A 61,595-nucleotide genomic window follows, 5' to 3' on the forward strand; every position below is an offset into this window, starting at 1 on the left:
AACCATAATTTTTTTTCAAGAAATATTCATCCATTTTCCATTTTTAATTTATTCATCTTATTTTTATATAGTATTTTAATTAATTATAACAATATTTTATCATAATTAATTAGTATTGTTTGTTATTCCTATCATAAAATAATAGTTTAATTTTGGATATCACATTCATCTCCTTGCTTAGAACGTTGATACACTTCAAAAATAAATTTCTTATACTAAGATTGGAGCATTAGATCATTTGTCTCTCAAATGAGGGTTGTTCTAAAAGTTGATGGAAATGGTGTGTGTAACGCCCTGATTTTTTTTTATTAATTTCTCTAAATAAACTGTGTGTTGGTATGTGGTGGTTGATGTTTGGATGTGTTTGGGAAATCTTAGATGTAGAGTGGTATCCTTAAAATTATAAGATTTAAGGTGTTAGGAGTGTTTGAGTAATAATGTAAAGATTGGGGGTGGTGGAAGTAAAACTAATGGGTAATAATTAATTATATTTTTTTCAATAGTAGTAAGGAGAATATTATTTAAATAAATGTTTAGTTGGGATAATATTTATTTTAATTAGTTGGGAAAAGGAATAATAATAACAATAATAATAATAATAATAATAATTATAATAATAATAAAAAGAAGGGAATAAAGAGACATAACTAACAGAACGTGAAAAATAGAAGAGAAAAGGAAGAAAGTTAGGGCATAGGAAAGAGAATGAATAATAATAATAATAATAATAATAATAATAATAATAATAATAATAATAATAATAATAATAATAATAATAATAATAATAATAATAATAATAATAATAATAATAATAATAATAATAATAATAATATAAAAAAAGAAGGGAATAGGGAGACATAACTGACAAAAAGTGAAAAAGTGAAGAGAAGAGGAAAAGAGATAGGGCATAGGAAGGAGAACCTCCATTAGAGAAGTTCCAAGCTCATCGTCTAAAGTAAGTGTGGGACTGACATTTGAATAGGCGTTGCATGATAACATGTGGGTGGGTGTTTTGAGATTCTCTATGTTTGTGCTTATCTCTTCTATATTTTGAATTAATTGAAGTCTGATAATATAATTGTGTTATATGTTGGTGAATGATTGGAATATCATTTGTTGATTGGACTAAACCTGTAAAACTTGGATACATTTATTTTCATGAAAATTGGGGTTTGGGAATGTGTTGGAACTTATTTTCGTACACTAAAATTGCAGGAAATCGGCTAGTGTCACGGTGGTAACTGTAGCAACCTGCCTAAAAATTTATAACTTAGAGAGTCGCCACCTATTCTACCAAGGCGAATAGGAAACCAATGCAATTAAGAGATTTAGGGTAAGATACTATATTCGGGTTAAGGGAAGGTGTTAGGCACCCAAAACCCTTTCCTAAAGGTTAACATTGCAAAGATGAAGGTTATGGCAAAAAACATAGAGAAAGGCAACAGATAGTTAATAGGGTTAAAGGCTTAATTATTGACATGATTAAGATTTGGAGGAGGGGGACTCGCCTTGGTTATCCAAGTGCCTACGTATCTCCTTATGGAGAATCAGAGTCAACGTAGTTCGGGCACAGTGTTGTACGCCTTAGAACTTGATTATGGATGTGTTTTGAAGTTGTTTTGAAGTTGTTTTGAAATTGTTTTGAAATGCGAAGTTCGAAGGTATTTTGAATTACCTTATCGTAGTTGTGAACATCGCAGCGTTGAAAAGATGAAAATCCGTAGTATCGTGGTTTAATATGTTTTGGATGTTTTGGGCGTACAACCCTGGTTTAATTTGTAATTTGTCACCGTTAGTTGCAATAATCAATAGGTTTGATTACCATGGCTAACGGATTAAAGGGAGGATTGCTGACCACTATAATCGATAGATTGATCATCGCGAACAGCAAATGTGCGTGTTTTAATTATCGTTACCCCTCATAATCGATAGATCTGATTACAAATAATAACGAATTTGATAAAAGGGAAATGCTAATCATCGTAACCAATAGATTTGGTTAAAACCCTTTAGCAAAATAATGTGTATTTTAATTTATAGGATTTGATTAATTAAATTAATCGATTATTAACCATCGCGACCAATAAATTTAGTCGAAACGAATAATAATTTTAATCCTAATATTTCGATATTTGGACAAATGGGATGGAGCAAACCCTAATATCTTAATATATTTATAAGGGTTTTTATGGTTTTTATAATTAAAATTAATTAAATTAATTAATCGGGCCAATAGTCGAATAATCGGGATAATCGAGAAAATATAATTCCTAAAACCTAATATATTCCTAATCCTAATTTTAATGGATAAATTAAATCAAATAGATTAAACCATATTATTGATTTAAACAATTAATTATAATGAGGTAAATAGCAAAATAAATAATAAAGAACCTGACCCCAATTGTACGTGGCATGCCTTTGAAGACCCATGGTAAGCCTTGCCAATCTGATGCGTTAGATGGGATTATAGGAGATCTTGTGGTGGCTGTCTGAAGGTGCACCGTATACCTGATGAGCTTGTGTGCACAGAATCAGCGTATGGCAATTAATTGAAAAAAAGCTGTCCATCCTGGGGATCGAACCCAGGACTATGGAGAAACGCACCCCTTTGAACCTCCAACTGTGCTATGCGTTGTTGCTTGTTAACAAACCTCTTTGAATAAAATAAATATAAAATAATAGTGCAAATGAAAAAGACAAAGCAAATAAGCGTGGGTCCCCAGCGTTGTATGCGTAGCCAGTCACGGATGGAGAGAGAGTCTGGCCGAATTGACCAGCCAATCAGAAAGGGGGAAGACCGTTTGACGCACCAATCGCGTGAGAGAGAGAAAGTCGTTGCTTGACCAACCGCTGTTAACGCGCCACGCGTGATCCACTTGCAGCATCTCCTGTTCATCATCACTAACCTCCGCACCTGCGGATTTTGATGCGAAAACACCTGGGGAATTACCTGCGGATCTTTGCATGTTTTCTTTCTTAAATTTCGCGACTCCGTACCGGCCATGAATAACGTTGGGCGAATTCCAATCCTACCCAGATCCACTAAATAAGTCTTTCTGAATCCAATGGTGGTGGTCTTGAAGCCTGAATCGCCCTATAAAGGGATACCCGAAAGCACTCTCTATTGAGCCCTAGCCATGGCAATATGCGATCTACACGTTAGCACCCTTGTCCAAGGGTTCAAACCTCTTCTAAGTCAATCCAAAAACTCAAACAAATGGTTAGTTTATGTTATAATACGATCGAATATAGAAAACGAAAATAAAACTTATATGAACGTGATGAATGAAGAATATGTGTTTTTAGCTTCTTTTGCCCTCCCCTTCGGTTTATACTTACTCTTCTATATCTTCTGAGAAGAGTGGCTGCAATTAGAACCTTTGAGACTCGCTCTAATGAGCCTCTCCCTTTTGCACCTTTCCTTGACTTTTGTATCTTGTAACCCTAGCCTCCCTCCTAATTTCTTTCGTCCTCCCTTCCCCTACTGATATTTTAGAATATATATGGAGTATTTTAGGGCTAGGTTTTGTGTCCATCATATCTTGTATTGAGGAAAATATTTTATTGGAAAATCAACATGAAATCTTTCCAAAATTGGCTTTTTCTTGCCCTTGAAGCTTGTACACGAAATTGACATGTTATATGGGCTATCTTGGACCTCAAGACAAGTGAAAGCAAAGTCCATATACAATTGTTCCTTGTTTCCATATTTTACTTAATTTAATTTGTATTTAAATGGGAATAATTCCAAAATAAATAAAATAAAATAGCAAGGGACGTGCTATTGAGTGTAGAGACCATAGATGGGCTTATGAATGAGTTTAGAACAAAAGAACTTGGGCCCATTTGGAAGAAAATTGATTTTGACAAGCATTTCTCTTCATGCACTTCTTCAAAATTGCACAACTTCTGCAACTTGTATTTTTCTCAATTTTTATCATCTTGAGATGTTCTTGGACTTTTTAGAAAGCTCAAAGAGTCTTCTAAACACTCCTTTTGGTTTCGTCTCAATTGAAGCTTCCGTGCTCATGTTACGGGCTTTTTGAAAATAACGACTTTTTATTGACCTATAAAAGGACCTGTAATGTTTTTGTTCATATCTCCCAAATGGTGCATTTCTTGATCTTGGGCCCAACATCAAAGTTGTAGAGGATGAAATTTCCTTGAGAATAGGCTTTGGTTGGACAATTTCTGATAAAGTATGAGATAGTTATGCCCGGTCAAAGTTGAGTTGACTTTTCCTATAAAAACCCTAATTTGAACCTTTGAATTTGTTCATCTCTGAGTTTTTATTAATGGATCATGATCAACCTTTGATCAAATGATGGATATAAACTCACATACTTGATGTTGACCAAAAATCTTAAAGTTTGACTGTATTTTGACTATGGTTGACTTTTAGGTCAACATAGTCGATTATTGATCATCTGAGCCATTGGGTGGGAAATCCTTGGGATTGAAGCTTGATAATTTCCCTGGAGATACCTTGAGACATATGGAACACCTTGAGATCCATTTGATGCCTTGAATATCCACAATCCTTTGATAAAATGAAAACCCTAGTTTTGGAGGTCTTTGATTAGGAGAGAGTGACTTGAATAAGCCTTTGAACCTTGATCCCTTGAAGATGCATAGAGGAGGGCAAATTTTGGGGTATGACAGCTGCCCCTGTTCAATCTTCTTAAACCTGAAGAGTCAGATAGGCACGTCTGCCTATCGTGGTCTAAAGGTAGAAGATGATTGGACACTGAGAATGCCCCGAAATTTGTATTTGTCGGGAAGACGTTATGTGGGAGATGGGCTTTAAAGATGCCATCCAAGGTAAATACCCCTCTCCTTTTGGAGTGTGAAGCATGTGCTTTTGAAAGGAACCACTGCGTTTTAATCGTAGCATAGCCTAAAGAGGCAACCTGAATTTTATGCAATGGTATGATGCATGCGATGTATGATGCAGTAAGCTTCTCAAAATAAATGAGAGCGATGTTTGTATATGCGTTGTGTATGAATGAAATATGCAATTGAATGATGCATGATTGTTAGTATGTTAGTTGAAAGTAGTAACTTTGGCAAAGAAAAATAAAACCTTGTTTGTTGGTGAAGTTTTGAAGAAGATCACTGCCGAGGGACTAACGTGATAAACCCAATTGAAGTATTGTTGCAGAAACAGGGAAAATAAATCCCTATTTGCGTAGCTTTGTATCACTGCCAGGGGACTAACGTGCCATCAATCAGCAAGATGATTTGGAAGCGTATCTCTGCCAAGGGACAGAGAACTTGGTGCCATTATCACTGCCAAGGGACCAACGTGATAAGACGTAACGCAATAGGTCACGATTTGGATAGAGATTGAAATTGAAGGTGCCATTATCACTGCCAAGGGACTAACGTGATAATACGTAACGCGATAGGTTACGATTTGAAATTGAAATTGAAGGTGCCATTATCACTGCCAAGGGACTAACGTGATAAGACGTAACGCGATAGGTTACGATTTGGATTGAAATTGAAGGTGCCATTATCACTGCCAAGGGACTAACGTGATAAGACGTAACGCAATAGGTTACGATTTGGATTGAAATTGAAGGTGCCATTATCACTCCCAAGGGACTAACGTGATAAGACGTAACGCAATAGGTTACGATTTGGATTGAAATTGAAATTGGAATTGGAATAGGATTTGAAATTGGAATTTAAATGGGATTTGAAATAGGATCTGGAAAAATAGGAGTTTAGGAAACAAGTTTGTGGTGTGGCCCACTTACTATAGCTCTAGTAAGTCGTCGCAGTTAGCCATACCTCCTTGTTATCGTAGTTGGAGTGAGTTTATCGTAGATGGTATGACCCACTTACTATCATGCTAGTAAGTCGTCGCGGGCGGTCATACCTACTCACTATCGTAGTTTGAGTAAGCTTATCGTAGTTGGCAGGGCCCACTTACTATGGTTCTAGTAAGTCGTCGTGGTCGGCCGTACCTGCTTACTATCGTAGTAGGAACAAGTTTATGGTGTGTCCCACTTATTATAGCTCTAGTAAGTCATCGCAGTTAGCCATACCTCCTTGCTATCGTAGTGGGAGTGAGTTTATCGTGGATGGTATGACCCACTTACTGTCGTGCTAGTAAGTCGTCGCGGGCGGTCATACCTACTCACTATCGTAGTTTGAGTAAGCTTATCGTAGTTGGTAGGGCCCACTTACTATGGTTCTAGTAAGTCGTCGTGGTCGGCCGTACCTGCTTACTATCGTAGTTTGATTAATCCCAAAAGGATCACTTGCCATAGTTCTAACAAGCTCACCTGCACCAATAGGATTACTTGTCATAGTTCTGACAAGCTCACCTGCACCACTTGGATCACCTGCCCTGGTTCGGACGAATTTCACCTACACCATTTGGATCATTTGCCCTGGTTCGGACAAATTCACCTGCACCATTAGGAGTCACTTGTCCTGGTTCGGACAAGTTTACCTGCACCAATAGGAGTCACTTGTCCTGGTTCGGACAAGTTTACCTGCACCAATAGGAATTATTTGCTATAGTTCTAGCAAACTTACCTATCACAACACGAGGGTTGGAACTCACGACTCGAGGGTCGGAAAAATACACCTATCATAACACGAGGATTGGAAACTGGATTTTTGTAGTATTTGAAAGCACTAGATAATATGCGTATGCTAATGTGTATGCGTGTTTTTATGAGTGAAATGAACAAGGTTGCTATCATTGGTAAGGTTACCGGGAAGCAGGTGGACAATATTGTTTAGCACCAGAGTAATGACTTGAATGTTTTGATGTATTGGATAATGCGTATGCTCATGTATATGTTGATTGATGTAATGAGTGGAACGAAATAATGTCTTCTATAAGACTACCTGAAAAGAGTTTCTGGAATGGATATGAAAATTTGTCTTAAAGAAGACTACCTGAAAAGGTTCTTAGCAAAGGATGAGGAATGTCTTAAAGAAGACTGTCTGGAAAGGCTGAAAAAATGTCTTAAAAGACTACCTAAAAAGGTTCTTGGAAAGGATAATGGATGCCTTAGAAAAGACTACTTGGAAAGGTTCATAGAAAAGGAATGTCTTAAAGAAGACCACTTAAACAAGTTATTGGAAATGATGATGAATGTCTTAGAAAAGACTGCCTAGAAAAGTTCTTAGAATATCTTAAAGGTATGGTGTAATGTATCAGCCAGTGTATGTAATGCATGATTTATATGTACTTGCATGATGCTCCAATAATAGGTTGTTGATAACCAAAGCGTGTATAGTTTGCTAATGTTTGTAATGTTGTTGGATGCTAGCGCGATTTCCCAATATCTGTTTTGTTTGAACTTTGAAGATCATAGTTAGGAGAAAGATTGATTCGAGGTTGTAAAGTATGAAAACGCCTTTCCCTTTTGTTGTGCGTCTCACGGATTTGATATCCATTGCCCCAGTATTTTCATGGAGAAAGATGCTTATGAGGGAAGTGCCCCAGGAAATAACCCTGTCATGTGCTTTGACGTTTAGATCGAAGGGTGTGCCCCTGATTTCCGGGATATGGAGGGTTATCCACGTTGTTATATCCTTTTGAGTTTGAATTCGTCCCATGTTTGACATGCCCCTGATTGAGATTGCTTCGAGATATGACCTAAGTCAATTGGACCTTAGGAAGAATGCCCCTAGTAAATAGGATCTTTAATCGTATGCCTTTGTTTAGGAAAACCCTCTAGATGTGGTTCCCCCATGCAAGAGTCTTTCTTGGAAATGGTCATCTTTGATTAACCAATTTCGAGATCTCCTCGATGCTAAGTGTATATTCTTAGATGGCGTTGTACCCTTTGAAAAGTAATTCTAATATAATGCGAATGAAAGTTTTGAAATCGAAGTCCGTTATGAATTAGGACTAGATGATTAGAAATGGATGTTTGAAGAAACGTAGTGATCAGAAATAGTTTTAACAATCTTAGGAGTCAGTATAACAAATCCTGCTTAATATGCTCTCGTAGTTAACCTTGCCTCAATTAGGAATTTTGAATGTTATAACTTGGCTTGGTTCACGGTTTAAGAAACAATGGATATAAGGCTCAAAATTTATTTACCCACCCATTTCTCCTTGATGTTCTCCAAGTCCTAAAAATTCGCCTAATCCAATGGATATGCTTTGTTTGTAAGAGCATCGTTTCAGTTTTGATGTTGGGCAGAAGCCTTAGTAGAGATCCAAGCATTGATGGTAAAAGTGTTGTAAAGATATAAGCATAGATGAGAAGCTTCGATGATTTAGCAGTCACAAGATTGTACTTTGTGTTTCGTATTTTGTTTTGTTTTTATCCCTTATTTTTGCATGAACCAATTCCTTCGGATTTGATCCATCGGGATGCCCTCAATTTTGCCTAAGTCATTTGGTTTGTTTTCATGGAAGTTTCCATTTTGACTTAGCGGGCGCTTTTCTTTTGAAATATTGATTCTTGGATATTGAATGTTGTGACTGCCATGTTGACTTTGATTTGTAAGCTTCGACTTTGATACTTCCTCGATCTTGAATGATGTGTTGAGGAAGAAAATGTTGTGAATGTTATCTCCATTGCTTCCTCAATCTTGGACGAACGCGAGGAAGAAGATATGCTTGAACCTTTGCTTTGCTTGATCCTTATGCTTGAACATTTGCTTGAATCCTTGCTTGGGTTGATTGAATCCTTGCTTGGATTGATTGATTCTCTTGACAACCAAAATACATCATTGAATTAATTGAAATCTACCCTGCCCCTGGTTAAAATCAAGGTTTATTTGAAAAGTAGAAGCAAACTCCAATTCCTGGCGCGAGGGGGTGACGAGGGATTAACATCCTTATACCTCCACTGTTTAGGGATTTGAAACAATGCCTGTACATCGTCGGTTCGGTCTTACCTTGAAAGCATACGTTTAGCTGGATTAAGTTATTTGTATTCGTCATTCTCCCTTAAGTTTGTTAATGATTGGGAGTGATAATTTGAAAGATAATTTGAAATGGAAAGTCGTAGTAATGCAAAAGCGGAGCGAAAGAATTGATTTCAAAACATGCATGATTATTTTATTGAATTACTATTCGAAAGGTACAACGTTTTACATCCAATAGCATTTTGTGATCGTAGGAATTATAACTAGAAAGATAAACCTATTAATCCTAAGGGAAATCTCCTTTGTGAGTCCGTTGACCTTGCTTTACTCCTTAGTTCCTAGACTTGTAGAAGTAAAAGGGTAATCTCGAATTCTCCTTGGGCACGTCAAACCTATCGGAAATAATTGTAAGCGGTGGGTTTTCGTCGTATCGGAACTTCATGAGTTTCCTTTGACTGAACCTCTTTTGCCCTTTTTTTTAGGATAGCAGCACACCATTTGCAGCCTTCAAAGTTTGTAGATTGATAGAAAAACCTATGGCCTTTTTGCCCCTTGGTATGGAGTTAACATATGTCGTATTCCCTCCATCGTAGTCACGAATTTTTGTTCAGGGTATTGCCCTAGTTGGATTAATCCTTTCCCCCAGGTTATCGTAGAGCATCCTTGTAAGTTTTCTATGTTCGTAGATGAACCCCCTTATGACTAGATACCCCTTGAGTGTATCTATGAGGGAACTTCGTTGTTGAACTAATCCTTGCTCGATAATAACCTTTGTTGCATTCACAATCCTGTTACAACAAGGCGTGGGCATGTGGCTGGCATGGTGAAAGGCGTCCTCTTTTCCTTAAGATCATTCTTAATTGTTTATCCTCCTTCTTTCTCCTCTTTAATTTTTCTCCACGAGTCTCGGGAAATCAGCTAGCACGGTAAGTGTGGGTGCGGGCGAAGATATGAACGCAAATGTAAATGTCAATGTAAATATATGGATGCATGAAAATGCAAATGCATGCGTATGCACAAGACTCCTTGTATTATAACTCCTTGCATGCAATGCAGACGGGTGACATGCGATCCTAGGGATAACCTTAGAGGCGACATTGGACCCTCGTGGAATCTTTGTAGGATAAATGTTATGACACGCCAATGGAAATCCCTTAGATTAGGGAATATGCAGAAGGTAGCGGTCGGTGACCGTTCAAGACAGTCGCCAAGTCTCATGGCCATCGAGAGGCCGATAGACGTGTACCAATGAAGTTGTCCCTCGTGGGAAGGTTCTCTATGCGGAACGCAACCTATCTAAGGACGATATCGGATGAAAAGAAATCCCTACATGCTAGGGAATGAAGGATGTATAGATGGAAATCCAAATCCTACAAGTTAGAGGGTGTGCGGGAGCAAGCACGGGTTGACCGTTCAAGACAGTTACCAGCTCTCATGGCCATCGAGAGGCCAATCGACATGCGTTAATGAGGACGTCCTTCAGGGGAAGGACGTGTCGTTTGTAAAGACAAATGGACAAAAAAAGAGAATCCCTATAGGCTAGGGAGTACGTAGGAGTAAGCATGGGGTGACCGTTCGAGACAGTCACTGGATCTCATGGCCATCGAGAGTCCAATCGACGTATGCTAACGAAGATGTCCTTCGTGCGAGGGATGCAATTTTTTGAAATAGAATCCCTTATAGGCTAGGGAATACGTAGGGATACCTGCAAAATTGAAACGCATAGATACTCGAAGCATATAGATTGCAAACATATAATAAGCACATAAGCCCAAAAGTCATAGGTTCATAGGTTCGACGTAGCGGCTCTAGGGAGCCAACCTTTTTATGGGGGTTCTAGAAGGTCTCATGGGGTCGTTCGTAGCCTCCGAGACTTTTTGTCTCTTCGGATTTTAGAACAACTCATTTTATCCATGAGGTTCGAATTTTTGGGGTAGGTTCTCGGAGAGATCAGCCAAGTATCCAGTCCTGCCCTCAACAAAGTCAAGCCTCGTTATGGACATTTCTGAATACTCAACCCACTCCGAGTGGAGTTATCAATGAGACTCGTAGGCGATTCGATTCCCCCCTGATCTCAAAGTTAACTCCCACACTTAGGGTTTAACACAACATAAAAAAACCAGCAATGCATATAATATATAATCAAACGTTTTAAATAAAACATTCAATAAAAAAACCAATGACAAAAAACAAAACAAATAAATAAAATATTTATTATAAAGATGAACCTCCCTCCAAACCCTAAAAATGGCAAGTTTGCCAAACCCTAAAATGCGCCAAACCTAAACCCTGCCAAAACCTATAGGAGCATAGTATTCACTATTAAGTTGTCCCCAGCAGAGTCGTCAGTTGTAGCAACCTGCCTAAAAATTTATAACTTAGAGAGTCGCCACCTATTCTACCAAGGCGAATAGGAAACCTATGCAATTAAGAGATTTAGGGTAAGATACTATATTCGGGTTAAGGGAAGGTGTTAAGCACCCAAAACCCTTTCCTAAAGGTTAACATTGCAAAGATGAAGGTTATGGCAAAAAACATAGAGAAAGGCAACAGATAGTTAATAGGGTTAAAGGCTTAATTATTGACATGATTAAGATTTGGAGGAGGGGGACTCGCCTTGGTTATCCAAGTGCCTACGTATCTCCTTATGGAGAATCAGAGTCGACGTAGTTCGGGCACAGGGTTGTACGCCTTAGAACTTGATTATGGATGTGTTTTGAAGTTGTTTTGAAATTGTTTTGAAATGCGAAGTTCGAAGGTATTTTGAATTACCTTATCGTAGTTGTGAACATCGCAGCGTTGAAAAGATGAAAATCCGTAGTATCGTGGTTTAATATGTTTTGGATGTTTTGGGCGTACAACCCTGGTTTAATTTGTAATTTGTTACCGTTAGTTGTAATAATCAATAGGTTTGATTACCATGGATAACGGATTAAAGGGAGGATTGCTAACCACTATAATCGATATTGATCATCGCGAACAGCAAATGTGCGTGTTTTAATTATCGTTACCCCTCATAATCGATAGATCCGATTACAAATAATAACGAATTTGATAAAAAGGGAAATGCTAATCATCGTAACCAACAGATTTGGTTAAAACCCTTTAGCAAAATAATGTGTATTTTAATTTATAGGATTTGATTAATTAAATTAATCGATTATTAACCATCGCGACCAATAAATTTAGTCGAAACGAATAATAATTTTAATCCTAATATTTCGATACTTTGGACAAATGGGATGGAGCAAACCCTAATATCTTAATATATTTATAAGGGTTTTTATGGTTTTTATAATTAAAATTAATTAAATTAATTAATCGGGCAAATAGTCGAATAATCGGGATAATCGAGAAAATATAATTCCTAAAACCTAATATATTCCTAATCCTAATTTTAATGGATAAATTAAATCAAATAGATTAAACCATATTATTGATTTAAACAATTAATTATAATGAGGTAAATAGCAAAATAAATAATAAAGAACCTGGCCCCAATTGTACGTCGCATGCCTTTGAAGACCCATGGTAAGCCTTGCCAATCTGATGCGTTAGATGGAATTATAGGAGATCTTGTGGTGGCTGTCTGAAGGTGCACCGTATACCTGATGAGCTTGTGTGCACAAAATCAGCATATGGCAATTAATTGAAAAAAAGTTGTCCATCCTGGGGATCGAACCCAGGACTATGGAGAAACGCACCCCTTTGAACCTCCAACTGTGCTATGCGTTGTTGCTTGTTAACAAACCTCTTTGAATAAAATAAATATAAAATAATAATGCAAATGAAAAAGACAAAGCAAATAAGCGTGGGTCCCCAGCGTTGTATGCGTAGCCAGTCACGGATGGAGAGAGAGTCTGGCCGAATTGACCAGCCAATCAGAAAGGGGGAAGACCGTTTGACGCACCAATCGCGTGAGAGAGAGAAAGTCGTTGCTTGACCAACCGATGTTAACGCGCCACGCGTGATCCACTTGCAGCATCTCTTGTTCATCATCACTAACCTCCGCACCTGCGGATTTTGATGCGAAAACACCTGGGGAATTACCTGCGTATCTTTGCATGTTTTCTTTCTTAAATTTCGCGACTCCATACCGGCCATGAATAACGTTGGGCGAATTCCAATCCTACCCAGATCCACTAAATAAGTCTTTCTGAATCCAATGGTGGTGGTCTTGAAGCCTGAATCGCCCTATAAAGGGATACCCGAAAGCACTCTCTATTGAGCCCTAGCCATGGCAATATGCGATCTACACGTTAGCACCCTTGTCCAAGGGTTCAAACCTCTTCTAAGTCAATCCACAAACTCAAACAAATGGCTAGTTTATGTTATAATACGATCGAATATAGAAAACGAAAATAAAACTTATATGAACGTGATGAATGAAGAATACGTGTTTTTAGCTTCTTTTGCCCTCCCCTTCGATTTATACTTACTCTTCTATATCTTCTGAGAAGAGTGGCTGCAATTAGAACCTTTGAGACTCGCTGTAATGAGCCTCTCCCTTTTGCACCTCTCCTTGACTTTTGTATCTTGTAACCCTAGCCTCCCTCCTAATTTCTTTCGTCCTCCCTTCCCCTACTGATATTTTAGAATATATATGGAGTATTTTAGGGCTAGGTTTTGTGTCCATCATATCTTGTATTGAGGAAAATATTTTATTGGAAAATCAACATGAAATCTTTCCAAAATTAGCTTTTTCTTGCCCTTGAAGCTTGTACACGAAATTGACATGTTATATGGGCTATCTTGGACCTCAAGACAAGTGAAAGCAAAACCCATATACAATTGTTCCTTGTTTCCATATTTTACTTAATTTAATTTGTATTTAAATGGGAATAATTCCAAAATCAATAAAATAAAATAGCAAGGGACGTGCTATTGAGTGTAGAGACCATAGATGGGCTTATGAATGAGTTTAGAACAAAAGAACTTGGGCCCATTTGGAAGAAAATTGATTTTGACAAGCATTTCTCTTCATGCACTTCTTCAAAATTGCTCAACTTCTGCAACTTGTATTTTGCTCAATTTTTATCATCTTGAGATGTTCTTGGACTTTTTAGAAAGCTCAAAGAGTCTTCTAAACACTCCTTTTGGTTTCGTCTCAATTGAAGCTTCCGTGCTCATGTTACGGGCTTTTTGAAAATAACGACTTTTTATTGACCTATAAAAGGACCTGTAATGTTTTTGTTCATATCTCCCAAATGGTGCATTTCTTGATCTTGGGCCCAACATCAAAGTGGTAGAGGATGAAATTTCCTTGAGAATAGGCTTTGGTTGGACAATTTCTGATAACGTATGAGAGAGTTATGCCCGGTCAAAGTTGAGTTGACTTTTCCTATAAAAACCCTAATTTGAACCTTTGAATTTGTTCATCTCTGAGTTTTTATTAATGGATCATGATCAACCTTTGATCAAATGATGGATATAAACTCACATACTTGATGTTGACCAAAAATCTTAAAGTTTGACTGTATTTTGACTATGGTTGACTTTTAGGTCAACATAGTCGATTATTGATCATCTGAGCCATTGGGTGGGAAATCCTTGGGATTGAAGCTTGATAATTTCCCTGGAGATACCTTGAGACATATGGAACACCTTGAGATCCATTTGATGCCTTGAATATCCACAATCCTTTGATAAAATGAAAACCCTAGTTTTGGAGGTCTTTGATTAGGAGAGAGTGACTTGAATAAGCCTTTGAACCTTGATCCCTTGAAGATGCATAGAGGAGGGCAAATTTTGGGGTATGACAGTAACCGGTTACCACTTTTGGAATAGTCGATTATAGTTGAGCTAGACAGCTTTTCAAAAACTGGATTTTTCGTGGGTGTAACCGATAATAAGTTTTTGTATTACCGTTTACACAGCAAAATTTAGTGAAAACTAGGGTTTCTGGGAAGGGTGTAACCGGTTACCACTTTTGGTGTAACCAGTTACCGCTGCAAAGAAATTAGTAGCCAGGCTACTGTAATTGGTGTAACCGATTACGTGTTTTGGTGTAACCCGTTACCACTATTCTGATAGAATTTTATAAATTTATAACTTGAGTTCTGGGTGTCTGATTAAGGTTTCGTTCGAAGCGTTAGAAAGCTAACGCAGTGTATTTTAATTTAAAAATAAGTTTGAGAACCTGGAAATGATTGAGGTTGTTGTTTGGTGATAAATGGTGTATAATTTGTATGTTGTAGTGTAATGAATGTGTGAATGGTGTATTATTATATGATATGTTGCTACAATACCAATGTATATATGATTTGTGGTTGTTTTGGTGTGGTACATTGGTTAAAATGAATACCATTGTACGTGTTGATGTTGTTGCATGTCATTTATGAAGTCATGCATCATGGTGTTTGAACGGTGGTCCGTTTTGGTGAGTCTCAATCCTAAGGTGGGGATTTGATGCGAGTAGATGGTTCCAGGTGGAAATCGGTGAAGCGTTACCTATGGTGATGGTAACAGTGTTTTTTGTGCTTTGATCATGTGGTGGAGATCGAGAGAAAATGAACCTGGGAGTTCATAATTAGTACCTCATGCATTGAGTCTTAGAGTTTGGTTTTATTGCATTGCAAATATTATTTAATATAATGTTTGGATGGTTAGGAGTGTGCTTGTATAATGTATTACTATGTCGAACTGTGTAGTGTGTGGATTGTTGAATGGGTTGATATAATTATATGCTTACATATTATTATGCATTTCATTACATAATTGTGAATCTCACCCCTTCTATTTGAATGTTACTTTTACATGGGCATCGTTCGGATAATCCGCAGTAGAGGCGTGGAAATGAGTGGAAAAGAGTATTCTTCTTTATGCTTGTGTTGAGTCAATGTCTGCTCTGATATGTAATATTGTGGGATCGACGCTTGTTTTGCTTATGTTGGGAGCAAGCTATATGTATATCTTTGTTGTTGGATAATTTTCATATTTTATAATTATTTTTTATTATTGTGGCTATAACTCATGCTTGAGAAGTAAAACTATATGTTTTTTATGCTTTTTCACTGCTGAAAGTATTGGAGTTCAAACTTAAAATACATTTTAAATTATGTTTTGATCTTTATATATGTGTGTTTCATATCCTATTGTACGAGCTACTTGAAGTTGAATGTAGCATCCTAATTGTTTAGATGTTTTTAATTTATTCTGATTTTTACTTATAAATTATTCTGGGGAATTAGGGTGTTACAGTATGCATAGGAATAGGGGGGTTTATTTCTATTTGTCTACATCTAAAATTAAAAAAAAAAAAAATTACTGTAAATAAAATGAAACAAGAATGAAGATCATAGTATATTCTCCCTCATAAAAACAAAAATCAAAATAGAAAAAAAGAAATTCTTGATGAAATATTTTAGTTGAAGAATAATTAAATACTAAAATTTTTAAAGTTTTCAAGAAATGTCTTTAGATCTATGAACACTAAAAAGTTAAATGGTTAATTATTCCTAATCTCAAAATATTTAGCCAAGAATCCCCTTCTATAGTTATGTTTTAATATTAATAGTATTGCTAATGAGAATAAGAAATGAAATAACAACCAATTAAATTTTATCTCACTTCACCATTTCAGACTTTTTTTTTTCTAGTGTAAATTCAGGAGACATATACGGTGTTATAAAAAATTAAAATAGCTTAGCTCTATATTGAAGCATGAGAGTAATAACAACGTAGTTAGAACTAGCTACTTGAGCTCTAAATACCTTGTAATTAATTAAGTTAGGAAGTTGGTTATAAAGTAGTTAGAACTAGCTACTTGAGCTCTAAGGCACACTATAGTGTGGTAAGTGTATAAGCTTATGTTACAAGTACCTCTTCTTTGTATATAACTCACCATGTATTATCTTCACTTGTAATGAGAATTTATTTCCATCATGTTCATCTTGATTCTTTTAAAGGTTGTTATTGTTTAGTGCTACTCTGTCTTTCTTAAGGTTTTATTGTTGGGTTTTTGTTTTTTTGTTTATTTATTACTAGATTATTTAGTTCCTTTAATTATTTTTGGCACGTTCTTTTGATTAGTCTTTTTATAATATATATTTCAATCCAATAAATATATCGATACTTAAAATCTTTTAGAAAATCTTTTAAATACTAATATATTTGATATTTAGAGCTAAGTAATTTAAACTCTAGTTACATAAAAAATTAAGGAATGATGGAAATTTTACAAGAAACAAAATATTTAAAGTAATTAAATATTACAGTAGAGTTTTTTGATAAAATATTATGATCAAAAAATATATAACTAGTAAATATAAATATATGTAGATATAAATATACGTAGATTTAAATAACAAGAATTTAATAAATTTTTAAAGGAATTTGATCTGATAATATTAGTTAATTTTTTTTTGTGTAAGTAAGGGAGAACTAAAGGTTCTCCAACCTGATTACACTGAAAAAAATAGGAAAATTCGACGAAAAGAGATTACAAATCAATTAATATTACGAAAGAAATAGCAAAAGATCCTTACTAACACTAGTACAAAAATGTTAATTTATACCCGTTTTTAATTAAATTTACACCCATTATTTTTAATAAAAATCGGGTGTATATCCACAGGGTGAGAAATGTCTAACGAATTTACACCCGTTATTTTTAACAAAAATCGGGTGTAATTGGGCGTAATTACGTTTTTAATTACACCCTGTTTTATCAAAAATTGGGTGTAATTGGGCGTAATTACGTTTTTAATTACACCCTGTTTTAATAAAAATCGGGTGTAATTGGGCGTAATTACGTTTTTAATTACACCCTGTTTTAATAAAAATCGGGTGTAATTGGGCGTAATTACGTTTTTAATTACACCCTGTTTTAATAAAAATCGGGTGTAATTGAGCGTAATTACGTTTTAATTACACTCTGTTTTAATAAAAATCGGGTGTAATTGGGCTTAATTACATTTTAATTACACCCTATTTTAATAAAAATCGGGTGTAATTGGGCTTAATTACGTTTTAATTACACCCTATTTTAATAAAAATCGGGTGTAATTGAGCTTAATTATGTTTTAATTACACCCTATTTTAATAAAAATTGGGTGTAAATATGTTCTTAATTACCCTCTATTTTAGTAAAAATCGGGTGTAAATACGCCATTTATAAATGAACAATTATATCTATTTACACCCTATTTCATAAACACCATTTAGTTATATTTTATTTTCAGTCATAATATTGTAAATACTATAAAATCATACGCATAAAAATCATATTTTAACTAAGTCAAAATATTTTTAATATTAACCAAAAAAGTATACAAAATCATAGACAGTCATAATATTTCAAGTATTATAAAATCATAAACATAAAAATTATATTTTAACTAAGTCATAACACTTTCTTCATATATAATTTTACGCCATGCTTGACGGTTAGCTTCGGTGCTCTAGAATCTTTGTGTTTCATCTAAACCCCATGATTACCACTTTCCTTAAGCAATTTCCCAAGTTTACCGCATTTCTTAGAAGTAAACTCCTTCAATACATCTACAACCAACAACCAAAGTTAATGTACACCATCATTTTCAATTATTATAAAAATAAAAATAAAAATAAAAATAAAATAAAAACATTATTAGCGTTATTGTACCTTCAAAGCTGATCATATCTTGTATGCACATTCCGCTATGAAACAGGGTAGTCTCCAAAGCAAGATGAGCTTCATTGTTCTCTGCATAATAGAAACAAATGTATTTTGTATTTTGTTCCATTCTCTTCTTGTTCTCTGCATAATACAATTCCTAACAATAAGAGAATGGAAAGAAAACACATCAGAACTATTATACAATTGCCAAAAATCAATATTGTGCTCTCTTTCTCAAGGCAGGTTTTGCAGCTCAATTCTTAGTTCCTGGCTCATAAATAAGAGTCATAACTCTTGAATTTGGACGGTCTTTAGTCGGAACTCTCACTCATTCGTTGCATTAGTGACTATTGTATCAAGATTGGATTGTCAATATTTCAAATTCGGTTTTGACTTTTTTTGTAAAACTATAATACCAAAATTGAAATCTAAACTGTCTGATCTCGATCCAACTACCACCAACGCCTCAGATTGGTGATGGCACTTGGCACATAATCCAAATTCACAAATCTCCTTTATATATTCCTCATCTCTCATTCTTTTTCCGGTCAACCTTACACCCAAGTCACCGGGCATTAAACACGAAGACTCCGTGGAAGAGATTCAAATTCCAATCGGTCACCTCGTCGAGAATAATCCAATCCGCTAAACCCACTTTTTCTCTTAAGCAGAATAATCAAACTAACCATAAACTCTACAGTCTATTATTTTTCTTTTCTTTCCCACTTTGCACAAAAACCTTCCACTGTGGCAACCTTTCCAACATTTCTTGTAACTATTAATCAAATAGAAAGACAAGAATAAAAACAAACACAAGGCATGCATGACAAAATTCCGATGTTTATCAAATTCAAACAAAAAACACAAATCTTCATCTGTTGAGCATACCCCTGTTGAATCTTGAGACTTTCATCAGTAACTTTATCAAGAAAAAGAAACCTACTAAACCCATATTTACGATCCCATTGAGAGAGGCTAACAAAAGACAAGGTAGCAAAAGCAGACAAAGAAATCTGAACAGGAACATGGTACGGTCGAGTATGATCAGCATCGCAGGTTGTCGAACAATCGAGAAGAAAGTGTGATAGAATCGGAATAAATTGCTGGCAACATGTACAAATGAAACAAAATAGTAACATGCACGGGGATAAACAATTCCAGAGACAATTGAACCATGGATTAAGTTTGTATCACAGACCTGTAAGAACCAGTTGCTACCCGTAGTCCATCGCCACTCAGACAGCACTCGAACTTATCAAAAATAGAATCGTTTTCATATAAATCACAAAGCTGGCAAGTTCAATTCAAAACATAGTTAGTTATAACACAATAAAGCAGAAGAAATAAATTTAGACCTAATCATCCCTTATCCAACCACAAGAACCTAACCTTAGGTCTTAGATACTCATGAACCTGGTAAGTAGCAACAGGACCTGAATCCATATTAATGTCCCATAACTGATAAACAAGTCAAGAAGAATAAAAATGAGATGAAATTTCAAAGGAACATAAAAGCTAAATCATATTCATAATTCAGATAGCTTATGGAAAAATATTACAGTATTAATCTTTTTAGCAAAAATTGACTAATGGGATGCTGTTTGAAAGTTGAAGGATTTTGATTGCCTATTAGAGTCTAGAATGAATATGAAAGTACCTAAATGCATACAAGAATAGGCTTCATAAAAAAATATTTTTTTAACATAAGCAACATTTTACAGTCCGCATCAAAGTCATATTTTCAGTACTAATGTAAGCTGTATGGGAGAAGCAGGATACTTATTTATTAGTTAGGAGTAATGCTCCAGATTCCCGAAAGAAAACAACTATGTATCCATTTTAGGAGCACCCGTCGCAGTAAAGGAAATAAAATTACCAAAGCAAGATTCACCTTAAATAGCCTTAAAATTAGAATATGAATCCTCGGCGTATTCAATTTCAACTAAAACTTACTAGACAATAGCAAAATACCATGTGGACTAAGAAAGCTAAATACCTGTTATTTGAAATAGAATTGATATGATAATCATGTGCGTGGGCATAAACTCTACGACATCGAGCCACCAAGCTTGTTTCATGACTACTTACCTGCATATTTTACAAAATGAGTTAGTACTGCCAAAATCCTAAACATGCATTAGTTATAGTTTGGAAATGAAAGTACTTGAACCACTTTATATAGTTTCTTCTCTTCTAAAGTATCAGGATCAGACTCTAATATTTATCTTTTTATAAAAAGGAATGGAATAATCAAAATATGAAATCAAACTCTAATATCAATCTTTTTATTTTTTTATTCTACTTTCATTTTCTTCATGAATGGAAAATAGCATATCGTTAAAATTCTGTTACGCAATGGTGTTATTGAACCACTATAGCAGCTATTTACAATATTGTGTACTAAATAGAGTATTGCAGAACAATAGCGGTTTCCCCAATTGCTCTACGCTAAACTAACATTTCCATTTGTATACATTAATTCATTGGTTGTTTATAGTATCTTATGCCAAAGGAAATTTATCCTCAGTGAACAAGTATCAGAAAAAAATAATTACAAGTGGAAGGGATGAATACAACTACCACGGGTAATCTTAGTGACGGTATGCCTCCGGGTGGAAATGAGAAGTCAGAGCTAAGATAGTTGAATGATCTATCTGAATCAGGATATCCTCCATTTTCAAGGCTTGGCTTAGGATTACTTAAATTACTTGAACTAGCAATACTGCCATTTCCCATTGTTTTCAAAGAAGGGTCAACATTCATCTCAACAATTTTCTTGACCTTATTTTCTTGAACCTGTTCAACCCTCAGATAAGGAAAGATAAAAGGTGATCTAGAAGGGCTTTGGCTAATATGCATAAGGATTTTTCTTATGCACCATGCATAAGCCTATATAAGCCATTGGATCATGTTTTTAATCCTTGAGTATTGAATATTGAGTGATATTATTCATATGAAAGAAAAACAACAAAGTGGAATGCAGCCATATTCATTTTTTATAGATGCATAAGCAAACATTCAATATGCTAACTATGTAACATTTATTCAAGATGAATTTCCCGCAGTGTGATTTCATAGCATTTTTCATATATGTTTCTCTCTGTATCTCAATGCACTTAACTATTAAGATGCCACATAACATGATAAATGTTTAGAAGTTGAAGGAAAACAGCAACAGATTTGTCGGCTAAGGCCTTTGAAAGGTTTCGATATTCCAAAAGGAAGTCGCCGTATTATACACTTGAAACAAACAGCCTACCCGAGCATTCACCCTCAAAAACCACTCTCTCTACATGAAAAGTTATCTGATTCCACAAAAGTACAACCTTGTGAACAATGCATTGATAAGAGACAGCACTAAGAATGCTACAAATCAGCATTTATTTCATACCTTCCAAAATTTGATGGTTTTATCATTTGTCGAGAGAAGGAAAAGGGCACCATTAGCTATTTGGCACCATCTGATTTTGTTGATTTTCTCTTCTATCTCCAAACTCTTAAGGTAGTCAAACTGAAACAATTATCACACATTATATATGTTGGATATTCTAAGACAAATGATGTTGGCGGAACGTTGCCGGGAATATGATTATTACCTCGAGCTCGTGACTCTGAAAATCTGTTTTGTAACGGAATTCAGGATGCCGGTTGATCGAATAAATGTTCTTCAAAGCATGAACCTGCAGATAAAGAATAACAGTATCTTGAATCGGTGAAATGGAAACATGTATGAGATTCAATACTAAACCATTCTCATACTAGCATATTCATCAAGTTCATGGACATTAACTATGCTTCCAAACTGGTGAGAAAGATGACAAAACCAGCAAAGTAACAAACATGTGGCGTGCGTAGAATCTTTAACAAGGTGAGAGGAAAAGGAAAATCTCCCCCACATGATCATGATTCAGTTATCTGCAAATGAATACAAATCAATTAAACCCTAACTTCGCTGTGTAAATTGAATATGCATGATCGTTAACAACCATAGATCAGCCGTAGAAAGTTGAGAATGGAATCGAGATCGATACCAGATTTTAAGCTTCATTGTCGTCACTGTGAAATGGTTTCCTCTCAGCTTCAGTGTCGTCACTGCAATAATTTCTTCTCAGCTTCGTTGTCGTCACTGCAATAGTTTCCCCTCAGCTTCGTTGTCGTAAACGTTTTGGTGAAATGAGAGTGAGCGAAGAAGAGATCTTCGTTTTTCAGTGAGGGAACGGTGTCGTCACTGCAAGGGTATTAAACTGTGGTTTAGAGAAATCAAACTTCGCAGAAATCCGAAATCAACCTCTTTTCCAATCAAACTCGCTGAATTCCGAAATTACCATGGCCTGAAGCAGCGCGCGAAATACATGAATGGAACAGAGTTAGATTAAAAATGGGTTTTCTGAAAGAGTTGAAAATGAGTTCCGTAAAAGAGTTGAATAGAAAATAGAGAAAGTATTTTATTATGTTAATAAAATTAAAGAATTATGTTTAAAGTATAATGTTTCACCTAATAAAGAGTTTTTGTATAATGTTTAAACTATTTTATTCACCTAATAAATTTAGATCCATTAATATTCATTCATTCATTTATTAATAATATTTAAATTATTTATTAAAATGCTATATAGATTATATATTTTGAGTTATAAATTTAAACAATTTTTTTTCATATAAATTTACACCCATTTTTTGTTTAAAGGGAGTAATTGAACTTTGATTATAATAATATTTTTAATTTAAACCCGTTTTTAGAAAATAGGGTGTAAATTATCACCTGATAATATTTAAAATGATATGTTATTTACAAAATTGCCACTGCATTTTTAATTTACACCCGTTTTTCGTATATTGGGTGTAAATTTTAAAATTATATTGATCTTTTTGTACTAGTGCTATAAAAACGTAAAAGGAATAATTGGGTTGATTAATTTCTCCACAAAAAGGTCACTTAAAAATTAGTAGTACTAGTAAATCAATATGGACTATTAAAATGTGTAGATTTCAAGAGCATAAAGCTTACAAAGTTACACTATCAAACAAAAAAGATATAAATGTTTATATAAAAAAAGCAAAACAAAAAAGTTAAAATATGTTCACTGGCCACAGCTCACGTATCTCTCTCTGCAAACCACAAAGCCAAAAAACATGAATAAATGTTTAAAAAAACAAAACAAAACAAGTTTTCTATAAAAAAAATTATTAGTACTATTTGTTAGTGTCACATATCTCCATAAAGCCACAAACCCACAAACAATAGGATCCAATTTCAATCTCAAATCTCTCTTTCTCTCTGCAAAATAACTCAAGACTCAAGCTCCATAATTCTTCTTCTTCCTCAAATTAACAATTAACAATCAAAAAAAGATTTCCAACAACAAACTCATAAGAAGAATAGAAGAACAAGGATAGTCATGAAACAAGAAAAGGAAAAGCAAGAGAAAAATACCGAAGTTTCGTCGGAGGTTGTCGAGTGGAGATTCACGTATGGAGGTGGTGGGACTGGGCGTCGTTTATTCTTTCGCATTGTCACTCCTTCGTTTCTTTCTTCCTCTGTGTTACCGTTTTTCTTCTTCCACTCTTTCTTTTTATTTTTTTCCCTTTTTTATTTATTATTTACCTAATTTTTTTCTCCAATTAAAAAAAAGGGCTAGAGCCTAGGCAAGTGCCCAGCCTGGCCGGGCCCTAGATCCTCCAGTGGCGCTTTCTAAAGTTAACCTTTAGCAGCGCTTTTTCTCACTTTAGTATATAGTTTTATTTTTTGTCTTATAGCAGCGCTTTGGGAAAAAGCGTTGTCTATAGTGTGCTGCCTAAAACCAGTTTTGGCATAGTGATTGGTTCCATTGACATATTTAAGGCAAGATTGGTATCCAAGGGATATAATTATATATAAGGTCTTTGATACATATTCACCAATTGTTAAACTTACAACTATCAAAACCATCATAGCATTGGCTTGATGCAAACACTGACATTTACATCAACTAGATGTGAATAATTCCTTCTTACATGGTGATATTCAAATGGATGTATACATAATAATTCCACCAGGTGTGTCTGCTACTAAGCCTAATCATGTTTGTAAGCTTGTCAAATCCCTAGCCTCTGAAGCCACTTCTTCTACTAGAGAATCTCATGTTCCTTTTGGCCAGATGTTGAAATCTCTTAATGATAAATGTCATTTCCTCATTATCTGAGTTATCATCAAAAACTCCTTTGTCAAAAGCTTCTTCTGATTTGCGTACTCTTGATAATTTTGAAGCTTTACCACTAGATTTATCAACAGCAGATTTTAAAGCCAGTGATTTGGACATCTTCATAGACTCGTCTCTATTTAGTTCCATTTCATGGATTTGAAGGTTTCTAATCATACTTTTAAGACTTAAAGTATTCAGGTCTTTAACTTCCTGAATAGTTGTAACTTTAGGTCTCAATCTCACAAGAACTTGAAACCTATAGAACATGGTTTCAATATCTTCATCATTGTTCATTTTGCAGATTTCATATTGGTGAACTAGAAGATTAGCCTTGGCTTCTTTCACCTGCTGATTACCTTCATAGGTAGCCCATAATGATCAAAGATAATATTGGCAGTTGACTTATCTATGATCTTTATGTATTCAAAGTGACGTAGAGCATCAACAATAATACCTCTTACTTTGTGGTGTTTATTGTACACTTTCTTTTGAGCTGGTGTGAGAACTTTTTTTTCAGCAGCCATTCCCACACCATTTACTTGAATATCAATGCCATCCTAAAAGATGTCCTAGAGCTCATCATCAAGCCCAATAATGTATGTGTACATTTTGCTCTTCCACCATTCAAACTGAGTTGAACCACCAATGAATGCAGGTGGTTTAGCAGAATAGTGACTCTTTTCAAAAGCAATATGATTATGTGGAATACTAGTACTAGTAACATGACTATCACCAGTTTCTCCCATCTAGTATACTTTTCTCTTCAGGATCTTTTTTTGTACCATTGTTAAGTGCTAAGCACATACCATGCTCTTATGCTAACTAAAGATGAGAAAAATAGACATGAAGGAGGGTCGAATTGTGTATCTGATAACTTTTATCTTTTTCAAAACAGTAGCTTCTGAATGTGACAAAGTTTAGATTCTAAGATAAAGTAAGTAGCAGCGAAATAAATAAAAGCGCAGAAGCAATAAAGTAAATCACACACAAAAGTTATCTTGGTTCCTCTATAATGACGGTAATCCAGTCCCCTTGTCAAACAAGAGATTTTCACTATAATTAGAACTTGATTACAAATTGCTCAGACACACCAGTCCAAGACTTCCTGCTCAATCACTCTGACAGAGTCTTCCTTGCCTTTAGACTTTAGACGATTTAAAATTAGAATCAGAATCATATACCCCTTAGTCTTTAGACTTTTAATGTGCTATCAGACATAGATTTTTACATTCGTCATTTGAGCTAGAGTTGGAAGATGAAGATTGGCTCTCATATTCTCCTAACCCAAGCGATATAAGCTCTACGACCTTTGACACTGTTTACCTTCATCTTATAGGAGTTTTTTCTTCTTTTTGTTGAGCTTGTTGAAACTCATACTTATTGTACGATAATGACCATCCTTTCTGCATTTGTAACCTGTAACATTTTCTTCCTTTTTCTTATCTTCCATATTACATGGATGTGTCTTCTTATAGTTGATAAAAAAAATTCAGAACCTTTGATCTTTTACTTCTTTATATATTAATTATCGCGCTTGACGAATATCTCCATCTCTTCTTTTTTGGAAGAGTATTCATCAGAGCTATCACTATCATCCTCTATTTTATTTGTCTTTGAAAATAAAGCTTTCAAGGGAATATCACGCTTATCTTCTTTAACTATTCTTTCTTTTTGGTGTATATTTTGATTGATGCGACCATTTTAGTTCAGTTTCATGTCCGGTCATCTTTCTAAACTATATTGTGATATCCAAATTATAGAGTTCAACTGATTCTTTATAGGTTGTAACCTTTTATTTTCATTCCTTACACATAGATCTTAAAATTTTGTTAACACAATCTTGGTTATTAAGGGACTTTCCCAAACTTTTTAACTTATTTATTAAATGGAGAAAATGAGTCTGCACGGATTCCATAGTTTCACTGGGTTCAATTTGAAAAACTCCATACTCCTCTGTCAACATATTAATCTTATAATCCTTAATGTCTTCAGTTTCCTCATAGAGGACTTGAAGAGCATTCCACATTGATTATGCACTCTTATAAGGTGAGATAGAGTAATATACTTTAGTGTTTAACGCGCAAATAAGTATATTCTTCGCCTTTAAATCATAAGATGCCTTTTTATTTTCTCGTCTGACCAATCCTATTGGAGTTTTTTAGTAAAAAAACATCATTGAATTCACTTTTAAAAATGTAAGGTCCATGGACGATTTCCACCTAAAGCATTTTTGTTTGTAGACAACAAGTGAACGTACATATTGGCCTTCCAATAAACATAATTTTCTCCTTTGAAAATTGGGGCTATACTATACACTCCCTTCAAATCGTTGTTATAAATATTACCAACTTTTGAGTCGCTTAGACCTAGTCAAAAGATCATCTTTGAGGCTAATTGTTGGGTGAGAATACGAGAATGGGATGGTATAGAGGGGGTGAATAGACCTCCCAAATATAATTTGACCAATTTGAAAATTAGTTTACTTGGAAAAACTTATTAGAGTTTAAAAATAGTTTGCGTGATGGAAGCAAAGTGTGTATATAAATAATTATGTTTGATTGACAGTATATCCTAAATACCTTAATCGGTATAGAAAGATGAAAAATTGGATCAAACAAATAGCCAAACTATTCAAAATGGTATATTGAATTATGATCAACTTAAACGAGAAGTGTAAGTATACAAAATCAATACAGATGAATTATAAGATTAAGTTTTGAGTCTTAATCAACATTAAGAGAAATTTGCAGTGCCAATATAGCAAAACCTACGATTAAACAATAAATCTCTACCAAGACACTAAACCTGACAGCACATGATTCTATGAAAGCAGTAAAAACCATGTAAACATGTAATTCAAGGAAATTAATATATATATATATATATAGTGAGAGAGAGAGAGAGAGAGAGATAGTACAGTAACTATATAGTGGTTCGGATATTGTCCTTGCTACGCCTACTCCACTCTCCAATGGTTTTCCATTGAGATTTTGGTCCTCCGCTATGATTTTTGCCAAGAATTACAAGATGTTCAATATGATTACAATCTAAATAATGCCAAAAATATAAAATATTTGATATAGACCCCCGTTGACTTGTACAAAATATCCAAAATTGAATCCTCGCAAAATGATTACTCAAAATTGTCTTGATTCTTCCAATACCGAGAATGTTGATCTAAAGTCTCCATTCTGCAACGATATTTTCTCAATTCTACCGATATCTTGGGCCTTGGTTTGTCTAAAGATTGAGAAGAAGTCTCACTTTGTCCATAGACCTCCACACAGCACTACCAAAGTAATTCTGGAGAGAAAAACTTCCTTCTTTTCCATTGGAATTGTCCAAAAAAAAACCATAACCACACACAGTTTGTAAACTTCTGAAATCTCAAAAACTTCTCAAAGAAATATTAATCACAATAACAAGCCTCCTCGAAATCTCACACCTCAATTATGAGATTTAGATCCAAACTAAAATGGATGAAGTAAGAGGTAGAAGATGAAATATTTTGTTTGAAAACATTCAAAACTAGATTTAAAACTCTTTCGAAAATTGAGAGAACAAGTGTGTTGTGAAATTTCAAATCAATAGTAAAAATGTATGTTTTCCAACATTGTGAAATATTTTGAGTGAAAATACTTTTATATGTGTTGAAGATCTAGCACAAAAAGAGAGAAAAATGATGCTTAGTAATAAGCAAAGAGTATTATTCAAGTCAATAGATGAAGTGATTTGGGCCAAGATCTAATACGTAACAGAAAAAACATATTTTGTGATTTGAAATATAAGATTTATGATTCAATTCATCTAATTTGAATCATGAAAAAGTGTGATTTGAGTCAGACTTACATAATCAAATCTCATGGAAATGCAGTCTTGTTTGATTTGAATCAAGCGGTGTGTGTTTCGAATCAAGCTTTTGTGGTTTGAATCATTGATGAAGTGATTTGAATCATGGCAATGAGAAAACAATTCCAGGGCTCTTTGTAACTTTGCATGGAGTCATGGAAGTGTTTGATGCGAATCACATTTCTAGAATATCAATTTTTGCGAAATGTAAATTTCTTTTTGAGATTCTATCATTGTCATGACTTATGCCATTCTCAAACTTGGTTTCTGATCCAAAACTTTGATAAATTGACTTAGACGCATATTGCTTATACCATAAACTAACATTTTGCTTTGTGCATGCTTAAAAACGGTTGTAATACTCAACCCTAAGATGCACAATCGGTTAGGAGACTCAATAAAGATATAAAAAAACAAAAAAGCTAAAAGATAAGCAATCAAAATATAAACCCTTAAGCGGCAGAGGCAATGCAACTTCAAAGTTAAATATAAGGGGCATTATGAGCTTTTCTTAATGGGGTATATAAGGTGAAATTGAAAAACAAAGCAGAATTCAAGAGTTGCAACAAAAGACAAGACAACACCAATGAAAGGATAGGTTGTGAGTTTAGGCTACACGCCATGACCAAGTAAAAAATTTCATTATACAAATTGGAAGAAAATTAAAGAAGCACTTGCAAACATTATGAAATTTGAAATTATATCCCTTGCAACCGCAAGTGCATAAGCAAGTCAGTTGAGATGCTTGATAGCATAGATCCTTGCAACAGCTATCAGATATGTTGATCTACTGCAATAGTATTGCCACTATTGAAATGGTTTAGAATAACTATATGTTTTCTGTCTAAAGGAGTTGTCAGAATGGATCATGTATGTGTTGATGAAAACGTAGTTAACCATTTGATCAAATGATTAGTTAATCAGAAATTCCAAAACGCTTCTGAAAGGATGGGATTTTTGTCATTAGATCAATGAGTCACTCATAATGGTAAACCACCCTAAAAGACTAGAGATACCAAAAATTAAGTTCAATGACTAATAATAAGTTATGAAGTGATATGAGATAAACTTGCAATTAATATACAGAAGAATGATTCTTGAAGCAATGAGATGTTTGGTTAATATAAAATCTTAATGAGATATATACTCCATGTGAAGCAGAGTATATACATATGGAATTACTATTGATATACCCGCCTATGTGAATGTGGAAGTGGGGACGCTTCCTATGAAATTTCAAAAAAATATCTTAGAGTTTTCCCTAAAAATTGATAGATATGCATGTTTTATATCACGGGCTTTTGAGAATACACCCTAAGAAAAAGTTGTGTGTGGATCTGATATCAGAGACATATTTCAAAACTGCGACCACTATTGTTAAATTTAAATCTTATTCGATATGCTAAGTTTCAAGTTTGTTAACACTTTTGTTGATATGTACTACTTTATAGAAGTGTTTGAGGCTACTTATGAAAAAAAAATTAAATTCAAATGAGGGATTGTTGAGATATTTGAAAACTATGTGTTTAGTATAAGTGTGGGATAGAGGATTGAAAAAATGTCTTCATGACCCACATTTGAGAACTTTGACATGATTCAAGTGTGTATATGTTGGAGGTAGTCTCCTTAGGATGTACCTTAGGATATAGAAATAATGCTAACAAAGGGAATGATATCAATAATTAACACTACATGTGCGACTGCTGCCTTTCTACTAGTTCAATTTGGGATGGGCTTGCCCTTGGTTTGGTCTAATTATTATTTATTTGGTTCCAAATAAAAAAATTAATTTTTGAAAAAGATCTTAACGTACACGTCAATTTTTTGGTTTTGCACACGATTATGACCCTTGAGTACAAGTTAGTAAATGGTGTACACTCAATTTGACCAAACTTCCGCTACTCGTTTTCTATCCCAATATTTTTCATTTTATCATTTTTCTTGTAAAGGTCAAATGATTTGGATCGTCCATTCAAGGGCTTGTATTAGATTTCTTTTAGTATAAATAGAGAGTTTCCTTCAGTTTTTTTTCTCGCACCAAAACTTTCAAGGTTTCTCTCTTCTCTCTATTCTACTGTTTGAATTTTCAAGGCTTTTTGTCCTCTTTTTACTCTTTATCTTTTTGAGTATTACGTTGTTGCCTTTGTATATATTTTCCTACATATAAAAATTGTCTTCACAAAAATCTTTACGAAAATTAGTTGATTTTGAGAAAAAAATTATTCGTTTAAGAAACTATTACAAGTGGTCGATGTATCATATTTTGATTAGGGGTGAGAATAGGCTAGACCGACTAATAGGGGCTTACGGCCAGCCTACATAGACTTAGGTCAGGCCAGGCTTTTTAGATAAATAGAAAAGGCTTAGGCTTTTTTATAAACCTATTTAGCTAAAATTGTTAGGCCATAGATCACATAAAAAGCCTTTTAAGCCTAAGAGGTCGGCCTATTTAAATAAATATGAATAATTTTATTATTATTATTATTATATTAAAAAATTTCTTTAAATTAAAATATAAATATAAATTTTAGTTATCTTGAAGAATTTATGAAAATAAAATAAAAAAAATATTATGAACAATGTCATAAGTTATTTCGATAAGTTCTCTCAGTTAAATAATATCACAAAATTTATGTTTTTAGGTAAACTCAAATAAACTAATGCAAACAAACATTTAATCTTACTGATCTTTTAATTTGTTAATATATATAAAGACGAGTTGAATGGCTTATTTACAAATGTTCAAATGAAATAGGTTTTTAAGTAGGCTAATAGGTCAATCAGACTTCAAAAAGGTCAGGCCCAGGCCAAAAAATAAGCCTATCGTAAGTTACAGGTCAAGCTTAGGCTTTGAATATATTAGCAGACCATACTCAGATTTGACAAAGCCTAACTCGGTGGAGTCCATTTTCATCCCTAATTTTGATAATGTAATTCTAGAACGGTTTCTACCGTATATCCGAATCCGAATTGTTTTATTTTAAAAACTTTAAAACTGACTGTCGCAAAACATATTAAAAATAAAAAAATCATACGGGACTCATCCAATAACCTCTTTAATGATTAAAAAAATAATTTTTGAAATTATTTTAAATACGAAAATAACATTCTCATGTTGCAAAAACAAATTTACCCGACCCCATTTCTGTCCCACAAACAGTGATGTGGCACTTTTTATAATAAAAAGTCATTGAAAATGTAAATGACATTAAAGAAATAATAATAACCTTATTCTAGTAGCTTCTTGTACTTCCATTAATGTATGTTAAAAAGCAGGGAAATTGATTAACAGTATTATTTAATCTAATAAAACTATAATTTAATGGTATATTCAAATGTTTAATAAACTTGATCAACTAATGACATAAACAATACTTAATCAAATTTTATTTACATTCAATCAAACTCAAAATACTAAGGTTCATTCCCTTGGGAAAGGTTTGGTTAAAAACCAAACAAAAAAATCTTCCAAACGAATATTAAGGTTCATTCCCTTGGAAGAATATGTGATTCACTAGGAACTTCATCTTCAAACACCACCCAAACTTTGCTTATTTTGGTCTCTAGTGTCCATGAAAAAAGAGTTGGAATTGTTGGAAAATTTAAATCAACTTTCTCTTCATCTTTCTTTCTTTCTTTTGAAGTTACTTCCAACTCTATCTCCTTTGAACTATTGAAAAGGCTTGAAATTTGAGGAAATTTTGAGTTTCTTGATATAGAGACATTTGAAGCTTCAACTTGATTTTGTTGACAACTAAATTTGTCTAATGCCATTATATGATTCATACTTATAATTTGAACAAAAGGGTATTCAAGATTCTTGTTTTCAACATACTTTTTACATGTTTGATACAAATCATGAAGCTTTTGACTTTGAATAGAGCCTTTCTTGAGTATCTCACAAGCTAAGTTTTTGGCTGATGATTCTAACTCAAAGAACATGTTAACAAGTGCTTCAATGCCTTCAGAAAATGTCATGTAAACTTGGAAACTTTCTCTCAAAATATTGCTCATAGCAACATGAGCATGACTATGATGATTATGATGATGACTTGACCTCAAAATATCACATGGTGAAAATTCCAAAACCTTATCAATAAGAATTTGACATTTAGGCAATATTCTAAATGCCATATCAAAAGACTTTTCACCATATCTCCTAAATTCTAACCCTTTAGACATAATAGGTTCAAGTTTTCCACCTTGGTTTATGAGCCAACTCATTCTTTCTTCAAGATAAGATGCATACTTGTGTAAAAAACTAACCAAAGGGTCATAAAAATTCTTTGTAACACAACCATACCTTATTATGGTGATTTGCAAATGACCAGAAACATGAGCTTTGCATAAATCTTGTTCGAATGTTCGGTTTCCGCCTCTAAGAAGTCTATGAATCAAAACAAGAGTCTTGAGAGCAACAAGATTGTCTTTGGTTTTGCATAGACGGCGCGAAATTCTCTCGGCGAGAAAAGGGATTGAGCCTTTTGAGTTTGATACATGGAAAAGGATTTCATGCATGTATTTGTCATCAATTGTGTTATTGCCATGACTAGTTGCACGAAGAATTGCAATCTCTATGTTGGAAAAACCATCATGTTGTTGATGGTTATACATCATGGCTTTGCCAATTGAAGCTTGATCTTTCATTGTGCCAAGAGCTACACGAAGTTTGGTTTGTATATCTATTATAACCATTAGTCTTTTTTCTTTTGGAGGAAAAGGAGAAGAAATTCAACTATGCTAGGAGACTAATTAATGGAAGAATTTGATGTGTAGAATTGAGAAATTGTAGGAGTGTGCACATATAAAGGTGTGGGGAGAAGAGTGAGAAAAAGAAAGGCCTTAATAAGAAAATTGAAGCATAGTACAACTAATAACAAGAATCAAATCTTTCATATTTTAAATGAAAGAATCTTACTTTGTATTATGGAAGAAAAAAAAATTTAACTCTTTCAAAAGTTTCAGTTTCAAATTTTGCTATTTGTTTAATAATTTTTGTGTTGAATCAGTCTATACAGAATTTTAATCTTCTCTTAAATCGGATCCACATAAATAAACGGTAAAAATAGTCTTTTTCAAATTAATTAGTTCTAAGGTCAGATACCGAGATTTAAAAAATTATATTTTTAACAATTCAATATATTATCTTTGAATTAATTAATCTAAAAATCAATCTCGTTGTCCATTAATAGATCGATTGACCTAACATAAATTATTTTCACATAGCAAAATTCGATAATTTTTATATAGTAAAATTCCCTACAAGGCCTAAAAATAATCAAGAAAAACTCGAAATAATTGTTAATGTAGAAAAGAAAATGGATCATGCAAAATAATTTTTTAACTGTTGTTTGTGTGACTAATGGATTAGCTGTGTACGAACCATATGCAAATTCTATTATGTACCATATGCAAATTCTATTATGTGACTAAAATAGTTAATAATTGCTTATGGTATATGAAAAGGCAATAATACATGTGCAAAGTCAACGAGTATAATCAAAAAGCCTATCATTTTCTTTGTTCCTTTTGAAGTGACTAGAAATAGAAGATTAATGACAACATATGTCAAAATTTACTTTCCTAATCATTTATTTCCTAACCACATAATTATAAAATTGTACTAAAAGAAGTAAAGTAATAGAGGATTCATTCTCACCAAAGATGCTTGTACAAACTTCTTTCACTAAAAATAGATATCATTGAGTTATTTGGAACTGTCTATTAATGTGTAAGCACCCCCTAATTAATGGGTATACCTTCTTTTTCTTTGTCGTCCATAGTAACATGAGAACAAATGGCATCTTGAACATTTGCAAAGTTGATGGAAATGTGACTATACTTACTAGTATGAATTTGAAGAATTTGGGGAAATAGTTAAAATCATGTAGCCATTATTTGAAACAATCCGTTTAAGTGAGCATATGCTTGCATGTTTAATGGTATATCCCTCCTACTTGAATTGGGACAACATATTAAGGATATTTTTTTCATGTTAATTGTATATCACTAATTTAAAGAAGTTAGCTTAGAATGGAGGTTGATGGCTATGGTTTGAATTGGAACTAGAGTGGCGTTTTTTCTGGGAGGAAGTGTTACTATTAGATTACTGTTATGTAGAAGTATGTTTTAAAATCTCATGTGATATTGAGAAGTTTTTCAGCAAGGAAGTTTGAATTTTGATTTTAGCATTGTTAGAAAATGTTTATTGCGAGGCAACGGAATGATACTGAAGTCGGCGACAACGGATGCTGAGAAACGGTGGCGTGAGGTAGTGGTGATGTAGAGCTGCGGTCCGGCGGCAGCCAGAGTCAACAGAGGTTGGTAAGTGCGATAGTGGCGCCAGTTTGTGGATAGGGTTGGCAGCATGGCGAGGTTTGGGGCTTAGGCCACATACACTAGTGAACATAATCTACTAGGTTGTTTATGGTCCAATTTAGGGGTGGCAAAATGGTCTGACCCATCAGACATGTCTGTTTTGTCTGCACTTTTTTGCAGGACGGACAAGGATTTTAGGCTCGCACCCTCTAATATTTATGTTCTGTCCCATTTTTCTGTGGGCTTTTGTGTGCACAGAAATTAACTTAAGTTTTTGCGGTTTTTAGCGTTAAAATGTGCAGTGCATGCGAGCCACCTTGCCCTGCTCTCATTTTTTGGCAGGGCAGATCAAGTTTTTAGGTTCCCGCCCTAACATATGCCCTCCCTAACCCACCTTATTTTTTGCAGGCTTTTGTGGGGCGGGCCTAAACAGGGGTGACATGCATGTTTGCCACTCCAATTCCGATTGAACTTTAGGGTTCCAAACATCTAAAAATGAGGTTTTGTGTCACTTTTATTAGTATGAGTGAAAAAATGTCGTATAATCTTAGTGAGAGAAACTTATAAAGACAACGGTCGAAATTCTTATGAGTCATTATTTTAATAATTGTCAGATCTTTGGGGTTATCTAAGGGAATTGGAAAACACTTCTTAGTAGATTGGCTTTGTGTGATTCACATGTTGATAGTTGGAGAGCTTGGAAAATATTTCAGAAAAAATTAGGATTTGTTTTTATGAACTTAAAAAGTTATTTTCTTATAACTCATCTTGTAATCTCTTATAATAACTTTTGAAGCATAGATGAAAAGGTATATGGCTACATTAAGTCAGATTTCAGTGGAGATCAAGACGAGAAGAAGAGTAATGCAAGCTACATATTCATGATCGAATGTACTCTAATCTCTTAGAGCTCAAGGAAGCAAAGTATTGTGGTTTTGTCATCATGTGAAGTTGAGTACGTAGATGCAACATATGCAGCATGTCAAGCAGCATGGATAGAGATGTTGCTCGAAGAGCTAAAGATTATGGAACCCAAGAAGATGGAGTTGTTTATCGACAACAAGTCAGCAATCTACTTGGCGAATCATCCAGTGTTTCACAGTCGAAGTAAACACATAGAGAGAAGATATCATTTTCTAAGGGATCATGTTAACAAAGGAAAACTTGAACTTGAGAGTTATAAGGCAAAATGGCAACTAACCGACATACTCACCAAACCCCTGAAGAAAATCAAGTTCGACGAGTTGAAGAGAAACATCGGGATGAGAAGCCTCAAGAACATGAGTTAAGGAGTGTGTTAGAATTTGTAATTCAATGTTCTTTCGAAAGATAGTATTCAACAGTGTCGAAGTAGGCAATTGAAGTAGTAGGAGTCAACTGTATTGAAACTCGGAAAAGTAACGTATTTCCGACTTGATTCACATGCATTATTTATTTCCTTATTATAGTGTTATGCTCGTATTTTGTGTGTATTTCAGGTATTTAACATGTAGGAGTTTTCGTGCGAGAAAACGAGACAAAATGGTAAAAACTGAAAGAAACTACCAAGTATGTGTTGTCATGGTGCTTTCCATGACGTGGCAGCAAAGGCGCCATCTGAAAAGACAAGAGAAGAAAGAATGATGTGGTTTTGGCTTCATGGCAGGTAGCTTGCCATGCCCATGGGGTCCGCCATGGACCTGAGGAATAAAAAAAAGGCCACTTTCACATGTTCTAGTGCATGATCTCCATAACTCATGGAAAGTGGCTTGCCATGACCATGGCGTGCGCCATGGATCTTAAATGCTGAAAATTAACAACACATTCAGACTTAGTTTTCTTCACTTCCACACTTTTCTCCACTTCCTCCTACATGATTTCAAACACCCAGTACGAATTGTAGCACTATAAATAGGATCTTAGAGTTTAATTTTAGAGGGTGCAAGATATTTAGAGTTAATTTTAAGCTGAAATTTTACTTTTGCAAAGCAGTTAATTTCTCACACTAAGGAATTGTTGCAAGTTAGAATCTGAATTTCATAATTTCCAGCTTGTATTTGGATCGTTTGCACTTTAATCTTGCCAGAATAATTTTTCTAGAATTTATTTCAAGAATTCTCTGTACCTGTTCGGTTCAGCTTCATATTCACTTCACGTATTATTTATAGGTTTCAATATTTACAATTTTTCGGTTTCAACCATGTCTAGCTAATTTTGCAGTACCGGAATGTAAGGACCGTCGTGCCGACGGTGCTCTAAGTAATCGTTGAAATTATGTTTAATATGGGACTATATTTGGTTAATTTGATTTTAATTTTAGTTCTGATTTGAAAGAAATACCATAGAGATACTAGTTCTGATTTGAAAGAACAAATTGGTATCTAACTTAAGTAATTAAATCAATTTTTCGATTAATAAAAACATGAAAAAACTTTATTAATAGATTAGGAAGAATTATCTTTTTTAAAAATAGTGATTTTAAAAACATAATCGGACACGCAAAAGCGGACGTTTATGCGCTTAAAATATGGTGTTGTGCGAGCGAACGCCGGCAACACTTTAAACTAATTTTTCTACATCAAACAACTTTTTCAATTAATTAAAAGTAATTAATTTCCAAAAAAAATTGCACCGTAACATTATTTATCGTGAAAGCGGGCAGTATAGAGTATAGGCCTAACTCAATTTCGGCTGTGAGAAAGTGATCTGATCCTTAAAAATTAATTCTTTCTTTTGAAAGAAAATATTGTCTCATATTTAGTATAACTTAACGGTGTCCAGAGCACCAACGCTTGACGAGAGCCACGTTTCGGTCTCCATTTTTATATTAATTCTTAAAATTAGTTAGTTTTCGATCTTTTGCATTCAAAACTATTACTCATAGCCTTATATTTGCATAGTAACAATAGATAACGATACATTTGATTATTGGACAGAGTCAAATACAACATATAGTTGTTATGTCGAAGCATAACTTCTAGCTTTGTATTTTACACTTTGTATGTTTTGGGCTTTGGTCAATTTGTAGAGTTTTTTATATGGGTTTTAGTTGCCTATATAAAGGGCATAGTATAATATAAGAGAATCTCTTATCCCACCTCTTGGGATTATTAGGCACCATGTGAGTTTCCAAAAATATCCCTCTATTTTTGTAGATGTATCTCCGGACGCACCTTTTTTTTACTTAACGTTGGTTTGTTTCGTAGGTGCATCTATGGAAACATTCTTGTTATGTACCTCCGGAACCATTTGATGTTAAACTCGCGCCAAACTCTTCTCCTCCCTCATTATCAAAAATTTTCATTTCAAACTCTCTCAACCTTAAAAAACTTTCTTCCATCAAAATTGTATTTTTTTTCTCTCGAGTTCGACAGGAAACATCAATATCAACATCAACGATCAACACACTCCAACTCGTTCAAAAATCAATTTAATCAGTAAGCTTTTGAGTTTTCGAGTATTTCTCGTAATAGAGTTAGAATACACTTTTAGGTGTAGAAATCATTAGATGGTGTTAGAAACATAATTTAGAGACACTGTAGGTGTTGTTTGTTGTGTAAAATGGACGATCAAGGGCTCAAAAATAGGTTTTTACAAGGTTTTGGACAGTAAAGACGTCGTTGTTGCGTTTGAGGAGTTACAGAATATTTCGTAGGTGCATCTACGGAACAAGTAAACGTTAGGATAGTTCCATAAATGCAGCTCTGGAACAAATCCAGTTGTTATGAATGTTGGGTGCTTTCGTAGTTGTATCTACGAAAGTTTCCCAAACGTACATCTACAGAGTTAAAAAAATTCCTTTTGTTTTTTATAACTTAATTATATTTAATTCAAATTTATTTCTTATACCTTGCAGACATTATATTTATGGCTGATGGGACGGACCGACTCATATTTGGGAGGATTGCACAGCACGCATCCGTGCGACATGCATAAAGTCAGATAGTGCCAGAGGGAGTTAGTGCCTCTGTTCCAGCTATTACAGCAGAGGCCATAGTTGAGGCTACGCCACATTCTACTCCACAACCTAGTGCGTATGCGCCGTCCACTTCCACCTCTTCATCACGGCGGCCTCGGGATGATGGTGAGGGTACATCACAGGTGTTGTCCTCCCGCAGACCTCGTTGGGATATGTCTGTGTCACCTCTAGAGGATCTTGCTTCTCCACTGCCACCTCCAGCCGATGATGTTCCTCCAGTGCCACCTCTAAAGGGTGTTGACCCACTGCGTGAGGATGCTGATGAGGGTTACCTGGGGGTCTTTCCAATTTGTCGCTGTTGACAGGATACGCCGATCATATCGCCAAACATGTCTGGAATGGAAAGGTAACATTTATTACTTATTCATTGGAAATTTATTTGTTTATTGGAAATTCTTTATTTTTCCATTGGAAAGATATTATTTGTAACATTTATTGATATTAACATTGTTTTCATTGGAAAATTTTTCAAGAAAGGCCGCCCAAGAAATTCTATAACCACAGACAGAAGATATTAGCTTTGGAGAAGCCACGGGAGGCGTGATTCCAGGACCTTTGTGAGATAGGGTACACCGTGATCCACAATGCGGTGAGATAGCACCCTGAGACGTCCTCCTTCCATCTACCTCATAGAATTTGGAGTAAAAGTTTAAAATATAGCAGAAGGTTCGTAGGTACATCTACGGAACATTCTGTTTTTAGGATGTGTCGTAGCTATATCTACGGAAGTTTTCTTGAATTGAATTAAGTTGAATTTTACCCAACGTTTACCATTTTAAACTACTTTCGTAGATGTCGGAAAAAAAAGCAAATTTTATGTATCTTCGGAAACAGGGGCGTTAACGTATTTACGTCAGGTGCCTAAGAGTATCAAGAGGTAGATTGAAATATTCTCTAATATAAATAACAACTCACTCAATACATATCATATTTTTTACAAATTCAGTTCCTCTATTTTCTCTCTTCTTCTTTCATCTTTCGTGAAAATCTTAATTATTCTAATAATTAGAACATAGTCTCAAAACCGTCCTTATTAATTATCACGGTTTCCATTTGTTAAAGATTGAATTGATTGTTATCCAAATCATAACAACAAGAATGGAATAATAAAGTTTGGTTTAGAAGGAAGTCTTTAGATGGGACTATAGTGCATATATAAAACTTTAAATTAATTAATGTCATTTTATAAGAGTCAACGATTAAAAAAAAAGTGAAGGATGGTGGAAGGTGAAAAATGAATCTTGTTCTCTAAGAATATGATTCTGTCGCATCTAACTTCAATGCCATTTGCAACATACAAAATAATTTGACTTTGTGAAATATTTCATCTCATCCACATGTTCACCAATATAATCATGCAACTTTTTCTTATTGCTTTTTTTGTAGAAGAGTTAATAAAGCCCCACCCACTAGCATAGAGATCCAAAGAAGAAAGCTTTTGTTTGAACATTCTATTCTTCTACCAATAACAATCTTATATGTTAGTTTTACTTTTTCATAAATAATAATAATAAAATTTATGAGTTCAATCGTGGAGACTTATTAGGGTTAGCACAATCCCCAATACGAAGAGCATTTGCAAAAATATTTAGTTATTTACTATTGACAATAGGAGTTGAATCAAGTTCTTAGGGAGTATGACCCAACTATTTATCAATAAATTGACATACTCTAAATTTTTTATAAATATAAATTTATTTTGAAGTTTATTGAATAATTGATATAAATAAATATTTTTTATTGAGTAACTTTTTGTTAGATATAACTTGCATTCGCTAGTAGAAATTTCTACAATTAGAATTTTAGAGATAACAATTTACTTCTGCATAATCTTCTTAAAGGTACAGTACAGCAAACATACTCTCCATCTAAAATACTAAAATATATATATATTTTAAATTTAAATATAGGTCTATTTGATATTTTATATAATTTATTTATAAAAAAATTAACATATATATATATATATATATATATATATATATATATATATATATATATATATATATATATATATATATATATATATATATATAAGAAAAAGATTTAAGTGATTGTTTAAAAAAATTTGAGTTTGAAATTTTGCAATAGTGACTATGAACATAGATTAAATATTGTCAAAATAATTTTTTAATTTTTCTCAGTTAGTTTTTTTATTTTTTTACTATTGATCAATTTAAAGGGACGGAAATGAAGGACAAAATTTCCTTGTGACAGAAATCTAAAAAAGAAATAAGAAATAGATTCAGGGTGGGGATCGGAATGGAGATGTATCTCCGTTTCCGATCAATCGATATCTCTACCCTTTATCGATTCATAGTATATATAATTAAATACATATGCTATTTAATAATGAAAAAAAATTACTTATAATTGTGATTTGATGGAGTATATGATAAAGAATTCTAACCAATAAGGTCATAATGTCATAATTTTAATTTGAAGTTAAATCAATGCCATCTATAGAAAATAATATATCCAACTCAAAAGGATGAAACTTTATGCTCCCAATTTGTAAAAAAAAATAATAATAAAAAAAAAATCAAACGAGTGTCATTGAGACACTTTTAAAGTTATTAAAGTGGTAATTTTTTTTTAAAATGTGTATATTCAATGTTTTAAAAATTAAAATATTAATTTTATAAAATGTATTTTTTTTATTTAATATTTTTAAAAAGTACTCCGAAGACACTTTAGCATATCCAAAAAGAAAATAGATGCTCCCTGTTAATCTAACCCCTAGAAGACCTTGAAAGCTAATGTTATATCTATACAAAACATGTAGATATTGAAGGGTTATTACATCAAAAAAGTTTATTCTTATTTTGGTTGCATTAGTTATTCAGAATTTCTAGTTAATTAGAAAAAATCTCTTATCATCCAAATCAATATTTGTGAGTACTACTGGTGCTTCTTTAATTTGACTATTCATTTTTTTAATCACCTATAACATAAATTTAGTTAAATTTAACCACAATTTTAACCATCCCATTTAAACTCTAACATTAAACTATCCAATCAGATACTAGTGTGAATGCTATTGGAGACTGAGAATATCCATGGTTGGTATATAGAATTCCTTGAGTCAATTTCCAACTTAATGCTATGGGGCTAAAACAGCATCTCTACCATCAACTTCAGAGCTGACAAAGTCCTGACAGTGTAAACCAATAGATATATAAATGTTATACTCATGAACAAAAAAAATGTTCAAAGCAAAAATTCTAAAGTGAATCACTTTGATAGGTGGTGGTGCACACACCATTATCCTGTCAAGAAACTGATAAATATAATATTTATTTCTATAAAATCTACAAATATCTCCATCTTTAATTACAATTTGCCAACTTTATGTTCTATAAAAACAAATTAAAATAAACACTGTATATATAGTGTATAAAGAGGCAGAGAATAAAATATTTACACATGGCTATCTTGAACAACAAAAATCTACTGAGAAATGTGGCTTCTATTTTCGGTTTTACCATCTTGATATTCTTTAAGCATAAACCTTAAAACACAAGTTTTATCCAACTCTAGATGTTGTGTTCCGGAGAATGTGCTGAGTTCTCTATAATTTGAAAATTCAACCTTTTTCAATTTCATCAGCTTCTATATTGTTCACTTTCAAGTTTCAACTTCTTCAGTTGGGTTAGGTTTTTAGGCTTCTACTTGAGAGGCTTCATACCCTGTTCGCGTTCCAAAAAGCAGATTTCAAGTTACTGTTTGTTAGATAACAGAAATACATGTCTTTCTCATGAAGATAAGAACAAAATGTGACAGAAAACCATGTATTGTATCTAATTCAAATGTAGCATAACTACAAACAATAGAATAAGGAAAAGCATATTTCACAAGATTTTTTTAATTCTTTTTGGTTGAGAAACAAAACATGGATTGCCTTGCATTTCCAAATTCAACAACATTTTTCAGCATTCCTTAGGTACAAGATTCCATAAGGAAACAAAACAACTAGAATGCATCGAATATGAAAATTATGATCTTCCATGGAACCCGGATCTTCTTTCTTTACTATGGTATGGAAAACAGAAAGTTGTAATGAAATCAGTAGCAATAGTGGTTGAAAACAATTTCTTTACAACCATTAAACACATGAGAAGTCCTTTACAATAAGGTTAATTACAAGTTACTTGAGCATGCAATAACTATAACAAATATGAGTGGTTTCCTATAATGAACTCTATCCAACGCAAGAACATTTTACAGACCAGAATAGATAAGTTCACAAAATCCTAATATAGGTTAAGAATTCAACACACAAAGATGAGCATAACAAATTCAAATCTGGCGGACAAATTGACAAATCAGGAGGTCCAAATTACACAACACTGAAGAACTATGGGACAAGGAGGTTCCCCTTGTTGGAGCTGTTTTCAGCTCAGTAGAGCTAAGTGTCGGTTCATCAAAGTTGAGAGGGTTCATTTACGTTGTTTGCCAAGTGTTTAATTGCAAACATGCAACAATAGCTTAGTCCATAGCTTAGTTTGTGTTTTCTAGTTCACGGCTTTGTTTATGCTAAGAGCTACAGGGTTGAAACTCAGTACAACATCATTTAACCACCTTTGCAGATTGGTTCATGTTAGGGCGTAAGATGCATCTATGGAGTCGAGTGCTACTACTGTGAGGATAATGTTTTTTGAGCATTATAGAGCCATATCATTCAGCTGTTGCATTTTGGGTTTTTTGAGAAAACGATGAATTGTTGCCATTTTAAGCATATGTGGAGGAAAACAACCATTATATTATAGACTCGTCCAATTTTCTTAAGATTTTATTTAAATATGCAAGTCTATACGAAATTACAAACCTAAGAAACTTTACTCTAGTTACTACAAGATTTTGTAAATTTAACTCAATTTTGATACCTAGAGTTGTAAACCTGCATGATTTTAGAGTTACCAAAACAAATTGGCAATCATTGGTTTAGCATCAAGTATGTCAAAGAGATCAAAACCCCACTATAGATTTATATCAGTAATCACTTATTGCACATCCGTTTGTTCTTGATGTTTAATGCAAAATTTATTACTAATTTATATTAAATTTCATCTAATCCTCTATTTTGCTTATTTGTTATTTTTGCATATTTCTTCTAATCACATTATTAAAAAATCATTTTAGTATGTATATATTAGTTTTAGTGTTATTATAACGCAATAAGTTAAAACCTGTAAAATTCTAAAAATTTTATGTTATTAACTAGTTTATTATACATGAAGCGATGAGATAGGATTAGGTCTATTGATTACCTTCGATGCCCGCAGATCATTTACTTCCTTTCTAAGTGAATCATCAGAAAGGATTAACCGAGACACTGCTCCAGTAGATAACCTGCAATATAATTCAAAATCAAAATTTTAGGCGAATACATTCAATAGCAAGTAAAAACAACTATTCATTTGGATGTTGGTATCAGGTAAAAATACATTTTCATCCCATTAGTGGCCCCCTAAAATCATAAATTACAGATCCCGAATGCCATAGTAACGAATGAGCCTTCACATGATCAACCATACCCAAATAAATAAATAATAATAAAAAACTGAAACAGACGAAGAGTTAAATATTATTAATACTTCTTAAAGCATATATCAAATACCCGAGATATTTTGCAGCATCTGAGACAGATCCCTCAACCGCAAAAATGAGATCCAGAAGAGCTTGCATTCCCTGTTGAAGGACCATAAGCATATATAATTAAGTTGCAATTAGGTATTGAATTCTAAGTAATAGATTATTATGAGGATAAAGAAGAAATAAATTTAAAAAAAAAACAAGGGATAGAGACAATTAAGCATACCATTGCAAATTTAGGGTTATTAGGCCCAATTTGTGAACCAATCTCTGACCCTCTAATTAATGACTTGGGAGGAAGTATCTGAAGAAGCTCTCGAGGTGGTGCATACGCCTCAAGATCCACCGTTTTCCTAACTAGCTCATGAACATAACAAGCTCTATCAGACAAAGCATTGTTTACTATAAGTAAATGAACTACTTATCTCAATGTAAGTATGGACCTATGTAGCAATGACACTTCACACTGAAGACGTGTCTAGTGTTCGGCACATGTAAGTGTCGTGTTTGGTGTTTGTGTTAGTGCTTCATGACTGAACACATACAGCGGTTTTGAAACCGCAAACCAGAACAACAAGCGGTCAGACTGTGAAGTGTGAATCATCCATATACCCAGTCTAGTTATCTTGTTATAGTATTCAGTTCAACCGCCAATTTAGGTTGTTTAAGCCAATTGAACCACTAAATGTACCTATAGCGATATCAATCTCCCCTTCGGTATTCCAGCACGCAATTTAATACATGATTCAGGACCCCAAAAATGGGGGAGATTAACCTATTCATCGCATATCTCAGTTTTTGGCTTGATACTGGACTGATCAGTAAATAAATTTAGTTCAAACTAGGAAAAAACCCATGCACAAACCCATTGCAAACAAGGCCAATAGAGATTGACACATGGTAATAACAATAGTTAATCGATAACTGACTAGTGTACTCAACTTGGGTGCACCAGTTTTATGCATCAATAATTGGTGAATATCAAGCACTAACTATGGTTTATCATCTGCAATTGTTAACACTAAGTCACTAACTACGGTTTATTAAACAAGTTTTATTTTTAATTGTTTATTTACTTTTTATTTATTTATTAGTGATCTGGTTCAAGTTCAACCATTTGAATCATAATCTAAAGGTCTCCCTCGTTTAATCTTGGGTCAGATTTTTAAAAGAGTTGTCTTTTGCCCCAAAAACTTGACATTAAATTTCAGCAATATATTAGATGCTCAACAAGGTTCAATTATGTGATTAATTATACTCTGTAGCAGGTTTATGAATATAACAAGGTTTTTCACCTCATTAACCTTCAACCATCAACTGAGCACAACTAACTAAAACTACTAGAGCATAAATTGGATGAATAATAAATATATCTGTAAATATGAATACTTGAACATTGATCGTGTTTAGATTATAGTTAATGAGCTGCGACACTTAGTTATATTCATTAACCATACAAAAACCAAGTTTCTATCCAAATTGTTAATCTAGAGATCTTTCTTAATAACTTCTCTTATAATTTTTCTATGTCTTCCTCTACCTCTAGTTTTTTGACTCCTCTTATCTGATCTAGTGTCCTTACCACATAACTTCTCTCTACATGCTTAAACCACCTAAGTCTATTTTTCACCATCTTTTCTACTATAGGTATTACCCCAACACTTTCTCTAATATTATCATTTCTAACCGTATCATGTATAGTTTTGCCACACATCTAATGCAACATCAATCTCTGCTACATTGACCATTACACTTTGTTATATTCATTGAAATGTGTAAACCATCTAATTTGTCATTGAATTAGATGTCAATATATTCTCTCTTTTTTCAAAAAAAGATGACAACAAACCCAAATTGTAAATTGCAATGTGGCAATTGAAAAGAAAGAAGAGCAAATGGAAATAAACAGAGAAAAAGAAGAAAAAAAAACCTTTGAGAGCTATAAGAGAGCGAAGGCGTTTAAGAGCAGAAGCACGGTTCATATGCTGAGATCGATCTTCAGAAGCCTAAAAACATTACAAATTAAAATTAACAAACCATAAAAATATGAAATTTTGAAAATTGAAAAAAAGGTGAAAAGGGAGTATAGAACCTGAGCGATGATACCAGTGGGTAAATGTTTAAGACGAACAGCAGATTCGCGTTTGTTACGGTGTTGACCACCGGGACCAGAGCTTTTGAATGTCCCCATTTCGCACTGTCGCATTAGGTCATCGTCCGATAGGTCTAGGTAACCGCCGTAATTGGGGGCGGCAGCGGTGGTGTTTGTGGCTGTGGTGGTTGTGGAGCGAAGTGAGATTGGGTGAGTGTTGAGAAAGGAAGAGGATTGTTTGGGTGAGTTGAAAATTGGATAATGGTGATGATTATGAAGAAAGTGGTGGTGTGGAGTTTTTGTTGTGAATTGTTTAGTGAGAGTGAGAATGAAGGTTGGTTTGAGGAGGAATTTGTGTGCCATTGAATTGTTTTGACAATCTTCGTTCTAAATTCACAACTATCTCGTGTAAGTCTGTAAGATAAGTGTTATATGTGTTAGATGGCATGCCATGTTAGTGTAGCCACGTGACAAGGATGAAAATAAAAACATTAGATACGATGCTGGGCATGTAATTGGGTTTAATAGCCAAGAAATAGATTACTTATCGTTTTTTGAAGCATGTGAGTTAGTGAAAACCACTGTACCTGAGTTGATGAAAAAACTCTTGAGAAATGGTGGAAATCTCAAAATGAAATTTTTGAACAAGATTTAATGCCATTTAGGAATGACGGAGATGCTTCTCACACAGGCCAGTCAAACAGCCCAGGTTAATATGGCAGCAAAAACAATGGTATTCAATTGATTTGTTATATCATATTTAGTTTGCTATTTTTCTTCAACTGACTTATTATTGGTATTCAACTGATGTTACCAGCGTATGCCTAAGGCCAAAACTTTAAAAAATGTCAAGTCCAAGAAAACAAAGGTGCATTCAAGTGGCAGTCAAACTCTGAATGATGGAGATGGAACAAATGGAATAGCGCAAGCAACACAGTCTTCACATGTTGATAGGTACAATGGCGGCCTTGCTGGACTGGGATGATGTCTTGGACATTCAGTCTTTGCGTGTGGACACTTCACCCATGAATCAAAAAGATGTTGCAACAATAGATCCTCAACCAAGTGTTGTTGAAACAGTTGTCCCCGTACCAACTGCTGCAACAATGGAGCCTCAACCAACTGCTACCAAGCCCAAGTCTGGACCTATAATTTTCTATGGCCTACCTCCAAAAAAAGCTAAGATCAAACCATTCAAACCACCAGCCTCTTCTTCAACACAAGTGCGGATCATACCATCGGCCCTTTCTTCAACACAAGTGTATATCAAACCACCAGCCCTCTTTTTTCAACATAAGTGCAAACCAAGACCAAAAAAAGTAAAACTGATGTTCAAGTAGCAAAACGACAAAGTGACAAACTCAGGAGCCTCAAGACAAAAGTTGTTACAGGTCCGAGAAAAAAACCAGATGACCTTGTGGTGATCACTGAGGATGAAGAAACCACAGAAGATTCAACTAGTGGTGTCATCAAGAAAAAGAAATGGGATGACATATACAAAGGCTTAACTCGGTGAACAAAGAATGTACTGATTATGTTTTGGAACCTTTTTTGTAATTAAATGCTTAACTCTGCAGTCTGTTATGTTTACTTGTAATCTTTTGGAACCTTTTTTGGTTAACTCAATTGATCAAACTATCTGATATGTAATGATGATGAACCTTATTCAAGGTCACCTCATTATGTCAAATTAAAGTTATGTCTACTTATTATGGTGCCTTATAATATGGAAAATGTCTACTGATGTATTCAAATTATAGATCACTTATTATGGAACATGTCAAATATAATTTCACTTATTATGAAACATGTCAAATAATATATCACTTATAATATTGAAGATGTCAAATTATAGGTTAGTTATTATGGAACATGTCAAATTATAGAGCACTTATTATGGGAGATGTCAATTTATAGGTCTTATAACAACAACATTAACAAACAATTATTAAACTCATACTGCAACATTGTATTCCATTTCAGAAACATTTACAAATTTCATGTTATGATAAACACTAACAAAACACACCAATTTACCATAATCCTTCAACATTTACATTTAACTAACTAGTAAAAATTGACCATGAACGAAAAAATGAGGAAAAATTTCTTCATCTTGCCACAAAAACCATCTGACTAATGCTGGATCTGCAATTCCACATTCTTCTTCATTGTTGGCTCATATAACTCCTTCAAGATTTCAATAGATTGCATCCCACTTATCTTGGTCGGATAATTTCTCCATTCTTTATCTAAACTCTCTATTACATCGTGCCCTGGTCCCATTCAAATAGATTACACGTTTCCTCACTTTGCCCAAAGGGACATCTCCAGAACAGTCTGTCTCGATTACGCCCGTTCTTGCAACGATACGAAATCATACGAAGATTGCAAGCACAAATTCTCCATTTACGATTGCTCACACTTGTTGACTGCACTGAAATCGATTTGCTTCTAATTGAAGAAGACGTCATACATTGTGTAGTGACTAAGCACAATGAAGTAAGATGAAGAAGATGTACGGTGAAGAAGATGGTGAGAGGCACGATTTGGGGGCACGGAGAAGAATGAGAAATAATTTTAGGGTTTAGTCATCTCACTTAAATATAAAACAAATAACATTATTATAAACACTAACCTACGTGTCACATAAAAAACATACACTTGGCAAGTCACGTCATCCTCTGTTAGTGAAAACTAACGGAAGAGACCATATATGGGGACGTCAAATTTTATAGAGACCATTATTTTAAAAAAAAAAATTAGAGGAACTAAAAATGCAGGATCGCATATTTATACAGACCCCTGACATAATTAACCCTATAAATTATGCATTATAAAATTTAAATTAATTATAAATATATAATATAATATATTAATTATGTATGTTTTTATCATTGATATTGATTATCAATTTTATCACGATGAAGAACTGTTATTAAGTAAATCTTTTATTATCATACAAGTTAGTATATTATAAACTTAAAAATATGTCATATCAATTAAGTTTTTTATTCAATATATTTTAAAAATTGATTCAAAAATATATTTTATTTTAAAAAAATTAAGTTATTAGATATTTAAGAGACAAAATAAAATTTAAAATATAATATAAACTAATCAATCAAATAAATCTCATTATCACATCTTTATTGAATTGGTTTAAAAGATATATTTTATTTAAATGAATTAAAATTGAAACGATTTTAAATTTTCTCTCTTTTTTTAAGTGTTCTTTTCTTAAAGATTTTTTTATTTTTTGAATAATCGTTTTTAATATTTAAAGTAATATATTAATTATAATTTTGTAAAAATTATTTTTAATTATTTATTACAAAAAGATATAATTATTAAATAAATTAATAATATTTTATGAAAAATAACCATTATTTTTTGAAAAATAATTAAAATAAATTATTTTTTTACTATGCATAAAATGAAAAAAAACTAACCTTTAAAAAAGATACAGAGTGAATAATTTTTTAAATAAATTATTTGCAAAATATATATATTTTAAATTAAATCATTTTTATTATGTTAAAATCTAAAATAATAAATAGTTAAATATACTGAATATCAACAACAACTTTTAAAATAAAATTATTATTATCATTTAAAAAAATTATACGAATAATTTTTCTTTTTGAAAAAAAAAATCATAAAAATCATTTTTTAAATACATAAACCCTAAACTAATATAGTTTTTATTTATTTATTTTTTACACATATTTAATTCTTTTTTTTATTAAGTTCCAGACTCTCCCCTTTCTTCTGTTCAACCACCGTCCTACCGAACTCCCACCACCGCAGCTTCCGTTATTCTCTTCTCACTCCGCCGCTTCCTGAACAACTTCTCTCTATAACTTCACCGTAAGTTCTAATAATACTCCAACTTCTACACTCCTATTTACTATCTCATTATAAACAACGAACTTTCATAATAATTCTTATTTCATTCTTATCACATTTGAAACCCTTGATTTTGCAGTGTAATGGAACAAATTGAAGCAAAAGAACAAGATTTAGCTAATTTCAAAATTGGGTCTTTGCCAAATTTATTTTATATTCCTGACTTCATCACTGATGCTGATCAAACCCTTCTTCTCAACAATGTATGAATCTTTTCAACCTATTGGTTCTTTTGTTAATTATGTTTTCTTGGTAAAAAAAACTGATTTTTTTTGTTTGTTTGGTTTGTAATTAGATTTATGGAGCTCCTTCAACAAAGTGGAAGTTGTTGAAGAATAGAAGGCTTCAGAATTGGGGTATGCTTCATGACTATTAATTTCTGCACTTCACACCTATAAACATAGAAATAGTTTAGTTTTTTTTTTGAAGGTTGAGGTTGGTAGGAAGTGGAAATAATAAGAAAATAGAAATTAGGAAATTAACTTCCCTTTATAAGTAATTTTGCTTATGATCTATGTAGTGCCACACTCCAAGGCTTTGTTTGGATTGATGGAATTGGATGGAGTGGTATGGGATGGAATGGAGTGATATTCCATTGTTTGGATGATTTAAAATGGAATAGAGCAGAGCGGAATGAAGTGGTATGGGATGGAATGGACTGGTATTTCATTGTTTGAATCATTTAAAATGGAATAGAATGGAGCGGAATGGAGTGGTATGAGATGGAATGGATCGGTATTTTGTTGTTTGGATCATTTAAAATGGAATACACTGGAGTGATATGGATTCTATTTCATTCCATCACTTACCACCAAACTTCTTTCTTCCCCTCCGATTGGCAGAATGAAGAGTTTACCGTTTCCGTCCTAAAATTTTCAAACAATAGAATGGAATATTCATTCCGCTCCAATCTGCTTCATTCCACTCCATTCCTTTCCATTCCGCTCAACTCGTTTTATGATATCCAAACATAGATGTCGATGTGTGGTTACATTCAATTCAATTACTTATTTTTACTTTTTTGAAAAATATTATCAATATTGACTTGTATGTGTTCTGATATTGCTTCATAGTTATGTTTCACAATGAATTCTTCTTTTTCTTGTTTTTTTTTAGGAGAAGGGGCTGTGTCCAGATTTCCCATGTCATAGTCCTTATTTTGTGCTGACATGGACATGAAATATGTCTCATCATAATAACCCATTTCATATTTATATTAGTGAAAACCATAGTTGAAATATTGTGATTGAGCAGTCCTTCAATGCAAAGAGTTGAAATTACAACAATAACAACACTTTGTGACTTATTGTCGACCTTTTTTTTTTCCTTGGGAAATTTGAAAATATCCATGCGATGAAAATATTTTTCTTTTGTATTACCAACTAAATTACTGATGTTTACCAGAGATGATTTGAAAATTCTGTCCTAGATAATGTTGATCAACTATTTCTCGTCACTTTTTCATGCAGGCGGCATTGTCCATGAGAAGGGCCTTCTACCTCAAGCTTGTAAGTGAGGATATATTTACTTCAAGATGATTAAATGGTTTGATTTTTCATATTTCTGCTAATATATTATGATATCTCTCTCTTGTAGTGCCTCCATGGTTAACAAATCTCACACATAAAATATCTGAAGAATCGGGACTTTTCCCATCACCAATCAACCATGTTCTCATAAATGAATACCAACCTAACCAAGGCATAATGGTTTGTCCGGAACCTCAACCCCTGCTTATGGCCATTTATTTGATCACTATTTTTTTCTTTTAAAAGTGAAATCTAGACCGTTTAATGTTTCACTGTTCATTCTATGTTCTTGGTCCTTTATGTTTAGACGATAACAATCATGATTCATTGACGGGGTATGCGGTGTCTGACACCAATACATTGCGTTCAGTTATTTTATTTTTTTCAAATTATTATCGGTGTCGACGTGTCAATGTCAATCTATGACTCACTGACACAAACACCTGACACGCTGTCGGTTATAATTTTAAAAAATTAATTATTTGAATGTAATCACATATGCTGGTCTCGGACACCGACACATGTCAGACACCAGACACATTTTCGATCAAAAATGTTGGTGCTACATCGATGTTGGTTTTGTGTCTATCATTGCATCATAGGTCATTGCATCACATGTTAGAGTGCATTTTCATGCATGTTGCTACTTGTTAGTTCTCAATGAACGCTGTTGTTTTATCATACAGCCACACCAAGACGGACCTTCCTATTTTCCAGTTGTAGCTATTCTATCACTTGGATCTCCTGTTGTCATGGACTTCACTCCCCATGCCAGCTTAAAACTTGATTCACAAGTTATTGACAAAGAATCGGATGGAGAAACTATTGAGACCGTGAAAGATAAGTGGCTTGACGATCACCGTCCATTCTCTGTTATATTGATGCCTCGCAGTTTATTAATATTCAAGGATAAGGCATACACAGGTAAGGTTATTGTTCTCAAGTGCTATAATAAATCACTATTTCGTAACATAATAAGAAAGTGTTTGGAAGAGTTTTTTCGGACTTAACACATTTATGAAAATAGCTTACGAAACGTGTATAATTCAGTTTAAGATTATTGAATAAGTGCTTAATAGTAACATTCTGCATGTGATTACAGATTACTTGCATGGTATAAAAGATTGTGAGGTACATGGCTATGATGGGGTAAGGCTACACAGATACTAAATTTTTACGCCATTAATAATCGATTGCATTTTTAATTATTTTTCATGCTTCATGCTATGTCTTTTCCAGGCTGTAAATGAAGCTGAAGCTTTGAAACAAAATGCATCATACAGACACCTTTCTGGCTCAGAGGATAAGGAGGAAACAATAGGAAAAGAAGAGTGTAAGAATATATCAAGAACTTCAAATAGAGTTTCATTGACTTGCCGATTGGTTCCAAAAGTTCACAAAAATTTGTTTAGGTTTTGAAATTGTATATATTAATATTTCATATTCATTCAATAGATAGTTCAACTGACAGAACAAAATTTGTTCGAATAAAATACGATTAAGTTGATTTTTCACTTAATTTAAAAATAGTTTTTTCATAAAACAACCACAAAAAAATGTTTTTGATTGTTGGTTTCTATTTTTAAGCTAACACACATTTACCCTTTGTATTTTGTGTTATAAGAATCTTTTACAGTAAAATGAGACTTCAGTGAGGAAAACAAAACTCAAAGGTATCATAGACATGGCAAGTTATATCTTAATCTCTCAATTTCAAAAGTTAACTATTAATGGACATATGGAAGTTTATTATAAAACATTATAAAGTTGAGTTATTATAAAATGAAGTTTAATGCAATTTTGACAGATTAGATAGCAATGCATTTTGGACAGATACATCAGAAGACCAATAAACACAAATAACCAAAAAACAATATCTAAGCAGAAATGTATAAACAGATTAGAAGACGAAACAATTTAAAAAAAAAAAGATTTATGGCATTGAGGATAGGTCTTAAGTTACAAAATCAAATTTTGCAAACATGTTCATGGTTGAAACTACCAATGTATGTCAACATAGGTAAAAGTACAACTAAATAACTAAGAACATATTGATAAATGATCTAGTAGGAAAATGGAATATTATTTTTCCTTCTTAAGATGTTTCATTAACTTTGTGGATGACAGTTGAACATTATTCAGATCATCTACCAAATCAGTCGCAGATCTTTTTGAAGGAGTGAGGCCTGAATTTTCACCAACAAGATCATAATCAGCTGAGGCATACATAGATTCTTGCATTGAGATTCATATAAAAAATATCAGAATAAGTATCTGAAATTGTAGTGCGAACTTGTTAATAACAAAAACAAAATACATAATGAAGGCAATTGTAAAATAAAGATGAATGATAAAGGAATAGTATTACATAATCAATTGCGAGTTCCTCCTAGGTGGAAGGCTAAGAGATTTGTAGATTGGATGTATACTGAATTTATAATAAAGTATCTAACTGTATAAGTATTTGTCATTAGACTACCTTTTTCACACTTGAATTGGTCCCTTATTTTTTTACACGACTCTTCGTTATCTCTGAATTCAACAACAGACAATTAGTCATACTTTGGTTGAAAAACGACTCTAATTGCCAACTCTTTCTTCAACATTGCATCTAATGGATATGGATACACTTAGGATTATTTTCACCAACCTAAAATGATACAAAGCATTATTACAATGTCAAATATAAATAACACGTTCAATACAAAGATAAGTAAGTATCTCAATCAACTCCGTCTTGAACTCAAGGGCATATTTTCCAATTAGTTTGACACAATCAATTTCCCAAATGACAAACCTTGCCCTGTATTTGCTATCACCAGCCTTAACTTCAAGTTTGTATCTAATTCAAAATTAAGCATGAAATCAATTTTCAGACATGGCATAATCTTGAATATTATGAAAAGTATACAATCAATAATCTAAAAACACACCTTGGAACAGGTTCATCATTCTCATGGTTTGAGAAACACCTCAACTTTCCATCTTTAACTAAAACACTTTTCGCACACTGACCACAATCATCATAATACCATTCAGATTGGCCAACTTCAAATTTATCTAATTTGACAATAGTGACACATTTTGTCTAATAGTTTCATGAGATAAAATAAAATTGTGAGATAACGGAGAAAAAAACAGTAGTTTGAAATTATATCACTGTAATCAACAAATATTCCTTAAACCAACATTGCATCTAGTGGATATGGATACAGTAAGGATTATCTTCACTAACCTAAAATGATACAAAGCATTATTACAATGTCAAATATATGAGGAGGGATATTTTTACTCTAAGAGTAAGTTATCAAAACTTACTCCATATCTTAACCATTAATTCTTCTCAATCTAATGATTAAAATTAACGAGTAATTAAATGTTAAAAGATAAAACTAATACTCATAAATTTTAAGATGTGGAGTAAGTCTGGATAACTTACTTTTGAAGTAACAATATCCTTTATATATATATATATATATATATATATATATATATATATATATATATATATATATATATATATATATATATATATATATATATATATATATATATATATATATATATATATATATATATATATATATATATATATATATATATATATATATATATCAACAATTGACTTTATTTGAGAGACAAAATCCTTATTTCTATATACTATTTTTTTTTCATTCTCTATCTCACAAATAATTTTTTTACTGATTATTTAATATATTGAGTATATATGATTATTTTTTATTTTACATGTATATCTAAATATATTTTATACCGTATCAAATTAGATAATATTTAATAGTAATTCATTATTGAATACCCATTTTATTTTTAATCAACATTAATTGAATTTATATCATCATTGTTCATTTTACAATTAAATAACTCATTTTAAATTTACATGTGTATATAAATATATTTTATACCATATCAAATTGAATAATACTCAATAGCGGGGTCGATAACTAAATTTTTATATTATGAGTCACTATAATATCTATTTTATTTTAATCAACAATTATAGTTATTTGAGAGATAAAATCTTTATTTTCAAATGTCAATTTTTTTCATTCTCCATCTCATGAGTTTCTTTTTTTTTTATTTATGTAAGATTATTTAATACAATTGAGTTTATATGATCATTCTTCATTTTATAATTAATTAACTCAATTCAAATTTACACACAGACACACACACACACACACACACACACACACACACACACACACACACACACACACACACACACACACACACACACACACACACACACACACACACACACACACACACACACACACACACACACACACACACACACACACACACACACACACACACACACACACACACACACACACACACACACACACACACACACACACACACACACACACACACACACACACACACACACACACACACACACACACACACACACACACACACACACACACACACACACACACACACACACACACACACACACACACACACACACACACACACACACACACACACACACACACACACACACACACACACACACACACACACACACACACACACACACACACACACACACACACACACACACACACACACACACACACACACACACACACACACACACACACACACACACACACACACACACACACACACACACACACACACACACACACACACACACACACACACACACACACACACACACACACACACACACACACACACACACACACACACACACACACACACACACACACACACACACACACACACACACACACACACACACACACACACACACACACACACACACACACACACACACACACACACACACACACACACAGTAAAGGTACCTGATAATTACACTTTAAGCCCTCTGATTAAATAACTAAAACCGTTCAAATTTCATGGGTAAATTTGTCCTTCTGAAAAATAAAGTCACCATATTCATTTGACATTAAATGCTATCTATTGTGTCACTGTTTGATTGGTTGGTTTCATTTTTATTTAGTTGATTTTTCCTTTTTTTTATCTATTTTATTATCTATTTTATAATAGATTATTTTATTATTTTATAATATAGGTGAAATAATGTTAAAAGTTGCATTGATAATATAAGCCAACCCATAATTACTCCCCTACACAATAAATCCCTGGCCACGTGAATAAAAGTAAAAAAAACATAATATCTGGCTTGGAAAACACAGAACTCCATTTCTTCATTAACTGCAACCTTTCATTGTTCAATAAACCTTTTGTGTTCCATAGGCTGCATAAAACATGACCAAATGCATAACCAGGGCCGGCCCTGTGCATGTGCAGGAAGTGCTGCAGCACAGGGCCCCAAATTTTGAGAGGCCCCAAAATTTTAAGAAGTCTAATTTTTTTTATAAATATTAATCGAAATAAATAAAATATTATAATAAAAATCTAATAAATAAAAAAAATGCTAAAATAAAAACTTAATACATACAAAAATTGAGATAAATCAAAACTCAAAATAATTATAATTAAATGTATTATTGATTAATACATAAATGTAATTTTTATGTGACTTTTTTAATTATTATAATTATATTCATATTTTAAATTTGGGCCCATTTTTAAAATTAGAACAAGGCCTCCGCGTTGATTGGACCGGCTCTGTGCATAACCATGTCTAATCTGTTGCATCTCAGTACCCTGCGATTTTCTCTCCTCTTCCATCTCAAGACAAATCCTTCGTCTCCATCACCTCCGCCCCGTTTTTCACTCCTCCTTCATCTCAAGACAACACCTTCGTCTCCATCACCTCCGTCTCTAACTTCTATTAAACACTATTTATATTCATCTCCATTTGATTAATCTTTGATGATTAACTGATATTTCTAATTTTCTTGCAGTGTTTGTATGTGAATCATGTCTCGCCCAATTGAGCCATTGAAAGAGATCAATGATTCAAAAGATTTGTGGAAGATCGCTGTGCAAACATCTGTGGACTGTCACAAGTTCTTCAAACAAAGAACACATGGAGATGGTTTTGGTTGATTCTAAGGTACTGTAACAAGATAGGGTTCCCCAATAATTACTTATAATATGTTTTCTGTGATTAACCACTGATGATGAAATGTTTATTTCCTGCAGCGTGATATGATTCAGGCTGTTGTGCCTGCTTATTTGCTTTCGAAATTCAAATCTGAAATTGAAACAGGAAACTCTTATATCATGCAAAATTTTAAAGTTGGGAAGAATGATTTTGCTTTTAAGTCGACAAATCATACATACAAATTGGTTTTTTGTGGGTCAACTTCTGTTAAGAAAGCAGAATTTCCTGATATCCCTCATAACTACCTTAACATTATTGGTTTGAATTCCATAGTTGAAGGAAGGTTTCAATCAAATTTGTTGGTTGGTAAGTTCCCTACACCCTAATTTCAAGAATTATAATTTTTTTTTGTTGAGAAACTTTAACCAATCCATTGTTTTTTTTCTTAGATTTGATTGGAGGAATCACTGATATCACTCAAACCCAAGTTAACGGTGACAACAGCAAGAACATAATAGTTTTTTCTATTGTAGATGCCAGCAAAACAGTTGTACAATGTACTCTTTCGGGGCAACTTGCAGTTCAGCTATATGAGTATTATAAGAATAATAAGCAAGCCTCTGATATTGTCATTGTGCTAATCAATGCAAGGGTTAAAGAGGTTCAAGGTAATCATGCATGATACAATTGTTTAGATGTAACTGGCTATTTTCTTTTATATCCAACAGTTCTAACTGTTTCTTCAATTTCTTGTGATTCAGGAGGATTTCCAATTAGTGTTTCCAACACATGGAATGGAACGAAACTGTTGATTAATGACCCTGCTATTGAGGAAGTCAAGAATCTAAAAGAAAGGTACTAAAGCATGTGTCTGTTTCTTTATTATATCGTTTGGAATGCTTATTGATCTTCTTCTTAACTGTCTTGCATAATCATTTATTTAACTTGATGTTGATTTTAATATATTAAATATTGTGTTTACATTTTTCAGACTTGGTGTTCATTTTCCTTTGTTATCATCTTCAAGTGTACAAGTTGAGGCAACGCAAAACTCATTTTATTCTGACTATGACAAGTTTGTTTGGAAGGCTGAAATAATGAGTCTCTTTGAAATTACAAATCTGCAACATGTAAGAAAGATTGATTGTTTCCTTATACTGTTATTGTTCCTAAAGCCTCGTATAACTGTCATTTATACTGGCCAATTTTGTAGGAAACAACCTGTGTTACCGTTGCTACCCTCGATAAGTTTGATGCTGGGCAGATTGGATGGTACTATGATGGATGTGTGGAATGCACAAGAAGTGTGACTGCCAAGGATGGAAAACTGAAGTGTTTTAAAGAGCATATTAGCCCAGAACCTGTGCCACGGTATACTTTATATTCATCTTCCATTTCCAACTGGTAATGTTTATATTTTCTTACAAACAGTGTAGATTGATGTGTTCTCCTATGTGCCATGAATCATTTAGGTATAAGCTTGATATAATGGCTGTTGACGGCAGTTCGAAGGCAAAGTTCGTCTTTTGGGACACGGACTGCGTGAAGTTGATTGGGAAGTCTGCTCTTCAAATGAAGATGGATTTAACTCAGGTATGTAAATGTTGCATACAACAGTATTTGAATCAAGTTATTTTTAAGGTGTCTAATACTTTTTATTCTCATAGTCTGGTGATTACGAACCACTTGAATTCCCTTACGAACTTGACTCAATATTGGCAAAAGAATTGGCAATTAGAGCTGTTTATCAGCCTAAAAATGGGAGACTTTCTGTCATTGGCTTCAAGACTGATGAAGATGTACGTAATAAAATTAAGGAGAGTTTCAAATTTGAAGAGGTAATCTTTTGTAATCTTCGTTTGATGAGTGCTTAGTTTTCTTAGGGCGTACACTAACTGTTTTTTATTTTCACCAGACCTCAAAGCTTCGAGCACCAGAACCTCTGTCCCAGGATGATATGAATAACATTTCTGTATGTATTTTTTACATGTGGTATTCTCTTTATGATGAGTAACATAACAACTGTGACATAATTATAAGTCTTATGGTTGCCTTTTTTAATTCATTATAGGAACCTGTATCTGCATCTGCAGAAAATGACCTGACCATTGAAAATTCAGGGCTCACTCCATGTAAGAGACTTATAAATGATGCAATAGAGGATAATGATAGTGTTCAACAATCATCAACCAAGCTGGCCAGAGATATTAAAAAGGAGAAATAGTTGGCTTCAAATTTGCTAAGTTTTAAATTTACATTCCCGTTGGATAAAGACAATTACTTTATTTAAGTTGTTCAATATTCTTCTGTTTTGTTGTTATGAAACTGAGTTTATATCTATTGCTGGAATTGACGTTTTATAAAGACATAGTTATTCGCAATTTGAATTTCTCCATTTAGTTATGATATAGACAGGGGTTTCCTGGATTTGAGTTTATCATGATGTGCATTGTTTCAAATATACTCCTGTTTGAATTGTTACTAATGAATTTAAAATTGAGTTGCTTAAATGATATACCCTTGCTGTCATATATTAATTAAGATTTCAATTGACCGAATTCTGAAAAAAGTTAGAAGGTTTTATCTTTACCACTGTCATGTTGTATTGGTATGCTTTTGTGTATGCTTTTCAACTGATAGTTGAAAAACAAACACTCTAATTAAAAAACAAACTATCTAAACAAGCCTAACTATCCCTGTATTAAAAAAACATAAACTTTGTCATTTAGAAATCCTGACATTGATAAATTGAAAATGCCCATATGATGAGTAACAACGTAAATTGCTGCTTTGAGAGGTGACAGAGGTGATTTAACTGCTTATAGAAAATATAATTCTAAATTGCAGTTTTAGAGGTGATTTTTCAAAGTTGTAAAATTCAAGTGTGCAAGTTACTGCATCCCAAAAGTCATACTACTCAGACTTTGATAAATTAGTATGGATATCTGAAATATCAAGTCTTGCATAAATAAGGATTTTGCAAAAGGCAAGAGATCACATCCTTTAATCGTATACTATTAATATTGTATTGCTTACAGTAAATATATATATTGGTTTTATTTGTTAGGAAACTACATGTGTAACTGTTGCGACTCTGCGTAAATTAAATGTTAGCAAAGCCGGATGGTATTGCGATGTATTTGTTGAATGCACAAAAAGTGTGACTCCGGGGGATGGAAAGCTTGAGTGGTATGCAAAACACATAAGTCCAAGTCCCGTGCCCAGGTATTGTTAAAGATTTTGCTGTAGTTGTTATTTTTTTGTATATTTTATTATGGCTTATGAGATTATAACTGTTGTCGGTTTAAACTCGATATATTCGCAGTTGACGATTTAAAGAATGTGTAGCTTCTTTGAAGCTTGAAATCTTCAACAAAGACGATGAAGATGATGATGATACTTAATATGTAGCTTCAGGGACCTCTGTCTGTCTCAGCCAATTATGATCCTTCTATCTCAAATACTAAACTGAAACCTGCTAAGGGAATTTTAAGTGATGCTGCTGAGGAAATCGAAGGTGTCCAGTTTTCTTCGACAAAGTTAATCAAAGATATCAATCAGGAGTGATATCTGATGGCTTATTTTTTAAATTGTGTTGTAACCAACTTTTTAGGATATTTTCTTTTGGTTGAATATTTTATTTTGCTTTATTTTCTGTGATTCTTATATTATGGG

At 33.4% G+C, this 61,595-nt stretch overlaps 5 protein-coding genes and 1 long non-coding RNA gene across 6 annotated transcripts; 2 read left to right on the forward strand and 4 right to left on the reverse strand.

The window, feature by feature from the left end:
* Positions 1–19,322: 19,322 nt before the first annotated feature.
* Positions 19,323–19,921, reverse strand: LOC131647659 (protein phosphatase PP2A regulatory subunit B-like). Its single transcript, XM_058917529.1, has 3 exons — positions 19,841–19,921; positions 19,650–19,741; positions 19,323–19,554 (listed from the first exon to the last, which is right to left on the reverse strand). Exons 1-3 carry the CDS (start codon positions 19,892–19,894, stop codon positions 19,323–19,325), a joined length of 378 nt encoding a protein of 125 aa, XP_058773512.1. The 5' UTR covers positions 19,895–19,921.
* A 394-nt stretch (positions 19,922–20,315) lies between these two features.
* On the reverse strand, positions 20,316–22,003 carry LOC131647660 (uncharacterized). The gene is made up of 3 exons (XR_009297895.1): positions 21,843–22,003; positions 21,029–21,247; positions 20,316–20,539 (listed from the first exon to the last, which is right to left on the reverse strand). It is a non-coding gene; the product is annotated as an uncharacterized LOC131647660 (long non-coding RNA).
* Positions 22,004–31,813: 9,810 nt separating this feature from the next.
* Positions 31,814–33,294, reverse strand: LOC131647662 (putative clathrin assembly protein At1g33340). The gene has a single exon (XM_058917530.1). It carries the CDS (start codon positions 33,175–33,177, stop codon positions 31,969–31,971), a length of 1,209 nt encoding a protein of 402 aa, XP_058773513.1. The 5' UTR covers positions 33,178–33,294; the 3' UTR covers positions 31,814–31,968.
* An 8,741-nt stretch (positions 33,295–42,035) lies between these two features.
* On the reverse strand, positions 42,036–46,924 carry LOC131653251 (uncharacterized). The gene is made up of 6 exons (XM_058923340.1): positions 46,446–46,924; positions 46,284–46,359; positions 44,580–44,710; positions 44,379–44,449; positions 44,029–44,110; positions 42,036–42,447 (listed from the first exon to the last, which is right to left on the reverse strand). Exons 1-6 carry the CDS (start codon positions 46,806–46,808, stop codon positions 42,427–42,429), a joined length of 744 nt encoding a protein of 247 aa, XP_058779323.1. The 5' UTR covers positions 46,809–46,924; the 3' UTR covers positions 42,036–42,426.
* A 3,260-nt stretch (positions 46,925–50,184) lies between these two features.
* Positions 50,185–53,397, forward strand: LOC131647663 (alkylated DNA repair protein ALKBH6 homolog). Its single transcript, XM_058917531.1, has 8 exons — positions 50,185–50,315; positions 50,434–50,557; positions 50,650–50,710; positions 51,824–51,862; positions 51,951–52,063; positions 52,570–52,807; positions 52,986–53,032; positions 53,123–53,397. Exons 2-8 carry the CDS (start codon positions 50,438–50,440, stop codon positions 53,300–53,302), a joined length of 798 nt encoding a protein of 265 aa, XP_058773514.1. The 5' UTR covers positions 50,185–50,315; positions 50,434–50,437; the 3' UTR covers positions 53,303–53,397.
* Positions 53,398–57,827: 4,430 nt separating this feature from the next.
* On the forward strand, positions 57,828–60,144 carry LOC131650865 (uncharacterized). Its single transcript, XM_058920571.1, has 10 exons — positions 57,828–57,929; positions 58,019–58,286; positions 58,370–58,588; positions 58,682–58,775; positions 58,912–59,050; positions 59,134–59,291; positions 59,393–59,513; positions 59,588–59,719; positions 59,836–59,892; positions 59,992–60,144. Exons 1-10 carry the CDS (start codon positions 57,828–57,830, stop codon positions 60,142–60,144), a joined length of 1,443 nt encoding a protein of 480 aa, XP_058776554.1.
* The last annotated feature ends 1,451 nt before the right edge of the window (positions 60,145–61,595 follow it).

The sequence above is a fragment of the Vicia villosa genome, linkage group LG2 (genome assembly GCF_029867415.1).
Source record: "Vicia villosa cultivar HV-30 ecotype Madison, WI linkage group LG2, Vvil1.0, whole genome shotgun sequence".
In the NCBI taxonomy this organism is placed as follows: domain Eukaryota; kingdom Viridiplantae; phylum Streptophyta; class Magnoliopsida; order Fabales; family Fabaceae; genus Vicia; species Vicia villosa.

What these genes read in the sequence shown, in the direction of transcription:
- LOC131647659 (XM_058917529.1), bottom strand. Translation starts at nt 19,894, where the DNA reads ATGGATTCAGGTCCTGTTGCTACTTACCAGGTTCATGAGTATCTAAGA. An exon ending in ATGAGTATCTAAGACCTAAG is followed by an intron (nt 19,742 to 19,840) that starts GTTAGGTTCTTG and finishes TGAACTTGCCAG; the next exon opens with CTTTGTGATTTATATGAAAA. An exon ending in GTAGCAACTGGTTCTTACAG is followed by an intron (nt 19,555 to 19,649) that starts GTCTGTGATACA and finishes ACATGTTGCCAG; the next exon opens with CAATTTATTCCGATTCTATC.
- LOC131647662 (XM_058917530.1), bottom strand. Translation starts at nt 33,177, where the DNA reads ATGGTTATAATAGATATACAAACCAAACTTCGTGTAGCTCTTGGCACA.
- LOC131653251 (XM_058923340.1), bottom strand. Translation starts at nt 46,808, where the DNA reads ATGGCACACAAATTCCTCCTCAAACCAACCTTCATTCTCACTCTCACT. An exon ending in ATAACCCTAAATTTGCAATG is followed by an intron (nt 44,450 to 44,579) that starts GTATGCTTAATT and finishes GTCCTTCAACAG; the next exon opens with GGAATGCAAGCTCTTCTGGA. An exon ending in ATGATCTGCGGGCATCGAAG is followed by an intron (nt 42,448 to 44,028) that starts GTAATCAATAGA and finishes GAACGCGAACAG; the next exon opens with GGTATGAAGCCTCTCAAGTA.
- LOC131647663 (XM_058917531.1), top strand. Translation starts at nt 50,438, where the DNA reads ATGGAACAAATTGAAGCAAAAGAACAAGATTTAGCTAATTTCAAAATT. An exon ending in TAGAAGGCTTCAGAATTGGG is followed by an intron (nt 50,711 to 51,823) that starts GTATGCTTCATG and finishes TTTTTCATGCAG; the next exon opens with GCGGCATTGTCCATGAGAAG. An exon ending in AGGTACATGGCTATGATGGG is followed by an intron (nt 53,033 to 53,122) that starts GTAAGGCTACAC and finishes TGTCTTTTCCAG; the next exon opens with GCTGTAAATGAAGCTGAAGC.
- LOC131650865 (XM_058920571.1), top strand. Translation starts at nt 57,828, where the DNA reads ATGATTCAAAAGATTTGTGGAAGATCGCTGTGCAAACATCTGTGGACT. An exon ending in TGGTTTTGGTTGATTCTAAG is followed by an intron (nt 57,930 to 58,018) that starts GTACTGTAACAA and finishes TATTTCCTGCAG; the next exon opens with CGTGATATGATTCAGGCTGT. An exon ending in GTCAAGAATCTAAAAGAAAG is followed by an intron (nt 58,776 to 58,911) that starts GTACTAAAGCAT and finishes TACATTTTTCAG; the next exon opens with ACTTGGTGTTCATTTTCCTT.